The sequence below is a fragment of the Coffea arabica genome, chromosome 7c (genome assembly GCF_036785885.1).
Source record: "Coffea arabica cultivar ET-39 chromosome 7c, Coffea Arabica ET-39 HiFi, whole genome shotgun sequence".
NCBI lineage: Eukaryota > Viridiplantae > Streptophyta > Magnoliopsida > Gentianales > Rubiaceae > Coffea > Coffea arabica.
The window spans coordinates 14183405-14255493 of NC_092322.1; the positions used below are offsets into that span (position 1 = coordinate 14183405).

At 33.4% G+C, this 72089-nt stretch overlaps 4 protein-coding genes, 1 long non-coding RNA gene and 1 other non-coding gene across 11 annotated transcripts; 3 read left to right on the plus strand and 3 right to left on the minus strand.

Annotated features, from left to right (window-relative positions):
- Positions 1–23663: 23663 nt before the first annotated feature.
- On the plus strand, positions 23664–28210 carry LOC113699352 (autophagy-related protein 13b-like). 5 transcript variants are annotated; one of them, XM_027219656.2, is made up of 5 exons: positions 23664–24033; positions 24221–25659; positions 25737–25921; positions 26034–26088; positions 27513–27659. In XM_027219656.2, exons 2-4 carry the CDS (start codon positions 24274–24276, stop codon positions 26053–26055), a joined length of 1593 nt encoding a protein of 530 aa, XP_027075457.1. In that variant the 5' UTR covers positions 23664–24033; positions 24221–24273; the 3' UTR covers positions 26056–26088; positions 27513–27659. The 5 variants fall into 5 exon arrangements, with proteins under 5 accessions (XP_027075457.1, XP_071914233.1, XP_071914234.1 ...); XM_072058132.1 differs by having other exon boundaries at positions 27553–27659; XM_072058133.1 differs by lacking the exon at positions 26034–26088 and having other exon boundaries at positions 27553–27808.
- Positions 28211–46689: 18479 nt separating this feature from the next.
- On the plus strand, positions 46690–48159 carry LOC113699606 (protein NODULATION SIGNALING PATHWAY 2-like). Its single transcript, XM_027219978.1, has one exon. It carries the CDS (start codon positions 46690–46692, stop codon positions 48157–48159), a length of 1470 nt encoding a protein of 489 aa, XP_027075779.1.
- Positions 48160–49623: 1464 nt separating this feature from the next.
- Positions 49624–52531, minus strand: LOC113698763 (uncharacterized). The gene is made up of 2 exons (XM_027218698.2): positions 52217–52531; positions 49624–51126 (listed from the first exon to the last, which is right to left on the minus strand). Exon 2 carries the CDS (start codon positions 51022–51024, stop codon positions 49972–49974), a length of 1053 nt encoding a protein of 350 aa, XP_027074499.1. The 5' UTR covers positions 51025–51126; positions 52217–52531; the 3' UTR covers positions 49624–49971.
- A 1213-nt stretch (positions 52532–53744) lies between these two features.
- On the minus strand, positions 53745–53873 carry LOC113700282 (U6atac minor spliceosomal RNA). The gene has a single exon (XR_003450624.1). It is a non-coding gene; the product is annotated as a U6atac minor spliceosomal RNA (small nuclear RNA).
- Positions 53874–55619: 1746 nt separating this feature from the next.
- On the plus strand, positions 55620–56993 carry LOC113698766 (uncharacterized). Its single transcript, XR_003450293.2, has 2 exons — positions 55620–56188; positions 56383–56993. It is a non-coding gene; the product is annotated as an uncharacterized lncRNA (long non-coding RNA).
- A 240-nt stretch (positions 56994–57233) lies between these two features.
- On the minus strand, positions 57234–62543 carry LOC113698765 (serine/threonine-protein kinase ATG1t). 2 transcript variants are annotated; one of them, XM_027218707.2, is made up of 11 exons: positions 62186–62543; positions 60059–60176; positions 59916–59974; positions 59134–59198; positions 58937–59030; positions 58723–58803; positions 58539–58650; positions 58344–58424; positions 57841–58261; positions 57592–57730; positions 57234–57510 (listed from the first exon to the last, which is right to left on the minus strand). In XM_027218707.2, the coding sequence occupies exons 1-8, from the start codon at positions 62462–62464 to the stop codon at positions 58357–58359; spliced, it is 876 nt and encodes a 291-aa protein (XP_027074508.1). In that variant the 5' UTR covers positions 62465–62543; the 3' UTR covers positions 57234–57510; positions 57592–57730; positions 57841–58261; positions 58344–58356. The 2 variants fall into 2 exon arrangements, with proteins under 2 accessions (XP_027074508.1, XP_027074507.1); XM_027218706.2 differs by having other exon boundaries at positions 57841–58424.
- Between the last annotated feature and the right edge of the window lie 9546 nt (positions 62544–72089).

A 72089-nucleotide genomic window follows, 5' to 3' on the forward strand; every position in this document is an offset into this window, starting at 1 on the left:
GTACAAGTAAGCCACTTTACGAGATCTATCACCTTGCCCTTGATCTTTCATAATGAAGAGAATAATCATAACTGATCGATCTACTTTAGACACACTAATCACCTTATAAGACTCACGCACTAGGTTAATCTAACTTACAAAAAACACTTATAAGGGTCGTACACTAAGTTAATCTAGCTTGTATTTTTGTAGGCGACTTGATAGAAAATTAGATCTCAAGCCATTGAAACACTAATTTCCTTTGGTTAATAGCGAGAAATTTTGAACTTGTTCTTACACACATATGCAATCAAATAAATGGTAATTGAGAACAGTACTAAATCTTTTATGCACTGACAGTGCATATACTAGCGAGTCTAAATACATGTCATATATATATAATTTGGTATTTAAATTCAATTTGAAATGGTGTGACGTATATTCAGATCCATTGGTATATATACTGACAGTATAAGAAAATTTATTCTAATTGAAAAAGTGCCCAACCAAAACGTCCTTCCACTTAGTCAAGTACTTAATCGACGTAGGACTAATCTAACTTTAAAGATGATTTGGAGATACTGAATCTCTGTTAATTGCATCCAAGGTCAGCATTACAACAAGATTAACTACAACGTTTCTAGTCCGTATGGATAAAGGTGACTTCGACCAATACTACTACAAGAAGTTATCAACTTTGCAACCTGTATTGAAAGACATTGGCTTAGACAATGCAACTAGGTATAACCACTTTTTGCTCCAATTCATCCACCAATGACGAAAATTTTAATACGAAAGTGTCTCGTTTTACTCGTGAAGAAGACCAGCCGCCGCTTGCATGTATACGGCTACATATAATTCTAAGGGTTAATTTCATATACCTCCCCTAAGGTTTTTGACAATTGCAGAAAGCTCCCCTCAAGTTCAAAAATTATACCTATCTCTCCTATTTTTACTATTCAAGTAACCTTTTAGACCCAAAAGAATACTTTTCTCAAAATGGTTTATAGTCTCTATTTCATTTATTTTTATTGCTATCACTATGACTTACCCATCAACATTCAAATCACGATTAAATAAACACTTATTTTTGTTCTAATGTTCCTTTTTTACCTAAAAATTTCTGATGCACACCATTGTATTAACTATAAACACTACATCAAATGAGCTTACCTACAATCTCATATCAATATCAGATTTTACTTAATATATAACAATATTCATCAATATCCCTAAATTTCAATTCCATGGTTGCCACCTTTTTAATACAAAATAATCTAAACCATCACTGCTAATATCAATATCCAATATATTTCATTAGCACAAAGTTTACAATCAATCAAATTCTCTCTATCGGGTTAACATCAATAATTGTAAATAAAAAATAGAAACACAATGTAGTTATAAATATATACTAAGAACACCTTTTGTCATGGCAACCATAACAGTATAACCTATCTTTAGTTCCTATTCCACTTCCTATCCTTAATTTTTATTTTTTATCACTGTCACTATCTTCATCTCCATCTAGTTTGATAGTGAAATTAGCACTCAATTTGTCATTTGGCAATTTCAATTTGCTAATGCCTATCAAAAATTGGAAACAAAAATAGGCATAAGGAAACTATTTAATAATAACAGAAAATCAAGAATTAGGAATAGATACCAAGATATGTAAGTATTAGTGCTTTAGTGTGTATGATGATTTTATTAGTGGCGACAGTACACATTTGGTTGATGATAATAAAAAAATTAATTTGAAAGGAAAATAGATGTAGGGGGAAGACAATAGATAATTAAATGAGAAAGATTATAGTTTGAATTATTGGTTGATAATAGATGAGAGAGTTTTAATATTTGATAGATTTTTCAATAAGTTGACAATTAATGAAGGATATTGTTGTTTTGTTATCACACTAAGAGAGGTCTTTGTGATTATGTAAACCTCAAGGGAGCCGAGTGAAATTGTTGAAAATCTCAGGGGAGGTTTCTGAAATTATCCCTAATTCTAAATTGGTTTAATTACAAGAAAATATTCGCTGACGATTGTTAAATCTCTCTCAAACTTAACTCTACTAAAAATGGATCCGGTGGTGGCTTGGCATTTGCAGAGATAATTGGCAGGAAAGGTTTATGGTCCAGATTTAAGTTAGTCTATTTAAGGAGTTCGATTTATATATGGAAAGATTTTTTTTTCTTTTTTTAAGTTTCAATGCTGATAGGCCAAATCTGCTACGTGAAAAAATGGCCACAGACTGAAAGTATTCTACCGACAAGACAAGAACTTTTTGTTTGTAAAAAACCAACCCAAGGCAAAAGCAATTGCCTATTTAAGCCAAACAAGTGGCATAAGAAATTGCCTATTTAAGCCAAACTAGTATGGCAAAGGAACAAATGCACAAGAGCATTAGGAAGAATAAAGCTCAGTATGTGTGCACAAAAATGGTTACACGAACAATTTGTCTCTAACTGGTACCTTTTTGTTTTAAATGAGAGTCTCGAATCCGATACCTCTCACCTACACTCCTATCCCTATCTAACGAGTACTTTATTAACAGGTGACACTATAATTAAAAGGTTTTATACCACGGTAAAATCTTGCAAGGGAATCCAAGGACATTGACAAATAGAAGTTCTCATATAATTATTTAGTACGTAGTTTTATTTGGATTCAGGTTTGTAGTACTTGTCTTATTTAGGAATTTGTGTTTTATTTGGTAAGTTTTTATACAAGTAGTCTCCTATTTTACAAGTCTAAGTAAGTTATAAATAGGGCATTAGTTGGAGTTTTCTTCTTTTTTTTTTTTCTAAGAGACTCAAAAGAGTTTGCAAGTTATTATTGTAGTGTGTCTTTCTTTCATTGTCTAAAAAATCAATTATACTGTTAATGTTTATTTGTTTATTCTCTCCCACACGTATAATTTTTTGTGAGTAATTATTTTATCTCTTCAATCCTAAAACCTTGCACGAGTTAATTACTATTAGAACTCTAAATTTAGGTTCTACAAAGGGGCCTCCAAGTTGTCTTAGTGCAATCTAACAAAGATCCAAGGGATTTACCAAACTTGTGGCTTGTGTCTAAAGCAGATCATACTGTACGTACCATCCTCTAAAGAATTCTCTTAGCTAAAAGGCAGAATAATGTAATAGTTTGATATTCTAAACTATTCTCTTAGTTGAAAGAGAAAAAACCCTCGAAAGGTGAACAAGGAGGTTGTTGTCAAGGCCTACACACACACATTAACAACTGTCTGAAAAGGATATAAGTGTAGTAAGGTACCATCGTAACAGCCTGGATACCTAGATATCTTCACAAAAAGTTCTCTAGCTAATACTACTTTTAGGGCAACAACGTCTTTAAGTTTTTGTACGTTTTGTACTAAATAGGTGAAGCCTCAAAAGGCTAAGCTGAGGATATGATTGAGGTATGATTTAGTTACTAATGCAAGTACCAGCATGCACCTTAACCCTATCTTCTTGTGGCTGGACAACACTAGTAGTATATCATGGTGCTGGAGGTCCCATCCTGAAAAGGATATTAGTGAAAGTGCAAAATGGACTAAAACATATTTTATTTGTATTCAGAAGAGATATTACATGACGACTGTGCTGCATTGCAACTCCTATGCTTCTGATGGGAGTTAAGAAAGTGAAGAAAACAAAGTTAAAACAAAAAACCAGAAAAGATATCAAAGAATAAAGAAGATCGAGCAAATAAAGTAAATCATGCTATTTTACTTTTTCATGCTTTAATTCTTTATCGTATCTCCAGGGGATCACGATATGACAGGATGGCGTAATCACAGTGGAAACTCTAACAACAAAAAGCTCAATTCTAATTTTATCATTCTGTTAATTTGTATATATATAATAAAGTATTAATTTTATATATGCTGATAGTATATATGCTAATACTCTTGAATGTGTAGTATACGTGTGAAAAATAAAATTCAAATTCAATTTAAAATTAGGTAACGTGCATCTAAAAGTGCTGGTGCATATACTTTCAACGTAAATGCATGATAACTTATGTTGATTAAATCTCAGTATAAATTAATTTTCTATTGATGGATTTCCTTAAGAGATCATTTGTAGTATCACTAGAAAGACATGCAAAGTAACAGGAATTCTGTGAGATCCAATCTGGCGAAGAGGGGTAGAAACAATTTTCAGTAACCTCAATAACTAGTGGCTACACGTACATTTGCTACATTCTTACAAATAATTTCTTCTGCTCAGATTCATTTATGTGCATACCCAGGCTTGAATGTATACGTTCATGTTCCTTTCTACGTAACATGAATCTTGATCAACAAAAGCTTGAAGTATAAATGTGTCAATATCTTCAAGATGCTGGTAGATGGATGTTGAAATAAAGTTTGCCTTAATAATTGTTTGTGAACTATTTCCCTAAATTTGAGGTTGCAAATACTTTGGGGGTATTCTTGTGGCTTTGCTTTCTAAATTCCATGGAGAGTGATATAATTGATTTTACAAGCTTTTAAAAGCTAAAATATCAATTTTGATATTCTTTCACTATTGCTTCTGAAAATTTTCTTATTTTCATAATAATCCAGAACAAAAATTACGGATAACCAAAATAACGTTAAAGGCGATTTTTGGTTAAACAAAATAGTAAGATTTTTATTTGGCCAGTACGAGTGCTTGAAGAAAATTGGTACTTCAGTTCTCAAGCAATAGATATAATTGATTTAGTTTTTCCTTTATTTATTTATTTTTTTTTTAGTTTTGGCCTAAAGAATATGGAAGTTTGAATTACTGTGTGTAATTTACATTCAAAGTTGAATGAACAAACATGAGACCAGCACTAGTTGAACTTAATTTTACATCCTCAAGGTTGATTTTAACTGAAAATTTGCCCTCTAATTACTTCTTTTTCACTACATTATTGGACAAATGATTGTGATTGTGACCGTTCAAAAGATCATCGTTTTTATGCAAAAACATCATACTGAATGGATGACAAGTTTAACAAGGGAAAGAGAGAAATTTTGTGTGTACTTCAAATTGTACATTAAAGATTAAATTAGTGAAGATCACAGCGAAATAATACTTAATTTCTACCATAATGTATACCGGTGATCTTGCACTTTATCGATTCTAATATGACGTTTACCCTAATTGTTAATAAATCTACCCGTAAAATTGCAATAAAATAAGGTTCTTTATATAAGTAATAAATTTAGTGATAATACGATAAACTTGAAATTAAATATGTTGGAACCAAGAGAACAATGACAAATTAAGATGAAAATTATAACTACAGGGTTTTTAAAGCCTTCTCCACTGCCACCACATTCAAGCTTAGAATCCTGTGAGTGAGAAAGGTCTAGGGAAGAGTGGAAAGATGAAAAAAGGAAAAGAAAAAGGGAGCAAAGTGCGTGCAACATTTCTTTTTGTGCTTAATTAAGAAATAAGTTTATCCTAGCATACATGATTGCTCTCATTCATCCCAATAAGCTACTCCAAACTTGTTACACTCTTGCAAATTTGAATTTCCATGGTAGGATTCTAATTTTTCACTTGTAATTGGATTCTTGGCATATTGAGTTATTTTGGGATACTTAAGGAAATGTGCTTATAAACGAGTGGGTAATTATGAGAAAAGATGAGTAGGTAATTAACTAATAACTTCATTATATATGGTTGATAAGAAAATAACACATTGTACAAAAGCCTTCTTCAACATTTATTGCTTATAGTTTAAGTTCGTGCTTGGCATGCTTCTATATGTATTGTCCTGTAAAAAAGCTTGGCATGCTACTTATGAAAGTTATAGCAACAATAAAAAATCATATAAGGTTAAATTTTTATAACGTGTAAATATCTTGAAAAATTCACACGTATAAAGGGATTATTTTAGTTTTCAATACAATTTAAACCACACTACGAAATAAAACATACTTTTTCAAAACATATCTTGACTTCCTTAATTATAATTTAATTGTGCACGAAAAGAATCTTTTAAGGTATTAATTACTCACCAAAATTCTCCTAAGTGGCTGACGTTGATTAGATTTAATTTATCCACGTCCTTTGCTATCTCATGACAATCCCAATGTAAAGAAATATGAACCATTATTAGCTAACAATTTGTTTTTTAAATTTACATTTTTGGTTTTAAAATTTTATTTTATTTTGACTTTTTGGTTAAATAGTTATTAAGAGTAAGGGTAATGTTATCAATTTACGACATTTGATAAAAATATTATCAGTTTTGTCAAGTTGACAAGAGAAGTAACGAGATTTTAAAAACTTCAGGGGAATTGAGTAATATTATGACAAACCTCAGACAAGGTTTCTGAAATTATCCCTTTAAAATTGGACCAGTATCATTATTAGATGAATACAAATTGAGGGAATGATTCTCGAAAAAGACCACAGAATGCTCCTAATTAATGTACAAGTAAGAATTTGGCGCACTACATACCCCTTTATCGATTTCCATTACTAACCTCAGGGGGATGATGTGTACGTTTTGCCCAGCACAAAACAAGTGTTGTCAATGATAATTTTGTGACTTGTAGCATCATGAGGGACTTGTTTCGAAGAAAATTGACAAACACATCATCATCATTTAGCTCTATCCTCATCCCGTACTACAACAGCAAGAAAATTGACGAGTACGTCTCATTTAGTTCCATCCTCTCGTCAGCGGCATGAGCCACTTCTTTTCTCATGATATTGACCTTTTGTCTTGTAACCACACTACTAATTTGTTTTAACTATCACCATTTATCTCGAATCATAAGTGCTGAACCAACAATATAATATCTCCTCTCACCCAAGGATTGCAATCTATAGCAAAAACACAATTTGGATGGTGGATGTTATCCAATTAACTCCTTTTCTTCTCCTTTTGCAAATTTTTAGTTGAATGCTTAAGTTAGTACTCTAAGTAATTCTTAATATACAAGAAAAAAAAAAGTAAGGATTTTGATCTATTCTACCTTTTTGTGTTCGTTTCCTAAAAAGAAAAAAAAAAGGTAGAAAATTTGTTCCAATATTGTGTTAGGGTTAATCACATTTTGTCCTCTTAAAGAATATTTCATTTCTCAGTTTATCCCATAACATTTAATTTTACTCACTTAACCCCCTTTATGACAAAATTGCCCTTACATTATTTTGACATTTCATTTACCTTATTTTCTTTTCTTTTATTTCTTTTTCTCTTTCTTCTTTATTTCATCCTTCCCAATAGAAATTTCATTTCAACGAAAAGTTTTGTTTTGAGTTTGTAATGCATATTTCTGAGTGAAGGTTTAAAAGGCATCAAAAACTAATTTTGATTTTTTTTATGATGCCACGTGTTACAAATTTCAATTGATGATTATTAATCAGGTCACAATTTCATCTTAAGATATTTTCTTGGAAATAAAATGAGAAACTAGAAAGGAAGGAGGAAAACCCAAAATTAAAAGAATTGAAAGGCTAAACAAATTGTAATTTAGGAAAGTGATTTGAATTTTTTTTAATCATTTAAGGAGAAGATAGATCTCTGCAATTCCTCTTTTTTAATTTCAATCATTAAGGTAAAAATTTTTGTGGGAAAAAAGAAGAATTAAATAAAGAAGAAAGAGAAAAAGGAATAAAAGAAACAAAAACAAGGTAAATGAAAAGTCCAAATAATGCAAGGGTAATTTTGTCCTAAAGGGGGTTAAGTGAGCAAAATTAAAGGTTAGGGGGTAAACTGAAAAATAAAGTATTTTTTAAGGGGATAAAATGTGATTAACCCATTGTGTTATGTTTTTTTTTTTTTTTTTTTGTTCCTTATATTCTTTTGTACCATCGTTCATGATGCCCTGCACCATTTCACTGTCCATTCTAATCCCTTTCATAACTCACAGTTTTTTGTATGAGTGTTTCACTGTCCATTCTAATCGCTACCCTATTTTGTCCGCCACGCGCTGTACACGATTGAGAGTAGATTCCATGCAAAATATCTTCATGTTGGGTGTTGGGGTCCGTTTGAAACACGTCACCTGCCCAGTTTCTGGAAAAGCCAAGGCCTTTGGATTGGTGGTCCAAACAGAGCTTTGTCTACCTGTAAATCTTCTTGCCTGTCAATTATCTTACTTTCCTCTTGTTTAAATCTCCCTACCAACTGAGCTCCCGCAGCATAACTTGGAGCTACAAATTAATATCCCTTAATTATCTCGCCCTTACTAATACTACAGATAATAGCTGGCTTTGGAGGTTGGGCACTTAATAATAGTACAGTATCTCTCAAACTCTTAAAGGAATCATCAATAACATGTCGTATTTTTTCACAGCATTGATGATAAAGTATCCTCACAAACCCAAAAACTGTTGAAAAGGCATCTTACTGCAGAAAATCCCACCTTGATTTGATATTTTCAAGCCCACAAACTACTATTAAAATGGAATCATTAATATGCCTTGTTTTATCTTTTTGTAGCATTTTTTGGCTTTTCAAAAATTATTTTTTTGACATATATATATATTCTTGTAACACGTCTGTCACCGTACATTTTTGAGTAAATTTTATATGTACTGATACGGTAAACACTATCATTATTGAATTTATGATACGTGTGTAAAATTTGAGTCATTATTTATCTAATCTGATAGTGTATACACTGTCAGCATAAAATCATGCACAACCAAAAATGGTCACCTAAATTTCACTTTAAATTGCCAAACACCCTCCTCATCTTATTTCATAGTCATAAAATCTCAAGAAAGAACTGCTAATGTAGTCAAGCAATTCCCTTGATTATAAATGCGATGTCCATAATCTGTTTTGAGATTTGGCACGTCTCGAGGTATAGCAAGTCAAATTTTCATGTTTTTAATATGCACTTTCTTTTCTCTTTTCTCTTTTCTTTCTTTTTTTTTTTAAATAAATTTTTTAGAAGACACTAGAAGACGATACAGCCAATAGAGCGTCTGATTATTGATTATCTACTCCGCGTTTAAAAATCGGAAAAGTAAAACTTTTCATGAAAAAAGGTAAGCTGGCAGTTTGCTAGATGAGCACTGGACATTTAGATACAATAAAGTTGCAACAAGCAGTTGGACTGTTCCAATGATTCCCGATGTTGTTGTTTTGGACTGCATATGTAGGTAGCGGCATGAACATGCATCATTGACAATGAAGACATATCACTTTTTTTTTAATATTTCTTTTTTATGTTCGAGATTTCTCACTTACACTCCTTTCTTCCGTACCATTCAATTCATCACATGAGTTATTATACCAGTTCTTTAATATCGTGTCACAAACCATAAGATGGAGGGTAAACCAGTTATATAGAACCAAATTGGAACTTCTTGTTGGTAGCTCACTTGGAGAAAATCCAAAAATTATGTTGTCCAAATTTTAGCAACGTTGGTTTTTTTTTTTTTTTTTTGGGATCAATTCCATGACTTCTTCACGCAAAAAAGAAAAAAACTAAATTGGTTCAGAGTGCATACAATTAATAAGGCTAAGAACAGCTTGAGGCCTCAACTTTACCCAATCTCAACACCATTGCTCTTATCTTGATTGATTAATGTCTTCTGAAAATTTTTAAGTGGAACCCACATGAAATCTTGGTGCATTATATTTCCACATTCCATTCTATGTATTGGAGAGATCGAGTGGCTTCTTCACTTATCAGCATTTCTTTACAATGTGGTGGGGTTAGAAAAATGGAATTCTTATTTGTCTGCTCTTCTCCAGCACAATCTGGTGTGGATATTCCACAGCCTACTTCCTCTCCCAAACCAAAAGAGAGCTACTTGGATTGGTAGAAATTGGAGACAATCCCCTTTGAGCCAAAAAGGGTGCATATATAATCACAGGCTGGACAGCAAAAGTTTCCACCTAGGCTTGCCTAATCAGAAGACCTTGCTGCAATTTTTCTCAAATGAAAATAAGATCTTTTTCTTTTTTTTTTTTAACATTATGATCATTTTCAGTAACTATGACCAGGTCATGTCCTCATCTGGCATTGTTTTTTAATTCTGACACTGTTTTGTTGGTTATATAATACTACAAAGTTTGTTGCTCAGAATCGCTCAAGCTGGATTCTCATCTATCCAAGGCATCCGTCAGTACACCTAATTTATACCGAACTTATCATATGAATGTTTGGACTCACATTTATTATATTCTCCTATATTTTGATAGTTTCCCAAATCAATAATATCCTTGCCAAAAACTAACACTTGAAACTAAGCATGTCAAAGGATAGGATTTGGGTTGGATCCTTTGATTAAGATCCAAACTCATTAAATTTAATTAAATCCAAATTCAAACTCAGACCCTTATGGGTTTGAAAAAGTAAATCCAAACAGGGACCCTTATGGGTTTGGGTCTCTAATGGATATTCTTTTAAATATACAATGAAGAACTAAAGTAAAAATATTTTTCAAATATATAAAATTCAAAAGTAACATAAATACTATCTAAATGTTAATTTTCAAATAATAAAATTGACATTCAAAAAGTTGAATGCAATATTATGAACTAAAAAAAAATTATTATCAACTACTTCTATTTATTTTTAAAACCTTATTTGCATTTGCATCCAATCTTTTATTTGTTTTCCTTTACTTTTTCTCATTTTCCTGAAATGTTCACACCAATTATAATGACAAATAGGATTATTTTATATATATATATATAGGGTAAAATATATTTTACCCCCCTATGGTATAGCATTTTTTCACAATCCCCCTATGGTTTTAAAACCTATACATGACCCCCTCATGGTTTGGATTAAAGTGTTAAAATGACAGAATTTATATTCCATAACAGAATCAACTAAAATGTCAAAAGTACTCCTATGTAAAGTTGAAAATTATTTATTAACAACAGAGTGTTATGTATATATTTTGAAAATTATAAGGGAGTTATATGGTAAAATATAAATTCATACGGGGTTAGAGTGTTATATATATTATATTTATATATTTTGGTCACTTTAGTCATTTTAGTTTTTAAATAAGGGTAATTTTGACATTTTTATGGATTTTGTTACAAATGATCATTTCCGCCATTTTGACATTTTCATCCAAATTATGAGGATGTTATATATAATTTTTGAAATTATAGGGGATTATATGAAAAATTGCTAAACTATGGCAAGTAAAGTGTATTTTGCCCATATATATATATATAATTTAGGTTTGGACAAGATTTGGTTTGGATTTAGGTTTGGATATGAATAATAGAAAATCATATCCTACTTAGACCCATTACTCTCTTATAGGGTCTGGGTTTAAGTAGAGTTGGAATTTGAGAAATTAAACCCAAATTTTATCCAAATGTATTGGATTTGAGTAAGACTCGACTCATTAATATGCCTACATGAAACCTCTCCCAACGAGGCACCTATGCCGCTATTAGCCAAACCCCCCCCCCCTTTTTTGTGTAGTATAATGTATTCATACTAATTATGTATCATTACAAAAATGGAAAACATTTCAGTGTCGAATTGATGCAAATATCAAATAGTATTCATTCTTATATGTGAAATGCTGTTGGAAAATTCAATGAATTTAGAAAGAAAAACCGAAACTAGTAGAAGATAAATCATGTCCTGGCATTCCCTTTTTAAGTAGTCGGCAGCAAGAAGTGAGTAGGCCTTCAACTAGAAATTAGCAAGTTCTTCACCCTTACAAAAAATTATATGTTTTTTCATTTTCTTGATGAATTTAGAGAAAGCATTCTAAATAATTGCTACTTGAATATATGGCAACACATGCTCGGTTTTATTGTGGACTCAATAGAACATTGCCATCCAAATTGTTGATGGCATTGAGATATGGGACAAAATATGATAAACGCATGAAAATTTAGAGCCTGATTAGATGGATTAAAGTTAATTTGAGCTGAACTTGTTTACTATACGCGCGAGGAATCTGCCGGCCTGGGACTACGGGTACGGGTAGGCAAAAGTCCTGAAACCAGGAGCTAGGAAGAGGCGGGGCAAGTTCGATGCATAAGCCAGCAAGAGTTAAGAGCAAAATAAAAATAAGAACTAAGGGGATGCTTGGTTAAAGGGTTTGGGAATCACAGAAAGGAATGAACCCCTTATTTGTTGCTTGGATTAAGGCTATTGAAATGCAAATTTTGGAATCATTTCTAAAAAATCAGACTTCTCTCATTCCCGAGCAAATTGGGAGGTTTTGGACAAAACCCTCAACTTATTCCCTCAGACAACATTTTTGACGAACCTATCCTCTTTTTCTCTCCATCACACGCCGCACCTTCTATTCTTCTTCTTCTTCTTCCCTTCCGCTGTAATAGATGCCATGGGAGAATCACTGGAATCATCCAACTCATCATGGGAGAGATGTGGTGGAGAGTTAGGAGGACTCGAAACAGATACAGAAGCTTGTGAATCACACCTAGGAGTAATATCCTTGTTCGATTTCTGGTCTTGAAGAGTGAGATCAAATCTTTCGGGATATCTAGTTCAGATTGCTGGAGGCCATCTTGATGACTACCATAATACGCTGTCTGCCTCCCTTGAAAAGTTTCATCTCTGGTCTTTGTGATAGCCAAATTAATCTGCATAAGATTCTTTCCCTTCTCTTACATGAGCACTAGAAGACATATATCCTGCCCCTCCATGAAATTCTTTCTAGAGACCGCTCTCGAGTTAACAAATGAATCTCTCTTGGGACTGAAGTGACTAATCTCATTGTAGAAATAACGGGTACTCTGTTCTTTTGTTTTAAGGATAATTGCAGAAATAAACGGGTTTTATTGAAAAATCCGTTTTAATCTCATAAAGAGCCGATGTTTTATTGAAAAATGGGTTTATATTTATTTTATCCAATAAATAAATTTATTTATGGAAAAATGGGAACTCTATTCTTATAATGGAGGAAAGCCATAAAGAGCTGGTGTTTTATTGAAAAACGAGTTTATTTTTATTTTATCCGATAAATAAATTTGTTTATGGAAAAATGGGTACTCTGTTCTTACAATGGAGGAAAGCCATAAAGAGATGGTTTTTTATGGGAAAGTGATACTTTATAGAAAATGACAGCGATTTGATTTATGAAATTACCCCAAACCAAAATTTAGAATGAATTTGTTTGTTTTGAAAGTTGTATAACGGCCGTTAAATTTCAAATACCCCTTCCTTAAACTTTGGAATTCAGGGGTAAATTTGGAATTTAATTGCATTTAATTCCGAAATATTCATCAAACCAAGCATAAAGAATTGGAATGATGCTAATTCCAATGTGTGAACCAAGTTAGATATTGGAATGAAAAGTTTAATTCCAAAATCAGAGTCTATGATTCCATTTCCATTTCCGATTCCAATCTGTGAAACAAGTACCCCCTAAGAAAGAAATGAACAGTGAGTGCTTCTTGAAAAAAATGAGGGGTATTTGTTCTGGGTAGCAAGAGAGAGAAATGAGGGACAAGACCTGGCATCTAAGTCTGAGGCAAATCAAGGTGTTAGGGCTGCACAATTGGGTTCATGATAGTTTGATGGGATAATTTCAGAAACCTCCCTTGAGGTTTCTTACTACTTCACTTAGTTTCCTTGATATTTTAAAATTACACTTACCTCCTTTGATTTGATATTTTAGTAACAAACTTTAAAATAGAGTAAAAAAATTTAATGAATACCCTAAAATGCCCTTATTTTACAAAGTTCAATTTGTTCTTCTAAACAAAAAGTGTGTCAATTTTTTTGTGTCAATATTTATTATTTGATAATCAACTATAGCAATAAATCTTTTATTATAATAGGGTATTTTTCACAATACTTTATTAGGAATATAAATTCTTTTTAAGATAGAGAAAAAAGGGCTAATTTGTTTCTTTTAAAGTTTATAGACTATTTTTTTAATAAAAGTTTATGGACTAGTTTGCTGATGGAACTATCACAATTTAGTAGTGATTTTGGGCTACTTGTTTTTAATCATTGTTGACTTATTCTTGATTTTGATACAAAAAAAAGAGCTACAAAAAATTGGATGATATTAAAAGTTATCAAAAAAATATTACTATTTTAAAGTTTATAAGAGAAATGAATAAAAAGGACAAACGTAAAAAAATTATAAAATCCATTCTTTGCATAAACATGGTAACAAGAGAGTTTTATTAAAGGGATAATTTCAGAAACCTTCTATGAGGTTTCTAACAATATCACTAGCCTTCCTTAAAGTTTGTAAAATTACACAACCTCCCCTGAGGTTAAGGTTTTGATAACAAATTAGTCCAATTAGAAAAAATAGCATTTAAAAAATACTTTAAGAAGAGAGATGAAACTTTGATTCTATAAATATCCCTTATGCATGTATATAAGTTGTAATAGTAAAAAAAATAAACATAATTAAAATTTAAAAATAATTAATGCATACATTTTATCACTCAAAAAGTTCATATTTAATAAATTAGACAAAACAAATAAGTAACAAAACTACACTAATGATCACAAGATTCAACAAAATAGACTAGTCATCTTTCTTAACATGATGTTTGCTATGATTTTTATGATTTTGAATAGAAAATTTTTTGAATTTTGCCTTTCTTTTCCCTCCATTCTCCTTTACTAATATCTAATGATTAAATAATTAGAGCACTAATTAACAAAATTAACTGTTAAAAATTTCTTTAATGATGAATGATGACTTGTATTTACAAAATAACATTAATTGATATACCTAATGAAGGAAAGAGGGAAAAGAAAGGCAAATTTTAAAAATTTTTCTATTCAAAATTACAAGAATCATAGCAAATATTATGTTAAAAGAGATGACTAGTTCATTTTGTTGAATCTTGTGATCATTAGTGTAGTTTTGTTGATTATTTGTATTATCTAATTTATTAAATATAAATTTTTTGAATGGTGAAATGTGAGTATTAATTATTTCTAACTTTTATATAATTTTATTTTTTTTGCTAATACAATTTATATACATACATAAGGGGTATTTATGGAATCAAAGTTTCATCACTCTCCATAAAATATTTTTTTAATGTTACTCTTTCTAATTGGACTAATTTGTTATCAAAACCTTAACCTCAGGGGAGGTTTGTATAATTTTACAAAGTTCAAGGGAGGCTAGTGATATTGTCAGAAACCTCAGGGGAGGTTTATGAAATTATCCCTTTATTAAAACTACTAAGGTTAGTAGTGTCATGTTAAAGGGATAAGTAGAGGTGTCAAAATGGGTGACTTGGGCGAGTTTGGGTTGGGTAAAATGGATAATGGATATAAGTGAGTCAACTCATTTATACCCACTTAATTAGATGGGTATAAATGGGTAAGTCAAAAAATGAATTGGGTAACCCAATTACCCATTTATAACTCATTTATTTTAACTTTTTACAAACTCATTTAAATTCATTTTTGCAAACTAAGTTATCAATTTATACCACTCTTTGTACCCATCATTAGTTTTAAATATTTACTTATAATGTTCAATAAACTTAATTACTAATTTTTTTCATTTATACTCTATGTCACAAAATTACCTATTATTTAATAATTGAATAATACGAATATAAAAATTTGAATTAAGTACTATAAAAATTAATATAAAAACTTAATCCAAAAATTTTGAAACTCTAACATTTTTTTCATATATAAATTTAAAATTTCATTTTATAAAGATAAGAAAATAGGCTAAAATTTATCATAAATTGGTAATGCTAAAAAATGAGAAAGTTAACAAACTAAGAAAAAATAAAATAATAAGATAAAACCAACAAATAATAATAATGTTAACATCATGACAAAATGAAAAATTTGAAAAAAAAAAAGGTAGGGGAAAAGAAGAGACTTAGGGGGAAGAGAATTTTAAATGGGTTAATTGGGTTTGATGGGTTACCCAATAATACCCATTTATTAAATGGGTATTATTGGGTAACCCATTTATACCCATATACAAAAATTTAAGATACCCATACCCATCTATTCATGGGCGGGTATGGGTAAATCTAGTTAAATGGATTGATTTGCCACCTCTAGGAATAAGGGAGTTAGGTGTAATTTTTGAAACCTTAGGGGTGCCAAGTGAAATTATTAGAAACCTCAGGGGAGGTTTCTGCAATTATCCCTAGTTCGATATCGATACTTTCTCTAAATGGAACAGTAATTCAAAAAATTTATTGAATGCTTTAGGAACTTAACAAGGATGTGAAACACAGTATTCTTTCACCTTTCTTTTGGTGTATAATGCATAATTGTGTATAATGCATAATTGTTTGACTTTGACATCTTCTGATGCAATAAAACTGCCTTTTTACTTATATTAAACACATGAAGTTAAGACATGCATACTTGTCCACACACACTTGTAACGGTGGTAAACGTTACACAAAAATTATAATGTGGGAGGAAAGAAGAAACTTACCAGACATTATAGATTATGATGCATTTTTAGTCCACTCTCAAATTTTTAGCTTTTCTAAGTCCACACAAACCATTTCAAAACTACAGATGGGAATGCGACATTAGAGAAAAAAATAATTTTAACTGGTATATTAAGGTCACCAGCTTGTTAATATGCGCAACTTACCCTTCAAAAATCATGCAACTGTCCTCCCCTTATGGTTCATCATTTTTCTAATTTAACCTCCTTTTTCTAAAAAAAAATAAATAAAAATATACATTGTTGTTAGACCCAAAAAAAATAAAAAATCAAATTTCACCAATTTCATATCGTTTTGAACCCATAGTCAAGTGATAATGCTGGAGAATCCATCTGTCTTTTCGGTTTGGGAAAGCATATGAATTTTCAAGAGCGAGAATCTTATGAAGAAAATATTGAAGAATTTATCATCCAACACTAGAAAGTTAGTCGTTCGACAAAATTACTTTCCTCGTACTAATGTCATTGTGGCATTCCTCCTCACAAATCACATTAATCATCACAAAGGGCCCTTGCAAAGAAACCACGCGGAAATGTTACTAAAGTAGGTGCTATTGTACTTGTCCGTACGTAACTTTTCGCATGTACGGACAGATAAAACAAATGATCAGCACGATGAATCCAAACCTAAAGCCAAAGGTAAAGTTGGAGGAAAAGAAGAGAGGTCATCTATCGTGCCTTGTGATTTTTGAGATCTTAGGTCGTTTGTAGTGGGAGGACATGTACCACATTCCGAAGTCCGAACCTTTTAAACGGTATTTTCCAAACCTTTTGCCGGTAGCCCTTAATTATTTTTTCGTTTTTGCCTTATATATATATATAAGTAGATTTAATATTTGAAGTTCAAATACTTTATTTTACCCATATGATGATACATCTTACATGAAAAGGATGCTTGAACTTAGAAATCTTAAGATGTACGTGTGTGGAAAAGTTAATCACCTTGCTCCTAGGATTTTGGTAATTGCATTGTTGAAAACTTTCAATTTTTGTTGTACCCAACCTCAAATGTTTTAAATCACAACTCGCAAGTATAGAGTTTTTTTTTAAAAAAAATTTTTCAACAAAAAAGAGATGAGACTTAAGAAACAGGAAAAAGGTGAGGAGATTTGTACCCAAAACCTCTAATTCTTGAAGCTATACAAGTATAGATTTAACAACGTAATACATGCCTCTACTTTGATAGTGGCAGGATCAATGATTTCTCCTACAAGAAAATGGTTAAATAGGATATGTGAAAATTTTATGAAAAATTGCATGAATCTTTATGACTGATTATGTATTCTCTACATGTCATGTATAAAAGAATGAAGGAGAAAAAGAGAGCCTCATAGACAGAAAAGAGAAAAAGAACATGGATAAAGAAAAAGAAAATGACCAACTGAAAAGATGTTTAACAGACCAACAATTTTCTTTCCCCCCTGATTTGACACCATGATTTCGAAGCACGAGTTACAAATACCAACATAGCGTGCGTCTATGGGATTGTTAAAATCTGGCGATAGCCCACCATGTCTTCCCACAAAGATCTTGGGGATTCTACCATCTGATCACTATGTTCAACGATTGTATGCATTCTTTTTTTTTTTGTTTTTATCGATACGATAGCTTCCTATACTATGAGAAGAGAGAGGGGCTGAGGAGGTTTTGGGATAACTCAGAAGGAACTAAACCATCACCGGACAAAACTGTCGATACGATTGTATGCATTCTCATGATTTGGTTTTTGAACAATTTCTTAGGGTACAAAACTGTACTAACGCATACCTTAAAGAGGAGTTCCAGTCCGGCTAGTCCTGATCACCATTCATTTCAATAATTGAAAATTAAAAACTAATTAAAAGTCTAACAAACGTCGTTACTAATTCATCATTCATTAAAAAGGAATACATAACCATCAATCCCCACGTACTCATAGTAAATATGTTTTTAAGATAACGTTTATTCAGAACAACGAAAAAATAAAAAAATTTACATATTTTGACGAGCTAACAACCATGTATTGTTGAAGTAATGAAGTAAATCATTTTAAACATGAAGATTCGATGAAAGATTGTTATATCTTTCTCTATTCATTTTAGTTTTAATGAATGAAATTACAAATTTAGCTTTAGATGTGAACCAAGTCAAGTTTCCGCGATTTTTGTGAACCTCAACCTGACTGTGACCCAAATCACATGCTAAAATTGGTTCATATAACATGCGGTTCAGGTACCCTAATTTTGCAGTTCCAGGGGGTCGGTTGTAGTTTTTCAGCTAGTTTTAGGGGTCAAAATGAACCGTCCTTTAGAAGTTCATTATTTGTTTTCGTAATCCATTTGCAACCAACCCCCCCCCCCCTTTTCGGTGAGATTTATATCAGTTAATCTCTCTCAAATATTAAGCAATTTTCTTCAATTATCAGAGGCTTCAACTCTATTTTATGTCTCCGATACTTCATGATAATAATATTTCCAAACCCAATTCCAACAGCCAAAGACATGAGTAATCTTTTCAACACTGCCAAGCCACTGCATTTTTCTTCAATCTGCCCGATATTTGTTTCTTTTTGTTGGCATTAACCGTTTTTCCGAATCAGAGTTGATCTGCCTTTTGAAATTTCATGTTCGGGATCAAAAGTATTTAAGAAAGGACACTGAACAATTCGATTGAAGGTGGAAAGGATTTTGGTTTCTGTTGGTAATTGGATTGTAGGTTGAAATTTTGAAGGCAATGAGGGTTTTCATTTCTATAGCTAATTGAACAGTGGGTTTTCTTTTTCGTTGTTTAAAGTATTTAACTTTTGATCGTGGGTAAAACTCGCAAAAAGGCTATAATACGTTGCAAGGTTTTCTTAATTATGTGGCATGAGATGGTGAGCCGTCAGTATAAAATAGCTTTACAATGATAATGTGAAAAATAATTTATTCATATAAAATTAACTATTCAAATTCAATTTACATTTCAACATGAATTTGCTGCAAATGTTTCAGTAAAAAGTTATGACATATGAACTAAAGTGACATTAGTCAGTTAATTATGAGGTCTCTGGTTGAAATATCAAATTCTCTTATTTTTATTCTCTTCATAAGACTTGAGAGTGTTCTTTAGGTAAAAAAAGGTGAACTTTAGGTAAAATTGAACCGGAAATTAAAAAGGGGAATAAATAGCTTCCTTTAAAAAATGGTTCATGATGATATTTGTTGCAAACCAAATTAAGCTATTGTCTTTGTGTTTTTTCATAAAATCTTGTGAAAGCTTGCAATTTCCAATCTAATAAAATTTAGTTTACTATTGAGGTTTAAGCCCATTTCCTTTTCAATTAATTATTGATTACTCTGGTGTATTTACTAAAGGAAAACAAATAGACTACTACACAAAAAAAGTTATTAATTAGTTGAACTTCTTTCCTTTGTAAATGTACAGGGGTTGATCCTCACTTCAGTAGACATGCTTGAGAATTAATAAAATTTATGCTACTTTTTTCTTTAAAAAAAAAAAAACGTAGGAGACTTCTTATTGTTAGAAAACTTCATTGAATTTTGAAAAGATAATACGTATACAATAAATGAACTTATCGGATTAAATGAGTAATTAATTGTTTCAGTTAAGAATTAAACATAAAGTTCAACATTAAAAAATAATATATGAATTGTTCTCCACAAGTTCTCAATTCTCACCATCTTCATTGATTTTCTTCTCTTCACAATCTCCACCTCTGAAACATGGACTGCTAGAAACCAAAAAGCAAAGACAAAGAAAAGGTTTCAGTAAAGTTGCTTATTAGTATATTCAAAAATATATATATATATATATATAGTAAGGAAATCAACCTGCATTGCCACTCTCACAAGTCTCAGAAAATATGACCAAGCCTTTGAAAGCAACAATTTCATTTCTTCTGATGTTCTGCATGATGAAATCTTGTAAGTCTCTCTCCCTCTTTCAAAGAAAACTTGTCATTTCTTTTTATTTCATGTGTTCATGCACCTTTCTTTTACATGGTAAACGTTTTTGTATAATTATTAACAAAGCAAAACTAATTAATTTGACATGAATATTTATATCGTCTGCAGGTCTAATATATAGGGCAGAATCTTGGATTCTTCAATCAGAACGCCAATGCTCTAAAGATGAAGACTGTGATTTATTTTGCCTACTTATTTTCAAGAACTTTGTGGGAGCCAAATGCCATCAAACTAAAGAAGGATGCATTTGTGAGTACAAAGGAAATGAATATCTGCCAACTGATATGTTTTATAAATGGATAAACGATCGCATTGGTGGAGGCAATCCTGACATCAAGGCTTAGCTGACGCAAATTCAAAAGGAAGAAAAAATAAATAGGATTGAAGGTTGTGTTATGAAATAAATAAATGAATTGATTTTCAATTTCCTTGCTATGTTTAATCTGAGGAGTTAACTTTGTTATGGCCCTTAATAGCCTTGTGTTGCTCAAAAATTATGTTTAGTATTTTAAATGATTGTTGACATATTGATTTGATTTGGTAGCAGAAATTTTTTTTTTCCAATTAAGTATTTTCGGTTTACACTAGCGGTCTTGAATTTCTTGTTTATAGACAGTAGCACAATGTATTACATAAATAGGATAAAAAAAAATATACATTCACGTTAACTAAGAAAAACATAATTACAAGTTTGAGGTGTTCTTATAGAGTCCCTCCAACTTGATGTAATTCTGAAGAAAATTATGATGATCTTCCCTTTTGAATACAGAAGACCTGTTTTTAGTTTTGAAAATCAAAATCATCATGCATGCAACTACAGAGTATAGTGAAGAGTAGATCATGTTTCTCAAATCAAGGACCTTAGGACTTGATCCAGGAGTAATTCATACGAGCATACATTTTTAGATCACGTTTCTCATATCAAGAACCTTAGGGCCTTAGGAATAGATCTGATGGTGTACACAAAATTTCAAATTTATATGCATTTATGTCATGTTTAATGTATTTTCTGTCGTCAGTGTAGATTTATTGTACGGAAATTGAAATTGCACTTTTTATAAAAAAAAAGGATTTTTTATGGTATTTTGTATTAATCACAAAAATGTACACTGCAGCAAAATTTGATATTTGTGTTAGCCTGTAGTTTGTGTGTGTGTGTGTTGTTAGATTTTCTGAGTGCATCATGTGTCACTAAGGCGATTTCTAATGAAGAGAAAAATGGCCCTCATCACGGTGACTAACTCTCTCATATGAGTGTTGCTTATAAGAGTTTGGAAGTTTCCTCATAAAGGCAAAAACAAAGTAGCTAGAGTTGGAAGTATTAGGGGCTCATCTAATTGGCTTGTAATCAAGCAAATCATACAGATGGCAAATGCTCAAACATCATGTAATTCAATTATTTCAGACAATTGTCGAGTGGGTATATAAACAAACAATTCTACACAATAATTTTTACTTTGAAAGAATGGTCTATTCAGTTTGAGAGATATCCCTATTACCTCTCGGTTACCTAGATCCATTCCAAACTATCACACTTCTAGTTAGGGTTGCAAACGAATTGAATAGCTCGCGATCAGAGTTTGACCCGAGTTCGAGCTGACCAAGTCGAATTCGAGTTCAAAAATACTAAATTCGTTAGCTCGCAAGTCGGTTCAAGCTCGATTATATATATATATACATATATTTATTTTATTTTTTATTTTAATAGTAAATTTACATATATATCCTCAATATTTTATTATTTGTTAACAAAAATTATTATTTTATTTATTTTTTAAAAATAAAATAATTATTTTTTAAACTCGAGCTCGACCCGAATTTAAGTGGAGCTCGAGTTTGAACTTGATATTTTGAGCTCGTCGAGCACGAGTTCGAGTTCAAGATTCATAAAATTATGTTGAGTCTCAACTCGATTAGATTATAATTCGACTCGACTCGATTCGATTCGATTGCACCCCTACTCTTACCAAAAAGAAAATAAAATAAAATCCACTCTCAAAATTTTACCAAACTCGTATTTCACGTCGAACTTTTAAACATACATTTGAGAAAAATGCCTATAATATGAGTACGTACAATATTTATAGGAAAATAATATTAGCACTCCTAGAAAAAGTCTATAGCACTCCATTTTATGCATTTAAAAGGAGATGGAGTGCTAAAAACCTTTTAGGAGTGTCAATAACATCTATCTATTTATATTATACTCCTTGCTATGTTACTAATTCTTTTACATCGCTGCAAATGTAAATGGACTCACATATTTCTCAGTATCTCCTTATATTTATTAATAAGAGAGAACTTTGACATGTTACTCTCATTTTCTTAATACTCTGAGTAGGATCAAACTATACCTTTTGTTTGATAATCTAATTAAGTACTTAAATTTAACGTGTTTAAAGCTTAACATGGTTAGATGTGTTTGATAACAAAAAAAGAATACTTTAATTAATTAAGTGACTTTGAATTATCTAGATAAAATATACTCTCAAAAATAAGTAATAAGTTATTCACTTATCATTTAATGCAAATGCAAGATTTATTAATTTTATTGTGCCAATAATATTTTTTACTATATCTACATATGCTAACAAAGAAGCAACAGAAATTATTGAAATTGTGCTAAAATTTGTTTTTCTCAAATAAAATTATTTTTCTTTGATAAATTTGTTATCAAGTTTTTTCATTTTTAGTTTGTGGTTTGTTCTTATTTTATTTTTTTAATATCTTATTTTCAATGAAATTTAATCATATATATTACTAATAAAATATAACATTTTAATACCATATTGTTGAATAAATCAACTTAAGGACAAACCGATAAAATATATAAAATCCAGCATTTAGTTTTCTATAATTATTCAATAGGCATACTATATTTAGTATTCAGATTCAATAATGGGTTGTATGGGATTCAGTATTTAATGAATTCAGTAATTTAATGGATTTAGATTTCATATTTCAAATTTCAACTTTATCAATGATCTTTAGATTGAACAAAGTAAAGTTGAAAATGTAAAACTTTTGACTTTCACCTTCTTTTAAACATCATACATTAACCGTGACCAAAATGTAAAAATAATAAAATAGAAAAATATCATACTCTAATGATTGAATTTCAAAAGTATCAATTTATGAATACAATTCTCCTGCCCCTCCCTGCTTCTTAAATATTTCTTCTCCCCTACTCGAGGAAAATAAAATTTACGAATACTTGCCGAAATTGGCTAAATAATAGTAGTATTTTCTTTTCCTTTTCCTCGATCAAAGAAATACTTTGCTTCTCAAAGAAACAAACAGAAAGGGGGGCCTTGAGAGGCCCTAAACCAACATCAACAACTACAAATCTTTGGGCTTTTTTTCTTTCAAAAGTCCATTCATAGGAAAGCCATGGACAGTGAAAGGCTGCTTGTCATTCAATTCCCGGCTTCAGCTCCCCATGTTTCAAAAGAGGATAACTATCTTAAACAGACGAAAACTCCCCACTCTTTCTTCTCCTCTCGCTCTATTTCCAGTCCAAATTCAGCTCCTTTTGGACTCGGGAGGTTCCAGTTTACTTCCACCTCCGTTATGACCACATCGACCACATACTGGGGTCTTCATATTCGTCAATTTTCATGAATAGGCACCCAAAAAGCTTTACATATTCATTCCAATATACCAAGAAGGGAGTAAAAACAAATATACCCTTTAATCCCTTTTCTTTCCCTTGCAATCCAAGCGCCTCTGTGCGGTAAGTTTACTCTCTTCTTGCTGAGTTTGATTGAATTTTATAATTTTTGCCAGTTACGTTCTTTGGCCGATTTAAGAGTTTGCTTTTTCGGGTTTTTCTTGATTCTGGATTTTTTTAAATCTGGGTTGGTTTTGTTCTCTGCTTATATGTTGTGAATCATTTGAATTTTGTATTTATTTTTCGACAGTAGAACTTGATTGATGCTGGGGGACTGTTGTTGAATGTTGTTTGAAGAGAACTATGGCATCAAATCATGGAAATACTAACTCAGAACCTGCTACAAATGAGCAAATAATTACTGAATTTTTTGCGAAAAGCCTTCATATAATACTGGAATCGAGGTGCCCTTATGTGTCGTCCCGAAATTATAGTGGTGAACAAGTGCTGTCGTCCCCCTCCTCATCCTCGTCCTCCTCGTCGATTTTTTGGCCAAGGGATAAGTGGTTTAATCTGGCATTGAAGGATTGTTCTGCTGCTTTAGAAAATATTGATTTTTGGAGGCAGAGTTATCTTGAACCGATGGTTGTTGATGTGGTTTTAGTGCAAAGATCAAGCAATTGGGATCCTTTGAATTGTTCTCCGAAAAAGGCGCTTGTTAGAAACTTGTCATCAAAAGAGAGGTATTATTGGAATTCAGAGAATGATGAGTATCGGAATGAGGTGATGAGCGAAAAGATTATTGAAAGATGGGTTGTGGAGTACGAGAGTAAGAAGTGTAGTAATATTGGTGGTGGTGGTGGGGGCTCTGGGAGTAAGAGGTGGAGTTCCACCAGCTCGCACACTTTGTACAAAAAGTCAACATTGTTGTTGAGATCTTTGTATGTAACTGTTAGGCTTTTGCCTGCTTATAAGCTATTCAGGGACCTCATTTCATCTGCTCAAATTGGGATGTATAATCTTGGTCATCGGGTTTCTTCTTTTGTTGAGCCATTTACACATACAGAAGAAGCAGAGATGCAAAGGTTTGTGTTCACCCCGGTGGACACAGCATGTGGTAGGCTTTGCCTTTCAGTATTGTATCGTTCATCAATCTCGGATGTGAGTTCTGAACCATCAACCCCCATGTCTCCACAGTTTATACCAGACTATGTTGGCAGTCCAATGGCAGATCCCCTTAAGACATTTCCGTCTGGTCCACTGCCTCAAGGTTCCCCATCTTTTTCTCATCTTGGGAGGCGTCACAGCTGGAGTTATGACTTATATAAAGCATCACCACCTTCTGGAATCCCATCACCATCTCCTTCTTATTCGGAATCCCATGCTACATTTGCTAAGCCGCACTCCTATCGTCTCCCTCCAACAGGTGTAACTTGTCACCTGCCCGATGAAACACCTCAAGAACATGTGAAAAACACAAATTATGATGAGTATTCACCGTCCCCTAACTTTTCTATGTCTCCATCTCCATCACCCCCTACGTACACTCCTGGTATTCATATATCAAACGCTCTAAAACGGTCTGAAAGTGCTCCTGTCAGTATCCCTGCAATTAGGGCCTCTGGGATTCCTCCGTTGTTCTACAATCAAATGCTGCCTCCATCTCCCCCTTTAAGACCTTCCAAATCCAGTCTTGCTAAAATGGATTGCCGTTCTACTCTGTTGCAGGCTGGCTCAACAGTTGACAAGGTATGCTGGGTTCTGAATATGCTGAACTAGGGAGTTTGTCTACCTTTTTCATTTCAAACTGATTTTGTGTGCTGTAGATATTCCCTTTTGGGAAAGATGAAGCTGGAAGATTGACTGGGGTGAAGATATCATCAAATAGCTCACCACAAAAATCAATCTCTAGAAGCTCTAGCAGGTTATCATTTCCAGATGACTATGATGAATCTGAGTTTTCTGGTCCATTTGTTGTGGATGAGGATGATATGACGGACCCAGGTAGCAGGTAATCATTTGAGTTATTGATTTTCATCTAGCTTTTCCTTGTAAATGCAGTTTCATCGACGTTTAATGTTGTAATTAGGAGGATTAAAGGCTCACCTTCTTTCATTTTTCAGGCAACACCATACGTATTTTTAACATATATTGAAGTCAGTCATACTTACTAAGATGGTCAGTTCACAGAATTTACATTTTAAATTCCATGCTACTAGAAAATTTAACAACTTATGGTTGCAAACATATTTTTATTGAGGATTTGAGAGGTAATGGAATTTGTTTGAATAAGGAATCATTAATTTGGCCAGATTGGGGTAATTGTATACATATGCTACTTGATGCTCCATTGTTCACTGATATTCTGTCAAGAATTGGCAAGAACTTTGTAGTGTGTCTAGATTGGTTCTGGAAATTCCCTGGTCAATGCAGAGAAAAAGTTGCATCTTCATATCAGGTCTTGTTATAATTGCATCATTTTGTATTTTGTGGTATGCTAGCCAAAAGATAAATGATTAAATAGGACACTGGTTGAATTCACCTCCAAAACTTTTGCCATTCATGTTAAATCAATTGTTGGGGAGTTTGAAATTTTTGCTACCTCGATCAAAATGGTTTAGTCAAGCTCTAGGGCACCACTAGTTAAGGAGGCGGCTCGTACTTTCCTGAAGAGTCTAGGAGGTCCTTTCATGAGAGGGAAGAAGGGTGTCAAGAACTTTAACTGTTTGAGCTTGGCTGTGGGGAAAAAGAAGCTAGATTGTCTATTGGAGCAGTTTGATTTCATGGTTTTTATTGGTATCCAAGATCAGCATGCACAAGTGCTTCCCGGGAGAGCATTTGAATAATTTGTCTGGAATTCTAGTTTCTTCAAAAAGCTGAATGTTTTGCCTTTAGACATATACATATGCACCCAAAGTACACAAATGTGTGGACCAAACAAAGCCACAGCGGGTATGAATACCAATACCTCTGTGGTAGCTGTACTTGCTTGACAAATAAAGATGAAAGCTCTCGAGTGTAGCTGGTGTAAGAAATGCATTTGAACTTTCCTCAGTAGTTTGACCCAGTGGATTTTTCGTTGAGGAGATGATTAGCAAAATTCCATTACCAGTGCAGCCTCAAAAGATAGACGAGAAGTAAAAAGTTGAAAATCTGATTATTTCCTTTCTTTTTTGGCTTTCCTCTCCTGCCCAAAGCAAGACCCCATTCTAATTATAATTAGGAAGCATGGTTCCTAAATAGAAGTCTCAAAAGAGTTACAAGCATGGAATACCTGTCTCAAACTATAATCTGTTCATGCAATGACACACAATGGGTATGATATCAATACTCAGCCACATATAAGAGTCTTTTGAAGAAATTCATTGATCCTTTAACTACAGAAGTTGTGAATATCCTAGAGAAGCATCTTTCTTTCCTTCAGAATCTTTTTGTGCCTATCTGAAGATGATGTCTGGTGATCCTATCGGTGTCTAATTATGCCAGTATGCAATTGTGTGTCTTGTTTCTTTTGTTTTCTGGGGAGGTTTGCATCTTTGGTGTTTTGATATGAGTGCCCTTTACTGGTAACAAAACAAACTGAAATAAAGGAGACTTTGCAGACCTGGTTCATTTGATCCAGTTGGAAATCCTTGTGGACAGAATGACCATTTAGGAGTTTCTGCTGTTAAAAAATCCCAAGATGCTGCAGTTGGTGCACTCGTTTGTATGCTGAAGAAGGCACCCCCACTTCAACAAGATTTGCAGAATTCAGCAAACTTGTTGCATGGATCCAGGCCTGAAATCTTGAAGTCCACGACAATGGATCCTAATCAGATCTCTGGACAGCCAGTGATGCAGCAGTCCGCAGCCATGAGTTCTGCAGCTTCTCTACTCGCACCCAAGACAACAGCTGATGCGCTAGAAGAACTCCGTGGGTATGCGGTCATGAAAAACTCACTGCTGAAGCAAGGTGGAGATCACAAACATACCTAGAGTGATCTTGTGCAAATATAGGAGAGCTGATGATGGAAAGTATTAAGATCTGTACAGCATTTTGTTGCCTCTAGGGACCGAGTTGTCATGCCATACAGCTTGAGGCTCTGGCCATTTTTTTGCCTTGTAAATATGGTGAGCTTATAAAATTTAGTGAGCTAAGTCCATCCTGCCGAAGGAGCACTGCACTCTGGTACTTAGATGTGTACATAAAAGCATATACATATGTTGTCTAATATATTTAAGCTGTATATAACTTCATAGGATTTATTTGTGCAGAGTTTGTACATGAATGATTTTTAAATGCAGAGTTTGGATATGGAAATGGAAGTGCTTTGTGATCTTGAGGTTAGAGCACTGGTTGGAGATTAAAAGAAATCAAAGGTGAGAAACAATCAGAAAGTTCAACGGTTGAGGTGCAAAGCTAATCAAGAAAAGTACGGAATCCTAATTTTTGTGAATTGAATTTTAGCGCCCCATGTTCTGAATTAAGTTGACTTCAGTCCTTAATATTTTGCAACTTTTGTACCTTTGATCCTTAGTTTCTGTACTTGATAATTCAATCACTCAGACGTTGAACTAGGGGTTGCTGATTTGTCATTTTAGAAGTAGGTTTACTATACAATTAAAAATGTCATGGTATAGCAACATTTATGAAACACGAGAGACCAAAAAAGGGAAAAAAAAAAGAGAGAGAGAACATAAGGGACCAGTTTTGTAATATTCAAATTTTTCTGGGGGCTTTCACAAGTTTCGATATTTAAACTATGGAGAGAAAAGTGTAATGAAAACAAATCATGAATGACCAAATTCATTGTAAGTTAAATATCAAAGACATTGAAACTACCAAAAGTGACATTTATTCTTTTATAAGAATTCCAAAATTTTCAAATTTAAAATGTAATGCGGAATCAATCGAAAGTTTAAGAGCACAAAATAGTTCCAAAATTGAAATTTAAAGTGTAACGCGAAATCAATCGAAAGTTTAAGAGCACAAAATAGAAGTAAATAAGAAAGAAAAAGCAGTGATGCTCACTGACAATTTTATTAACATTTTATATATAGTTAACTATTATACAAAGTGAGATACATAATAGAATTTAGTGTGTAAAACATTCAAATGTTTAGGGTGCAATGTGAGAGTTGATATAAAGTACATAGGGTGAAAAGTGAAATTAGTCCAAAACTTCTTTTCTCCCTGTAAAAACTGGTGGCTGCCCTATAGTTCAAAGAAAACTTCTTATTTCTTGACTCCATGTTGATACATAAGCTCCTTGCAATTGAAATTCAGACAGTCCTTGAAGAGTTGTAAAAATGGGAAACACAGCTTAGATATTCAAGCCTACGACAAAAGTCCAGCAGGTGGAATATATAGTCAAAGCCGTTCATCAACTTCAGTTTATCAATTAATGTACAATTTTTACACAGTGCAAACTTCAAGAATTTCACTTTTAACGTTCAGACACATCCCAAATGACCCAAGAAAGTTCAGATATTGTCTTTCACCCATTATGCCAAATCTTCCTATCTGCATAGGCTAAATCTGGTTTATAGAAACAAATTCTGTAATTAGAGTATCAGATTAAGTGCATTTATTGTTCCATGCTGTCCTGTGTATCTAATTATTTCAACAAAAGTCAGAATTGCATGCAACCTTTTATATATATATTACAATTATTTTATCTTATTTTTAAAAATATTTTTTGAAGCTTTATAGTATAATTTTTATCTATCTTTCAAATCTGTTCTTTAATATTTGTGTATCTTTGACGATGTATATATCTTCTGTCATTAGCATAAATTTTAATAACATTATGATATTTTATCATATATACACACACGTACACACACAGAGGATGGTCTTAAATTTGGTCATGCTTTCAAGAGATATAAGTCTGCAAATATAGGCAACGATCAACTGTGGTTTGTATGTATCTGGTTTATTTGAAAGAGTATTCAAAAGTTGCCAAATTCAACGTTAACTATCTGAATCAGAAAAAGAGAAAAGAAAAAAACTGTAAAACGTATTTAATAACAATCCATTTTCTTTTGACAAATTAAGAAAATACTTGCTTGGCCCGAAGAAGAGTTGAATATAGGTAAAGAGTTGATCTGACCTTTTTGAAATTGACAAATTTGGATTAGGGCTATAATTGAACCGATCGAATTTGAGTCGAGTTCAAATAGCTCAATAAGCCGAGCAAGTTGAGTTCGAGTACCCAGATGCAATGCTTGAAGGCTCGTCGAGCTTTATCGAGTTTTTTTAATTTTAATTCTTTAATATATTATTATTATGAAATTATGCTTATGTCCAAAAAAGTGGTTGAATTTATGAAATGTTTCAAATCATATGAATATTTTTAAAGGACAATAATATTTTTTTGCTAAAAAATTGTCAAGAAAATGAAAATTTCTGACTCGAGTTCGATAAGACTCGCATTGACTCGAGCCAATACGAGTCAACCTCGAGTTCTGTGAGCAATTATCGCGCTCGTCGAATTTCAATAATACTACTCACTCGAGGTCGAGTATCCTTCTTGCATGTCGAGTTGAGATCAAATATAGCGATACTCGAGCTCAACTCGACTCGATTTACAGCCCTAATTTGGATGTACAAATCGACAATTGTAACGGCTATTTAAAACATGACGTATCTGTAACTTGTGCTAACTCTTTTCGTGACTTTATACAACTCTTATCTTGGTAAAGAAAGTTTAGAAATTACCTGAAATTTCCAAGTGGACTTACAAATATGGCCATTATACGGAATCACAGCAAAGAGGAGGCTTAGATGTCCATAATGGCTAACTTCACTAGATACAACATGTCATTAGATTACATGATGTATTATTGTTTATGCGTAATGATATAGTATATTGATACATATGCTCGCATTTATTTTTTATTTTTTTACTTTATATTTTACTACTTTTTCGATTTAGTTTCGCTATTTTAAAATTCAAACACTTGTGACATCTTTTCACCAATAATCTTCCACTGGGTCTCGCGCGATTAGGCAAATCCTATAACTATTGATATTTGCTTTGACCTTTTGTCGTTAATTGATATGTAATTACTTCTTTGCATAAATTATTGTTGTCAATGTGACAGGTAATGCTTGTTAATCGAGTGATGATTTTACCATGCCTACACAACTCAAATAAAACCACATGATATTCTAATCAGAGTAAGACAGAGACACCAGGAGCATCATTTCGAAAAGGAAATCACAGTTTCCTCTTATTCTTTCATTTTATCATTTCCTTCTAAACTTGAATTAGCAGAACAATTAATTAGAGACAACAAAGTCTAACTTAGCTGGATTGTAGTCTGAGTTTTTTTGAAGTTATTAACCGCCCATTTTCTTGTCTTACTTAAAACAATGAAGAATATGTGCTGTCACTTGATACAGACATTTGGAAACTTTCCAATTTTTATCATCACTATCACTGCATAAATACATCACTATTTTTAATTAGTTAAACTAGTAAGACATTCTCCGATTGGAATATTAAACCATTGATTACCTATTGACTTGCCGCTCTTGTAAATTTGCATGTTGTCTGTTCTTAATCATGGATTGACTCATTGACAAAAGTTTTTCCCAATCATAAATCACTGTACTTCAAGTCAAATTCAGTGTTAATTAGTAAACAGCTAGTTAATTGTTGAGAGCACTAATCACATAGTGATGTAGGCTTGGTTTTAAAAAAAAAATACTACTGTAGAAAATATGACGTTACTGGAGTGTTCCTAGTGACTAATTCTTGAGTTGAACTTTTTTAGCTCTTTATTTTAGCCTCAGAAATTTATCTTCATTCAATAACACTTGAGACTTCTAATGGCGTTCATTTTTATAAATGTTAACTAAATGGCAGCAGCTCAAACTTATAGAAGTTTTCACATTAGGTTCATCTCCATATAGTTTGGACTACATCACCTGAAGCACTTTGTTGTGTGCACAAGAATGAAGAAATCTACGACAACGAGCCATATTTTGACTCAATCATCATATAAAGGAACTAACCATAATGCAAAGTTAGTGCTTTTTATATGTTAATTTAAAGAACATACACAGGTAAAGATGAATTTTCCGATGATAAGATTTCATTGTCGTAAAGGGAAAAAAAAATTGTCAATCAAGAAACATAAAACCATTCCATACTAGCTAAATGTTCCCAAGGTTTAAAATGTAAGTTTCTTCAACCCTGCAAATTAACATTATTGTTTCTGGCACCTTAAAATATTTTTGTTTTTCCAAAATGAATAAAGGATCAAAAATTCCATCGTCATTTGTAAATGTTCCAGTTCACATCCTTCCCATCACATTTTTCCCAAAAATCAATTTAGCTTCTGCTTTCCATCTCAACCAAATTATAGAGAAATTCACAGAGTGAATTGAGATTGTTGTTAAATGTCCTGATATAATATACACATGGTAATAAACCAACTCATGTGAAAAATTAAAGAATTAATTTGGCCTACACCAACGCGATAATAGGAACTATCCCTAATATTCCAAAGATATCAGTATATTAGGAACAAAAAGAGCACATCTGCAGAGAACATTTGTCCTTGGATTTCTCTTGTGAGTAAATTCATTCACAGAGAGTTTGTATACTGGACTTGTTCCAAACGGAATTAAGAGTTCAATACTTCAATTAGTAAGTGTGAGTTCTAATTCCCCCCATCTGAGAGTTTATCAATTAGTTGCTTTGTTAGCTCCAAGGCATTTTGGTCAAATGTGATTTTGAATCGTCCTTTAGTTATAGGCAAGAACACTTTTTTTTTCAGGTTACCTTCTCATCCATTCTTACATCTTTTTCACCTTCAGTTGCCGGATTCAGGTTTCAAATCTTGAACCTGGTAGCAGTGGATAAGAACACTTCTATTGGTTGAAAAGAGAAAAATTTAATAATGCCAAAGGTGTAATTACATATATGGTGATGCATATTGTCACACTTTCTAACACGTGATTTATTACCCAAACATATAGGTAATGGGCAACTAGCTAGTGAAATCTTTCAAAACAAGTTAAGTATCTATTTTTCGGTAAAAAGAAAAAGAAAAGTCATATATCAACTATATCAACTTTACTTTGTACGTGTTCCAGTAAAATCATTTGCTCATTGCTTGCGACTAACTGAATCTATTGTATTTACATATATGTGGTACTCGTTGGTAGGGCTGTCAACGGGCCGGAATTCATTATTCCGGACTCGGGCCCAGACCCGAATTATTATGTCGGATCCGGATCCGACCCGTTTACCCGACGGGTCTTTTATTCTATGTCCCGGATCCGGATCCGGGACCCGCCGGATCCGGATCCGGGTCTACCCGAACAAATTTACCAAATTTTATAATTTCTAATAAAAATGAGAAAAAAATATATTTGTAAACTAATTTCTAACTAATGCAAAGAAAAAATCAAATAAGAAAAGAAATCAAATTAATTTTATTAAAATACATCACCCTAATCAAATTATATTGATAAATATATATTTTTAAAATTATTAATTCATTTATATCCGGATCCGGGTCTAATACGGGTCGGAATACTATATTCCGTATCCGACCCGTTTTTTGTTTGACAAAACGGATCCGGATCCGGATCCGAGAAACGGAATTAAATCCCTACCCATACCCGCAATAATTTCACGGATCTGGTCCGGATCCGGGTCTAGACCCGACCCGTTGACAGGCCTACTCGTTGGGATAGGTAACTATTAGTTTTCTGTGTAATTACCAAAAGAAATTGGATTCTTAACAAAGTAACATTGCATCAATTTTGTTATGCAAATTTACAAATGTTGGGGCAAGGGATGGGTTAGGTGATTCGGAAGGAGAGATTGTAAGTGAGAAATTTTGGATTTGAACTCTTCTACTTATACTACAAAAAAAAAATTATAAACTGCAGATGAATAATCAATTTCCAAGCAAAAAAAAAACAACAGAAAAATAATACCTATATACAACCGTATATACATATATAAAATGTAAGATGGTTTTCACTTTGCGTTATTTCGTTTGCTAAAGTTTTGGTTTCTTGGTAGCTAATTGCGCCTAAGGGTGGCAATGGGGCGGGGAACCCCTCCCCCACCCCCTGCCCCGTTGCCTATTAATTCCCCCCGCCCCACCCTGCTTCCCCTGTAGAGGCATCTGTGGGGTTAAAAAAATTTTGTTATATAATTAAATTTTAGCAAATAATCAACTACTAACATATCAACACATCACCAAATTATTATTCATTGTAACTTCATAATTGAAACTCATAAAAATAATTAAATAAAAGTTATTTGAATACAATCTAATATGATAAAACAAATATAACTAAAATAATCAAGTTTTCACTTTTGATACAAATACAATCACTAAATTATTATTGTATTTTTTTTAGAAAAAAGTGTTATTGTATTAAGTGTAGTTAGGAATTTAATATAAATGTATTAATAAATTTAGTATAAATAATTAATAATTTTTATTAATAGAGATGTATAATTAGTAGTATAATTGATAATATCAATTATATTACATATACTAATATACATTAATTGATACATATAACTAATAATATCATTATTATAAATTTATAACTAATTAAATTAAATATTATATATAGAATTATGTACATATATATCTTTATTTTTTTAAGACGGATGGCGCGGCGGGGGAGTATACCCGGCCCCTGCCCCACCCCCAGCCCCAATACCGCCCCATTACCATCCTTTGCGCCTGTCTTTTTAAACTTGCATTGGAGCATTCAGTTTGATGGGTTGAGCCGGGAACCGGATGGCTGCCTAGTTCGAGTTGATTGTGACTAAATTGGCAGCCAATTACCCGGGCAATCGGGTTTTTGAAAAGTAGAACATAAAACAAGGAAGATATCATTTTTAAAATATCTTTTATTTTTCATATAAATTTTATCTTTGCTGTATTTTTTCAAATTATTTAGTTACTGTGTAAATAATATATCTATTATATCATTCAATTTTCGATAATCAACACAATTGAGTGAACCTTCTTTTCTATAAAAAAAAAAAAAAAAAAAAACACGTACACATACAATTGAGTGAACTTTGATCCTTAACCTGTCCAAATTTCAAAACATAAGCTTGCATTTAACCAAAAGGACCTTTTAATCATTGAGATTGAACATTAGTTTTTACAGCATAAGACTAATTTCTTCGTTGAAGTAAATCTCTTACTCCTCACTGTCTACACTCACAAACCACACACATAGTGGGCCAAAACTATCTTTTGATAAGGATGGGAATTCAAGTTTTCCCCAAAACTATACAATTAACTATAGATGAGCCTAGAAAGATGTAAAATTTTCAGATATTTTTGGAATTGCAGCCCCTATAATCTATAGGGTTTTCTATGGTCTTGTATTGCCAAACCCTCTCCACAACCCAAAAAAAAGGTCAAAGCATGTACAAATTGCCCTTGATCTATAGATAATGAAACTAAAATTCAGAAAGAACCAAAGATACCTCTTGATCAAGAAACGTTTATAGACAATTCAATCTAAACGTATTACATTGCCGACATTTGCTTCAGTTTTGCTTTGCTACACTCATAATAAAGCTTTGTATAACTTCAAATTTTTGTGTATATCCTAGCGAATTAATTGGCATTACGCTTGCATACCACATACATAAAAAACAAAATATCCTGCAATCCTATTTATTACATCCAGCTCTCAACCTTGCAGTTGAACTATTCAGCCAGGTTGATCGGCTACTTGGTTGTGTTGGGTTTCTATTTGACGAGACAAGAACTAGATTGACTCGATCAACCTCATTTAATCCTCTAGTTCAACCAGCCAAACAAAGAACCCTTATCAGATTTTTGATGACCTAACATATCTTTATTTTGGACTTGACCCGACTCACAAATTAAACTGTATAGACCAGTTAATTGGCCGCTATTCCATGTTTGGTTCGCAATCTGATCAGATAAGGACTAGATTCAATCAACCCTAGTTGATTCGGTTGATCCTCTGGTTCAACCAAACTAGGAAACCCTATCTACATGTTTTGTAATGGTTTGAAACTTAAATCTCCATCTATACGTGCAAAAGATTTTAGTACTAGGTTAAGTATTTACCTGTTCATTGATTGTCTCTTCAAGTATCTTTATTCATTTTCTCTCCAACGATATGATTTATATTCGTGAAATTGAGTCTTCATTAATATATATATATATATATATATCTATATATCTATGTATGTATATGAATATAAACACAGTAATTTATATCTAAAGCACTTTACTTATAAATTTTGCAAATAGTATAATAACCTGAATATAACTTGATTTTATATGTATTATTTTAATGACCCAGTTGTTCAACCATTAACCCATGTCGAGTTTCTTAGTGAGCCTTGCTTCATAACTATGCCTTTTATCTTTCTGTTATTCTTGGCTACAACCTTAAAAAACAAGTCAAAGCGGGCTTAACTTGATAATAATAACTATGGTACCTGCTACAAGTTCAATGCTCGATTTTCCGTTGTCCTTTTTAATGTTCTATATTTTGAGTTTTAACAAATTTAATGAACTACTTCTTTTTTCTTGGTACTGACTGATGTGGCGTGATTCATTTATCTGTTCTGACCTTGTCCAGGATGATAATGATATTTCTTCATGAGATTTTTGTAGTTTGAGGCCTTTGCTGCAATAGGTTTGTTCTGCATTTCTATGTATTTAGCGAATTTCCAAAGAATATAGACATGGACAAAATCATTTACTATTAACAAGGAAACATTTTTTTTATCTGAGTCATTTACTATTAATGAGGAAACATTTTTGATCTGGTGGATCAAAAATTGAGGATTAGGGAATGAAACATATGCTTAAAACTTGAGGATACCGTCTAAGAGATTTTTCGGGAGATGAATCTGATTTCTTAAGCTGTTAAGTGTAACAAATAATTATTCAATAAACCTACCCAGAAAATTAATTATACAATTTACATAATATGAATTTCACATTTTTGGCAGTGGCTCTGTCATTTAATTTGCTACATATGCCACACATCGATCAGTATTGTTATTAATGATAATAGAATTGTGTGCTCTGTGTACATGGGAGAGGGTATCTTTTTTTTTTTTTTTTTTTTCCCCCGGAAACGTTAGAAGGGAGAGGGAATCACTATGGAATTCTAAGGCAATTCCATTATATTTAGATTAATCTTCTGTACCCCATTGATATAATATTTTTTTAATACAAGTATACCTAAGTATATAAACATCCAATTTCTGATGAGTGCCATTGGGACACTTGTTCATACCAATGTTTTTAAACTCAAACCAGCCAGCGAACCGGAGAGGGGGCGGTTCACGGTCCGACCGACCGGTTCAACGGGTCAACAGTTTTTTTTTTTTTTTTTTTTTAAACTTCACAAGTCTTCACTCTATAGTGTAGAACACTGGAACTTGATGGCTAATGTACAATCTAACATGGTTATTAATAACTTAAGTCCCTAAAATACATTCACCAATATAACTTAAAAGTTAAATCTAAATTTAAGTTGAGATAATAATAAATTTTTTAAAAGTCATACATGAAACCTGAAATGATAAATATAACTAAAATATCATAATTCACTCCAAGTTTTCATAAATTTATTACAAGCATTAATAGATATAGTCCAAATGTTCATTAATTATCACAAACAAAAATACAAAAATAAATAAAATAAATGTTAACATTCTTTCACAATTCTAAAACAATCCATAAAAAAGTTCAACTCATATTCAACGCAAACAATTTGAATAACAAACTTCCATCATTGGCATGATAAGGCAACCGTATCCCCTTCACAATTTCATCAATTTAACCTGAAAAAATTAAAAAGTTTATTACAAAAAATATAAATCTAATTGGTGAAGCTAAAAAAAAAAGCCAATTGGTGAAGCTAAAAAAAAAAAAATCTGGAGTCTCGTCTAAAGATAATAGCGTGATGATCTTGTCGTGGATATTAGGATGTGGAACGATTATGAAGAAACAATTTTTAAAAAAAATCAAGAGGGGAATTGGAGTCTGGAGAAGCCTAGGAATGGAGGAGAAGAAGCCTAGGAATGGAGGAAGTGAAGCCGAGGAAACTAAAATGATGTGCCGTCTACACTTTGCTAGGTCTTTTAGGGGTTTTTTTTATTTAATCTGATTTTAGTTTTTTGGTTAAGTTAAGTAAAATTCTACATAACAAAAGCTTGTCATTCGGTTGTGGTTTAGTGGTAAGCATACCTTATTATGGTTATTGAGACCAGAGTTCGAATCCTAGCAGCCCCATTCTTGTCATTGTTTTGAATTTGAGGTTATTGTTTCAAAATTTGAGAACTGCCGGTTTACGGTTCACACGATTTCCAGCAGTTCAGACGGTTTCCAGCGGTTTTCCACCAGCTTTCGGGTTGGATACCGCAACGGATCTTCTGTCCCACATCCTGTGCCACTCTCTGTCCCACTTTTTATTATATTGCTATTTCTCCTTCATAAACATCATGTTTTAATTCTTTTCTGTTTCCTTAAGATCCAATAACTATTAATTGAGTAATACACAAAATTTAACAAACTCAAAAAATCAAAATGCATAAAAAATGAAATTTTTTATGAATTTTCTGCTGTATTTTTTAATTTTCTATTATATATTGCTTTTTTGAAGCTGTTATATTTATTTTTTACTCAATTAATAGTTATTGGATCTTAAGAAAACAAAAAAGAATAGTTATTTTATCCTCATAGTTTTATAGTTTCGATCAATTTCATTCCTAAAGTTTCATTCAAACACATTTCATCCTCATTTTCATAAATTTAACCAATTGAGGACAATTGAATGCTTGCTAACCAATTTGGACATAATATCATGATATGATCAGCATGTATTGTTATTAATAATAATTATTAATTCAATCATTGATTAAATTACTCAAACGTGTATATGATGCAAAAAAATAAAACTTTGCAAATAAATAAAAATTCAAATAATTCATCTTTTACATTAATTTTTTTTTCCAATTGGTTGTAATGGGATTGTTTGAAATATTTCTCCAATTGGCTATCATAGGGTTTCTTTTCCACGACTTTGTTTCTTTTCGATCTTCTTGTTTGATTTGTAATTAAGAAGAGAGTAATGGTGGCTAAAATTTTCTTAGTTTTCCTTTTTTTTTTTGGTACTAAAAAGGAGAAAGTGAATTAAAAAAAGATTTTCAAGGTTTTTATTAATCCAGTGTTTTTTTATACACGAGCATGGTCAAGTGATGATGTTCCATTCAAATTACTTGACAATTCATCAATTGTCCTCAATTAGTCAAATTTACGAAACTATGAGGATGAAATGTTTTTGGATGAAACTTTAGGAATAAAATTAATCAAAATTACAAAACTATGAGGATAAAATGTATTTTAAGTGAAACTTTAGGGATGAAATTGTCCAATGCCCCAAACATTGGGGATTAAAAGTGCATTTTTTCCAAGTATAAACATGAGTTAAACTTTGTTTAGATCTTATTGCACGTTCTAAAGACAATTGACAATTTAAATCAATCAACGTAAACCTTCAATTAACCCTACCTTGTTCCTCAAATTTTGTCCTTTCACACCCACTACATGATTATTCGCAAGGCTATACGACCTGATTTAGTTATGATATCAACACACACACACACACATATATTAGAGAGGGAAGACTCTAAATCTTATAAATTGAAGAGATAGAGAGAGGGGGGGGGGGGGGGTTCAGAGTTAAATTAGAGATTGATGGTTATTCAAGTTGTGTCCTTAACATCTGAGTTAGCTCTCGGGACAATTTCGCTTTCTCATATTTAATATGTCAAGTGTATTTTTTATCTGTGTTATTCTAGTAGTCTTTTGAAAAAGAAAGCACCTGGCTCAGAAATGCCTTCTTTGTCAAAGTAAATAGTCCACAAATACAAATCCTTTACTGGCTGCATGTACTTGCATGCCAACATACTTGCTTATATCTTCTTCTTCTTCTTCTTTTTTTCTTCTTTTACAGTGGTCAGATAACAATATATGCATCTCTTTACTTGCAAGAATTTCTTAGCAATTGATGATGTGACTCACCATTATATAACTTCTACAATCTGCAAAGAAACAAATGCAAATATATATAGTGTATATGATGTATATATGTAATGTGTATAGCACAATCATCATTGACTATTGCATTTCTCACTGCAAGTTGCAATTGACACTATGGCATCCATCATCATGCTTAGTACAATGAATTTAGACAAGTTCTAGTATTTTGTGCATGCCAAAGCCAAACTCCAAAATATGGAGAATCACTTACGCAATGCGTGCTGCCCCAATCAAGAAATACAGTAGTCTTAAGTGACATAATAATAATAAGGACATATGCACCAATTGTATGAGTACTTGAGATTTTTTTTTGTTTTTACTTTGGTTTTTTTTTTTTTTTAAATTATCTAAGTTTCTAATATATTCAACACAAAGTCCGATAGTACAAATTATGTAGCATGCTGATAGAGACCAGATCTCCCCTAATAAAATATCTTTGTAAATAGAAAAGAGCATGGTCACATTAACATATATATTTTGAATGTGGATTTTCTCAATGGTGGTTCTGCTGATACGCAAACCGTTTACCATTTAAATGAATAGAGTCACACTTGCTGTCGACTCTCAATTGCGATTCATGATCATGATTTGGCCGTTCATTCTAAATTTTTAAATGTATGATTTAGATTTTGCCATGTAAATTTACACTTAGATCCATATTATCTCGCATCCCCTAAACCAAAATCCATGCCATGACTTTAGAAGTAGTGGGCAATTTTCACTTTTTTCTTTTAAATGTATTAGCACAAGATGCGAGCATGTATAATTTTCTTTTTAGGCAAAACGGTAGCCAATGGAATCAGGGCCAAATCGGTGTATTCTGTGAGTGAGGAACTACAAGAATAATGCACAAATGCTAAGGAATGCCTGTCCTAATGCGGATGAGAGTTCAAACTATGAAAACAAGTCTTTGTTATTTTTCATAGAAGTCGTTTTTGAATTCAAGTTTCTGTACCAGGCCAAATACTAGAGGTACTAATTTCGACCGCATCAGCTGTCTGACGGGAGTGGAACACAAAAATTAAACAAATGTAGGAGCAGGTCTTTGGGATAACTATGAGCAGTGAAAGTCCCACAATGACAGTTTAATGGAGCACTTAATCAGAAATTGTGTGCTTGACAAGGATTTATGAATTTTAAGTATGAAAATAAAAAACCCATAGACTAAAAACTTGTCCACATTTTTCTTATGTGACAAAAGCTGCAACCAATACATGTTTGTCTTGACTTATCTTTTCCCTTTCTGTAGCTGGACAAGAAGAGTGTCAGTATGCTAGAGTAATTTGGATAAAAGCTAGTGGAAAAAAAGAAAAAGATTTAGACTAATAAAACTAGGGAAAATTTTCATTTGCAAATAAAATTTCCTGGAAACTATGTGATTCCAATTTGATGCGATGCATCTCACCCGCTCGCAATGCTTGCTTGTATCTCTATATGGTGAAAATAATTGAGGGACCATGATTGGGAATTGTTTGATCGTCTTTCTCTAACGAAGAGGCGAAATACAATCAACATGAAATGGGACCGTTATTCAAAAAGGACTTGCATTTATTGTGGAAATTTCATTTCATATATAATTAATATCTTCTCAAAGGGGTAGGGGCCAGGGGCATAAGTTCATTTCCATATCAAAAGGGGGCTTAAGTTCTATTTCTTTATTTTGGTAGGATAAAAACTAGGAAGCGTTGAAAACAAAGAAATTGCTGTAGATATCATTTTTATATATAGTCTCAATAGGTTTGAATCTCTTACAGGAAGGTTGACTAGATATTTTTTCCAAAAGCACTAGCCCTATCCAGTTCATAATAAGAATGTTTTAATCTTTTTTTATTCCTTGTATTATTTTCCTTACACACATAGGGGGAGCGTATAAAGTGAAAATTTCACGTGTGGTTTTAGAGTGGAGCTTTTTTGAATGACAATAAATATATATATATACATATATATATATATATTTATATCATGTGTGTTTGTGTGATCATATTTGTGATCATCTGTATGTTCAAATTTCAATATTTCAATTACACACGCACAAACATACATTATATATATATATATATATATATTGTGATATATATATAGATGATCACAAAGTATTGAACAATCTAAAGATTTTGGATTTGCTACACAGAGATATCTTACAAAAACTGAAAAGTCTTTCAATTTTATCCTATCCTATTAATCAATTAGGGTTAATCACATTTTATCCCCTTAAAGAATACCTCATTTTTCAGTTTACCCCCTAACTTTTAATTTTGCTCACTTAACCCCCTTTGGAAAAAAATTGCCTTTGTATTATTTTGACTTTTCATTTATCTTGTTTTCCTTTCTTTTATTTCTTTTTCTCTTTCTTCTTTATTTAATTCTTCCTCTTTCCCACAAAAATTTTCACCTTAATGATTGAAATTAAAAAAGAGGAATTGCAGAGATCTATCTTCTCCTTAAATGATTAAAAAAAAAATTTCAAATCACTTTCCTAAAATATAATTTTTTTAGCCTTTCAATTCTTTTAATTTTGGATTTTCTTCTTTCCTTTCTAGTTTCTCATTTTATTCCTAAGAAAATATCTTAAGATGAAATTATGACCTAATTAATAATCATCAATTGAAATTTGTGACACGTGGCATCATACAAAAAATCAAAATTAGTTTTTGATATCCAGAAATATGCAATTACAAACTCAAAACAAAAATTTTCGTTGAAATGGAATTTCTATTGGGAAGGATGAAAGAGAGAAGAAAGAGAAAAAGAAATAAAAGAAAGGAAAACAATTTCATCTTATGATATTTTCTTGAGAATAAAATGAGAAACTAGAAAGGAAAGAGGAAAATCCAAAATTAAAAGAATTGAAAGGTTAAAAAATTGTATTTTAGGAAAGTGATTTGAATATTTTTTTAATCATTTAAGGAAAAGATAGATCTTTGCAATTCATCTTTTTTAATTTCAATCATTAAGGTGAAAATTTTTGTGGAAAAGAGAAAGAATTAAATAAAAAAGAAAGAGAAAAAGAAATAAAAGAAAGGAAAACAAGGTAAATGAAAAGTCAAAATAACGCAAGGGCAATTTTGTCCTAAAGAGGGTTAAGTGAGCAAAATTAAAAGTTAGGGGGTAAACTGAGAAATGGGATATTCTTTAAGGGGATAAAATGTGATTAACCCAATCAATTATAATGAAATTCTTTTAAGATATGAAGATTCTCCGATTTGAAAATTGCAACACCATAACATTTTGATAATTTGCTATTGTCATATTACTATAATACAACAAATAGCCAGCGTTATCAATGATTGGACAGATGGAACCCTTCAACTTTAGGAACATTTGTATTTCAACTTTTATGTGTGCAATAATAGCACTATGCATGTGAATCACGTAGCTTGTAAATGGTCTAAAACCAAAAAGGGTACATAACCCTAGGATGCCTAAACTCATTCAGGAAATCGTTCTTAGACATTATAGTCCTTTAGCTTTATTTAGACAAATCAATTCGATCCCTGTCAATAGTTTAGCTTTTCCCTAAAAATTTGACCTTATCTCGGAGTGTAGAAAATTATGCTTCAATTTGTCAAAATTTTATTTAACAATCAGTCATTTATTAGTAACTGTATTTTTTATTTAACAAAATGTAAGGTTGTGGCTTTCAGTTTGTTCATTTTTATTTCAACTTGATGTTATAAGTTTCTGGAAGAGAGTGAATTTCCCAATATTTGGTTCAGAATTGTACAAAAATCTTCAGGTTACATGAAATTCTAACAAGACTAAAATACAAGATGTATCACGAATCCGGCCTTCCTTAAAAATATATATATATATCTAATTTCCATGCATCAAAATTGTGGGGGCAAAAAAAAATTTTCATTAAGCTTTTATATCATAGCTAGGTGTAAAAGAAGAGCATCCTCATGCTACATTATTGTTTATCTTTTTCCTTCTTTTAGCTATAACCTTAAATTAATTAACCCACGAAATTTGCACTCACAACAGCACCATAATCAATTAAAAAACTTCCAACATTTAACAAAAATTACTTTCTTAAGATACTGAAGCAATTTTTTGTTTGAGCATTGCTAGCACTTTTCTTATGATTTCTGCGAAGGGCATCACATAATCATCCTGTTTTGCCTCAAGGAAATGACGTGACTGAAAACAATGGTCATCACCACAATAATACAAGGCAGCTGCCAAAGACCAAGAAAGTGATGGGGTCTAATTATTGTACTGTAGGTTTGACGTACATCTTCTCATGACTGAATTACAACCTAGTTCTTTATGGAAGATCTTCCTTTTTTTTATTTTGTCCTTTTTCTTGGGGCCAGAGAATAATTTATAGAAGTTGAGTGATGCTATTTACCTCCTAATTAAGAAGATAACATAATTAAATTACTCAATGTTTTCAAAAACCACAATTATTAACCCCTCTTTGTTCATAAGATGTCATGTTTAATAATGTAAGTTGATTATAGGAGGACGAATTAGCAAGGCATCTGCAGCACAAGTTGATATTTGCTTCTTTTCATTTTGTTTTCCACAATAGATACAAGTGAAATAACTTTGCTTCACAAAATTATGTTGGTATGGCTTTCTTGTTTATTCCAAATGTATCATTGGTAGAAAGTTAACAACTTCTAAAATACACCTTTCTTGTATCTATGTGTGGCTCACTAACAAATTAACCTTGGTTTTAATACTTTAATTAGTTCTCGAGCCTTAGAAGCTGATTGAAAAGGCTTGCTTTCAAGTCTTGTAGTTGTGAGTTGTACAACATACTTTAGTCTCACCCTTTACAAGTTATTATATCAACAACTTCATCCCCACTTCCCCAGAATCTTGCCCTATTGAGGCTCAATTACTTGCAGCAAGCTTTATGCTAGACACGCCTTTCACCCTAACACAACTTCAGAGAATTGTGCTTGTTAACATATTTAGGTACAAATGGCATCCTGAGATACAGTTGTTAGAACCAGAAGACCAAAGATGCAATTATTCCTACCCAGAGAGAGAGAGAGAGAGAGAGAGAGAGAGAAGGACGCAATTAAAAAATAATTTGCCAGCCCTTTTGCGTGTTAATGCACTTTGTCACCAATGAAAAATAAAAGAAATAAATTAAGGAGATTTTTTTTTTTAGTTTTGCCATGGATTAGACATTTGAACCACTTGAACATGTCTTTGTTTTTCTAATTTGTGGGATCTTCTTTTCCTATATGATTGCATCATCAAATTTTATTCTAATCAGTGTATAAAAGCTATGGCTAAAACGGAAACGAGCAAGAATCCAAGTCTAGTTTCAGTTGTTGCAGGGGAATTCGTCAGCTGCCAATCATATGCTTGGCATATTCCTTACGATTCCTTTTATACTCAAATTAAGCCTATTTGATTGCTTATTACTTGCTACAGATTTGTCTAGTTAGGCAAGAATCTATTGAGAGAATGTCTATAAAACCCAAAGACAAATTTAAGTAACAAATGTGAAGTTCTGATTCGATGCAAATATTCAGATTATGTGGTTACATTTTATATAATCATTGAGTCTCGAGTCTTATGGTCTAATTAAGATGCTCTTAGGTGATATCCCACAGATGAATTAATTGTCAGTTGTCACCCATGTTACCCTTAGATAACATTTAAATTGTGGCAAAACATTGTCAGATAGTAAAGTTTGTACATTTTATTGTCACATTTTATAATGATTGATACTACTTTGCCGCCTTTTGTACAAAAAATTCTTGGAGTGGCTTGCCAAATATTTGGCATAGTTTGAGATGTCTATGCCTATGAGCTTCATTGCAAAAAAAAAAAAAAAAAAACTCTATCCCACAATTACTACTTTTTAACATCGAATATTGACCTATCCTTTCTGCTATTTATTAACAAAGTTAGAGAGAAATTACCTAAAAATAAAGGAATATAGTACAAGATGATGAAAATAAATACAATTGTAGTCTAAAAGTAATATAGTGCTTATAACATGTCGTGTATGCATGTATAGCTAAAGTGACAGCTTAATGTATCCTGCTTTATGTTCATTGATATGAAGATGATTGGAGTACGTGTTTTAAGAGTTTTTGGGGAACATGTATCTAAGAAAATCAACCATCCAATCTTTATGCAGATGCAATATATAGCGTTTTAATGTATTGTGGTTATGGTATATAATTTTTTGGTTATGATAGCTTGATTAGGTGGTAACAAATATATGTTACTGTGACTTGAGTTTTAGTTTTCCAATTTTCCCTTGTCATTCTTTTGCTAATGGTGGACTTAGGAGTTCTTTTGCTAAGCTTTATATTTAATTCCCCTAGCAAAAGTTAATGAGATAGGCAGAATTGAACAATGATTAAATCTCACTAATATTTTATCGCTTTTGAGTTTGGATTTTTAAATGTCTATACTCTAGCAAATTGTCCAAAACTGATTTGTTGAAACTTGAAAACCTCCAAATTGAGTAGTAAATTCTTCTGCCTTTTCTCAATGTTTGATGGGAATGCAAACGTCACAGTTTGCAAGAGATTCTCTTTTCTTGGCTTTACAAGGTATTTTTTTTTTTTCAGTTTCCTGATGCTAATCAGGTCGAAACTTTTACCAGCACAGTTCAAACTGCTACTTCTTTGACAATCGATTCTGTGTATATATATATATATATATATATGGCTTCCAGTGGTTTGATCTCTCAAAAGGCTCCTAGCTTAGTAACTTGTAGTAATGGAGTTTGAAAAGATGTATTTTGATGTTGAGCCAAGCTACATTATTGATCATCATTGTAGCTTGGAAACTGCATTAACTTTCCAAAACAACCATTTGATTCCACCTTATTCTTTCCAAGATTATGTTTCCAATGATATTGTTAGCACCGAAAACTTTCTTGAAATGGAAACAGATATCAAGGATTTCGAGGCTAAAAATTGTGCTTTAGACCACGAAAACGTGGTACACAAAAGATTGTTGCCCTGTCAAGAAATCCAAGAAACTATGGATATTTTGGCTGCTGAGCAATCCCATTTGAAGGATATTCAAGATGAACTCATGGAAGAGAGCAGCTTAACTGATCTGCTGCTGATGGGGGCAGAAGCTATTGAAGCAGGAAATGTTCGTTTTGCTTCATTAGTTGCACTCAGGCTCAAGGATATCCTATCTGATCAAGAAAATGGTGACAATCCATTGGATAGGTTAGCTTTATATTTCACTCAGGGCCTTCTTGACAAGAGCCTCACTGCTCCTGAGCTTCCGGAGGACCCTGTTTCGCCACAAACCAATGCTATCTCAGCCTTCCAAATGCTGCAGGAGCTCTCACCATATGTGAAGTTCGCGCATTTCACAGCCAACCAGGCAATCCTGGAGGCAACCGAAGGTCATCAGGAGATTCATGTTATCGATTTTGACGTCATGGAAGGAATTCAATGGCCTTCTTTGATGGTTGACCTTGCTGCTAGAGAAGACGCATCTCTTAGGATAACTGCTATTGCTGGTGACAAAAGAAGTTCATGCAATATTCAACAAACAGGTTTTAGATTACAAGATTTCGCAAATTCAATCAATCTTTCTTTCTCCTTTGACCAAGTTCTGGTAACGAAAGAAGAAGATTTCGAAGAGATCAAAGTAGGGCATACCCTGATAGCTAATTGTATGATTAATCAGCTTCATATGCCTTACAGAGAAAGCTCATTGGTCAAAACATTTTTCAACGGTTTGAGGAAACTGTCCCCAAAGATATTGGTTTTAGTCCAAGAAGAGTTATTCAGCTTCTCTAAAGCTCCATCTACATCATTTGCGGAGTTCTTTTGTGAGGCCTTAGATCATTACACAGCACTCTCTGATTCACTCCGGAGTGGTTTTTGTGCAGGTTACAAATTAGCATTAAAGATCATAGAGAAGGAGTTCTTGAGAATGAGAATTTTGGATAGTGTGAAACATTTTCCTTGTGGGATCATGGGAAATGAAAGTAACATGTTGCCAGATTATCCTTCTATGAATGGATTCAGGCCAATTCCTACGAGTTCCTGTAATGTTACTCAAGCAAAGCATTTAATCAGTTTGTTTAATGGGGGTTACTGGGTGCAAAATGAACAGTGCAAGTTAACATTATGTTGGAAATCAAGACCTTTGACCACCGCTTCCATTTGGGTGCCGACAGCATCAAGCAACACTAGTCTTGCTAGGTCAACTTCTTTTTAATTGGTTTAGATCAATTTCCTTGGACTTTGGATCATATTATATATTGGAAGCTAGTGTGACAGTGTATTTTCCCCTTGTGAATAGCCATGTTTTGTTTTTAAGATTTGAAATTGAAGAGTTGAAAGTGATATGTATACATTAAAAAATTTTCATGCTAGTAGTGGGTGGTTAGGTTGCAAGGTGTGACCAATGCCGCAAATGGAATCTTCTTTGCCTTTGTTTTCCTTTTTAGATGGCTTTTACTCTTTTTCCTTTTGTTGGTTGTGGGGAAAATTAGTGCAGAAGCACATTGGAAAGAGGAGAATGTGACTACAAAATGAAAATGGGAAAAACAAGTGGCTCCAAAACGTTCTCAACTTTGAGAATTTTATCAGCAGATTTATGTTCTTGAAAGTAGATATTATCCAAGTGTTATTGTTTTTCAAGTTTCTCCATATGGCTTTTAGCTCCACAATATACAAGCATCAAATCAAATTAAAGAAGATTCTAAAAGGTTTGTAGTTTATAACTGAAGTACACTTTACTCCCTCATACTATAGTGGCAGTTCGTTCCCATCTATATTCTCTTTGTTAGGACTTTAAACCCTTTAGGCTTTTTTTTTCTGGTATAACGCACAGGTATTTGCATCCGTTTTATGATCTGCGACTAATCATGTTTGAACTCTTGCATCAACATCCGTTGGTTTAAGCCCTTTAGTTACTACTCCAAATATCTGAACAATAATCCCAGTGTACTTTGAGAGTCCATTTATCCTTTAGCGTTTCTTTTTCATATTTTTCCCGTAACTAAGAAGAAACAAACTGATGAGAATAGTGAAGTTCCTATCAAGATTGTATTCAGACCTTATTTAGTAAACTAGCTTTTCAAGAAACTCTCAAATGGTTGTAGTTAATCTCTTCAAAAGTTAACTCATATTCCTCCGAAATGAGTAAAAAAACTGCTACAAATGTTAATTTTTCCAGATCAATAAAGCAAATTCAATAGGTTAAAGGCAGTGAAGACCTCACCACAATGTGGTCACAAGATGGGTTGTTGGAACTTAATCTGCTTAAAATTTGCTTCTAGAATATAACATGTGAAGAGAAATTAAAAAAAAAAAAGTAATAAAAAACCAAGTCCCAAGTAAAATCTGCTCGAAAGAAATTCCATGGAGGTAACATATGTACAAAGAAAATACAAGATGATTGTAACTAAACTTGCTCTAACAAACATATTTATTACTTAATGTTGAAAAATCTCAAGACATGGTTGATTTTAAGGTTAACAGCTACAGGGAATGATTGAACAGTCAGAGTTGTGTCAACTAATTTCCATGAGTGACAGAACACAAATATATCAATCTATTGTCAAGACTTGTACAAGATCCAAAGCGATGCTAGATTTCTTACATTCCAAGGAAATGCAGCTAAAATGCAAACAACTCGAGGGGAAAAAAACAAAAGAAAAAAAATAAAGAAGCTCAATAGCAAATAAAATATTTAGTATATAGTATAACCGAACATAAGCTACAAAAAGGGTATATGGTAGAATTATCAGGCACGTAGAGCACTGCGCACCTAAAAGGAGGGAGGAAACTGAAAACCAAAAAGCAGAACCAATCTAGCCACAGAAGTGATTTACCCCAACCACTATTAGCAGAAACATGTGAATAGTTTCAAGAGCTTAAGGACTGAAACTCACAAGTGAAGAACTTTTTTCTTCATTGGCTGTTCAAGCACTGCAAGCTATATTTCCAGATTGCCATTTTAGATTGAATATCTTCTAAAGTGGTTAACAAATGTAAGCTTTAAACAGTGTGCAAGCTCTCCAATTTATCCAGTGATCATTGTTCCTACTCCTTCATCAGTGAGAATCTCAAGGAGTAATGAGTGCTGTACTCGTCCATCAAGTATAGTTGCAGTCCTGACACCTTGAGCTACGGACCTCACGCAGCAATCCACCTTTTGAAACATCCCACCTGCAATCTTCCCATCATTCATCATCCTCCTCGCCCCTTGGATATCTACTTCCTTCACCAAACTTCCTGGGTCACCTTGGTCCTCTAGAATTCCAGCCACATCAGTCAAAAGAATTAACTTCTCTGCTGCCAAGGCCGCAGCAACCTCACCCGCAGCTATGTCTGCATTGATGTTGTATGACTGGCCTGTCTTGTCAGCAGCTATAGAGGCAATGACTGGGATATGACCATTGTCAATGAGTTGTCGAAGCACTGTGGGGTCCACAGTGGCTATATCACCAACGAAGCCAAGCTGATCAGAATTTTGGGAAGGCCTGGCAGTCAAAAGACGGCCATCCATACCAGATAAGCCAACGGCAGAAGCCCCTGCCTTGTTGATTAAGGCAACAAGATGTTTGTTCACTTTACCCGCCAATACCATCGAAACAATTTCCATGGTTGTTGCATCAGTGACACGACTTCCATTCACAAACTTGGGCTTCAAGCCCAACCTACCAAGCCACTGGTTGATTTCAGGACCCCCACCATGGACCATGACAATGCGAAGACCAACACGAGAGAGAAGAACCAAGTCAGACATTACAGAAGCTTGAAGGGCCTCAGACTTCATGGCTGCACCTCCATATTTGACCACAATTGTCTTGCCATGGAACTTTTCTATGTAAGGCAGCGCCTCCGGAAGGATATTGACTCTTTTTTGTGCTGATATGGAACGTGTTTCAGGTACAACTACAGGTTCTGATGAAGTCTCGTGGCAGGAGCTCCGAAAACTAAGAGAAGGATTGGTATACTTTTTCCTAATCCATTTGTTGATGCCTATGCAGTTTGTTGAGGTGAGATTAGCACCAGGAGATTTGGGTGCCTTTATCAAAGCGGAGGAGAGAGGGAGGGATTTAGCAGGCAGCATTTCTTCTGCCTAACCTCCTTTTGCGTGGACTATTTGGGTCAAAGCAAGAAATCCAAACCAACCACACTCCAAGCAAAACGCAGGGAAACAGATCAATGAGATCTGCAATAATAAGAGACTCCAAATTGGAACAGCAACAATTAAAATTTTGTTTTACAACTGCAAAGCAATACAGTTACGTACAAAAAAGCACACATCGTTGTGTGAAATTTGGGACTAGAAAACAAATTTAGGATGTCAAAATCACAATCTTTATACGTCAAATTCAGAGCCTAGATTACTAATGGAGCTCCCCTTACAGGTACAAGGAGGGTGTTGGCGGGATTTTTCTCTTTATAGTTCAAATAATAATGAATTATGGTTCATGACCAAGCATCTTCCAGATTCCAAAAGGTATTATTCGTAAAAAGAAAAAAAAAACAATAAACAAAACTGCCACTGAGGTTCATGTAGCACTATAACAATTAAAGAACTGCTCAAGTGCAAATCATACAAAAAGTTCAGCAACCAGTGAAATTTAAAGCCAGTAAGAGGGTTCAGGAATTTCAAGATTGTCATGTTTTATTCTTACTAACTAATAATCATCAGGTCAATAAACTCCAAAACTGATACCATTACAGTAGAAGTTCAAATTCTCATTCTCAGAGAACAGACAAATCATTAGATAATTTCCATCATGTTGACATAATATTTTAATAAAATGGACGTAATTGCAGTCACAGGGCCAGGGATAAAGAATGGAGCGCACAAGGTTTTCTTGGAGATCATTATTACGAAAAATCAGGAATGTATCAACTTATTCTTCCTACTATACAGATTCTGAAAAGTATAGTTACAGCTCAAAAATCAGAATCATCCCAGTGTAATAACTAAGTAAAAATAATTTAATTAACTGCTGCAAATAATCAAGCACCTGCGATGCTTTAATACCTCATCTGTTGTGCTAAAGACTGCACAAATTAAACCAACAGCACCCGAAATTTACAGTTAAATCACAACAAATTATGCATATAGAGCAAAAACCCATTTACAAACATCAGCGAATAAAAAATTAGTACAAGTATATTATAGCAGTTGACTGGGGCAAATAATCAAACACCTAAGATGCATTACTACATAACCTACTTCAATAATCAGCAGCCCAATAATTGAGCCAAAAATTGCATAATTACAGCATCAGACAAAATTTTACCTTCCCCCGTAGAAATTTCAACCAACTATTAGAAGCAAAATGAGTAGAAATCCATGCACAGAAATCCCTAATATCGATGTTTTTGAGATGAAATTAAGATAAAATGAAGAAGCCCCTACGCCGCCATGTTATCTTTGTTCGCCCTTACAAGAACTATAAGTATTTTGTAATGCTCCGTCGAAAGTGCCTTACTTCCTATTTTGAAATGTCTTAAAATATTTGTCACGTTAAAAAAGTCAAAACACCCTTATGTTATCATTTAAATTTTGAATTTATGAAAATAAAATTAAAAAAATATATATAAACATCATAATTAAATCATAATTTTTAAAATATTAGATTTCCGAAACATAACTAAATAATTGAGACGGAAGGAGTATATTCAAACCTCCTGTCACGCTTTCTTATATTTCAATGCCAACTCTCAATCACGCACTTGTAAGGGCGTGAAATATACATTCATAATCTTAAATAGATTGGGAGTCCTACATACAGCATATTTGGACATGTATTAGAGGTCGAAATGGGAAAAATGATTATTTAAGGGTAGAGAATTGAATAACAGTTGTTAATTAAGAAATCAGAAAATTATAGCAAATGAGAAAGGACAGAGAGGTCCAAGGGTAAAACGGGAAAAGAAAAAATTAATTGAATCTTTAGGAAATCCAAAAAAAATATAGCGAATGAGAAAGGGCGACAAATGATTATTTAAGGGTAGGGAATTGAATAAGATGTACACATTAAGAAATCACAAAAAAGAAATTTAACAAATGAGAAAGGATGGACGAATCAGAGGATAAAATGGAGACAAATGAGAGGGATAGACAAATCTAAAGGTAGAATGGTAAAAATAATTGGAAATGATAAAAAATTAAGGAATCCAAAAAATATAGCAAATGAGAAAGGGAACCAGACCAGATGATTATTCAAGGGTAGGGAATTGAATAACATGTCCGTTAATAAATAACAAAAAGAGATGATTTTAGAAACCTCCATTAAGGTTTCTAATAGTTTCACTTAACACTATTAAATTTTTAAAAATCTCACTTAACTCCCCAGATTTAAACTTTGTGTAACATTTGAAACTCATTTCGAAATATAATATTAAAAAATTCATTTTGGGAGAGTGAATACAATCTGATTCCAAGTTGGCCCTTTTCTTATGATTTCTTAATTATCATAATATGCCAAATTTATTACTTAACTTTTGCAAATTGATCAATGTCTCGTTAACAATTTTTGTGTCACTGCTTCAGATAAAATAGGTTAAATTACCTAAAATTATGAATGATTTATATTACTCTTAAAAATGACTTGCAATAATTTATAACCATGAGAATATCTTTTTGGACTAACTTAAAAATAATAAAAAACAAGTTTATATATAAAATTTAGCATGTTGTATCTTTTTAGTTATCAAGCCATCGATTTAGAAAAAATTAAAAAATGTGTAAATGATTTATTAATTAACTCAAAACACTTTGATAAAATGAGAGGAGACAGACAAATTCAAGGGTAAAACGGTAAAAAAAAAATTGGGTTATAGATCCACCGAAGCGGGAAGCCTTAACCGGATGTGTTGGTAACAGTTAAGGCCCGAAGGCCGTTCCCGTCCCTGTCGGGGGAGATGCCAACCATCTCTCCTTCTTATGAACACGGCCAACGGTGGCGACCACTAGAAATTACAACGCGCTTAAAGCTTATCCAACAGGCCGATGTGGGACAAGTTTCGGATACGGCAATCCCAAAAGAAAATGGATACTGAAAAACAAAAAGTCGTTGTGGTAAATCAAAGTACAGAAAAATTTTCGTGATTTCAAAACGTACAATATGATGTCTCATATTTTGAACTAATTTGTGAAAATGATTATTAATTTTAGCGGATTCCGTCACCTTTATGAAATCATGAAATTTTTCTATGTATTAGATTTGTCACGAGTGATTTTTTTATCTTTTGATCCAAAGAAAATCGATTTGCTTCGTACTATCCCTGTGCACTTAAACACGCTTGTCATTATTGGCGTATAAGAACCCATCTTTTTGGACGCTTGACCATTTTATACAGTTTCATTGGGCTAATATTTCACGTTTTAAACAATGATACCTACGTGAATATAAATAATATATAGGGAACGAATTACATGTGAATGAAAAAGTTTCATATTAACCTGAGAAAGAACTGAATTGTAATCATGACTTACAAAAACTCCAAAATTTCATTGCTTTATTTACCCAAAAAAAAAACAAGTAGAAATTTTAGGGCTCTGGTTCCCATAAGTAATACATGAACTTTTAAAGAAACATATGAATGCTATAAATCCTTTGTGTAGTACCCGAGATCATCTTCGAGATGATCCCTTGTTTCCGTAGACTTTCCAATCTCATCAAGTTAACTTATAACTTAGGTCTCGGTAGCCAGGTATCTCTAAGACCAAGAAGTGATTGACATGACATTTCGCAAGTTATTGCAGGTATTTATAGTTACCCCCTTTCCATCGATTTCGAAGGTAATTGCAATCCTGTGACCTTAACCGGGGCTTAATTCCCGAGCTTTGTTTCTTATTTCGTGCAGGAAGCTTGTAACAATGATTGCCGATCTACACAGATCTCGGGAATCCTGATTACGATTCTACACTATGCTTTTGTAAGTTACGTAATCTTGGTTCCTAATTTTCATGGTTATTCAATCTCCTTCTCCCTATATATTATTAGTACTTCCACCCTTTACTTTCAGGTAGGGATGTATTCGAGCCAAGTCGAGCTCAAATAGTGCTATACTCGAGCTCGACTCGACCTATATGTACCTAGACTCGAGTTCGGCTCGAGCTCGACCAAGTTTAAAAATCGTAACTCGAGGCTTGACTCTAGAAAATTCTTTTAAACTCGAGAGTCGACTCGATAAGGCTCGACCTTTAGTCAAGCCTTATCAAGTCGAACATAATCAAGCTTTTTGAGCTTTAGTCTCTTAATGCAAGTGATCTAGGGACTTTAGAGGAATTATATAAAGTGGGATGAAGTTTGTGGAGTTTAGTGGAATTATACCGAGTGTGTTTTGTTTTAAAGGCATTTCTAACAAATTACACACAACAATTCTAGTGATGCTTGTTTAACTCTCCATATCAAGTCATTAAATCCAGGCTACTACGAAATACTCAAATTGTTCTTCCTTCTTTCTTTTTAACATCCAGGATTGACAGGTTACGCCTTATATCTATACAATTTTTATTTTGGGGTTTTAGAAATCTGCTCTTAGAAGTTAGAATTTATTCTTTAGCACAAAGAGAGCAATAATTAGATTCTAGAGCCATGTGAAGATGATGGAGTGTGTTTTCAAATTTTTTTTTTTTTTTGAAAAAAAGGGTTGTGAGCAATTTCCTTCTGATTGAACCACTTTTGACAAAGGTTGCCAATTCAGTTGAAGTCCAATTTAGTAGAACCGTGTCCTACTTTAGCCAATTGCGTGGCATTTTTACGAAAAATTCCACACAGCATACCATTCAAATGCGGAAGGCAAAAAAGAGGCAAAAAAATTCCACACAGCTTTCGTATTCATTGTTACACTTACGCATGCCTAATAAAAAAGGCCAAAAAAGACAAAAAAGGAAAACAAATTAAAGCAGAAGTGTTTCATCAGATCTAGATGGCGATGGAGGCTGACAGGAAAACAAATTTAATATGCTTCTGGATTTACTCCCAGACCCAGTAATCAATCATACTACTACTTCCCATTCCCCGTCCCCAGTCCCCACACCCATAGTGCCATAGAGAGAGAGAGGGAAGCAAAGATGAATGAAGGGGGAAATGGAAATAGAACTGGAAATGCACATTAGAGCAGAGGCAGACATACCAGTAACCAGAAAAGCGATGGCGATGGAGGCTGACAGATGCGGCGAGCAACGGCTTGAGAGTAACGGAGGTAGGGTTTAGAAGTCACTCGTTCGAACAGAGAAGAAGGGAGGAAGAGAAACTAAAGTCTGAAGCTTTTCTTTGCTTTTTCCCAGCATTTTTTCTTTTTAGATCTTTTACAATTATGTTATTACTTTTTTGCCCAAAGTAGCTCGAGACTCGGTTCGAACTCGATTTGATCGAGTTCAAGCCAAGTCATTGACCGAGTTACTCGCAAGCTATTTGATATTGGCTCGACTTGCATACATCCCTACTTTCAGGCACTCAGATGTGAATCTCTAAAATCCAAAGCGATTAGAAAGAAGTTATTGGCCAGAAGTCACGGGCCATGGAGTTGGACGAAGCAGGGGACGGGGCTGTGCTCCTCAAAAGATGTCTTTAAAGGTTATTCTGCTTCATCAAGCTACCAAGCGCCGGCAGATGATCCGTCCAGGAACGCCACCAGGTGCCCGAGAAGGTGATGAAATACAGGGATGTAATTGCAGACTGTTCTAATAAGCAGAAGGCTGGGGCCTCAAGAAATGTTACAGGTTCATTATCAACCTACAGAAAACCAATAGATAATCAATCTTGGAATGATGTAAAGTGGATGCACAGGTTCGAGTAAGGAGTCGAAATGCAGCTTGGCCTTGGAGCTGATAAAGGCTCGCAAAGAAAAATTATCATTTGGCGCCTCAAAATGCAATAGATACAAGGAAGTTCTTGCTGGCTGACCTAGGGAAGAAAAGGGGAACCTAATGCTTAGATTTGAAGATTGCCAGCTGAATCATGTCTTGGCAACAGGAGACAACAAGTTTCGATGAGTTTTACTTTGTTCCACTCTCCCCCTCCCCCATTTTAATGAAGATGAAAGGGAATTCATTTTCACCAATTCTTTTGTAACTCACCTCATTTTATTTGTTGAATTCTGCGTAAGCAATGAATAGAATCCAGCCACACAAGGTAATCAACTCATCTTCAATGAACTGTTGAGGCAATAGATGAACTACCAGAGACATCTCTATAACGGCTTCACTCATTTCAATATTGCACTTTGACTTCTTCCTGTTCCTTTAAAAAAAAATTGCCATTCAACTGAAAAGAATTGAAATAAATCGAGGAAAGACCAGAATAAGCAAATTCAAATTCCCAGGAGAGTTGTTTAGTAGTAAAAGGCTTGTGCGTCTGACAAAGAATTAGTACAGCAGCGTTTCTATACTGAAATGAGACCAGAACAAGTACAGCAGCGTTTCTAGATATTGGAACAGTATTCCTGAACTTGCAATCTTGTGTTGTTTTTTGAAGCTTCCTTGCAGGGCGCCTATGCTAGAACATGAATCCACAGGCATATCGGGGTAATTGAGTCCAGTTCAACTACAGGCAGCCTAACCCTCCCTGTGAGCTGCCATCTGCCAAATTGTATCACAAACAAGCAAAAGAAGTGTACCAAACCTAAGCAAAGAAGACTGAATATTGATTTGTCAACTTACCATCTAACATTGCAGCTGATCTTCAATGCGAAAGGCACATGAAATCTTCTCCATTCCCGTAAAAGCACTATAGCCACTGGGCAGGCCAAATTAGTGCACTGCATATTCTCATCCATGGGAGTGATGATTTGACTGGGAACTGTGGCAAGAGACTTTATTAAAACTCATCGATAACTATTTAAAATACTATAGTGGATAACTATTTAAAGAACAGGTAATTGGTGTCATAAAAGGCAAAACATAGCCAACCTCATTCTGGCTATCAACCCGTAACTCAGAACTACTTTATCCACATTTGAGATGCCAAATGAAGCCAATTTTAAACCAAGTCTTGATATGATAGAAAAACTCATCCAATCAGCTGTGGTGTGGCAGACTGAAAGTAAGCTTTCGGATTGTCATAGCTGGTTTGTACTCTACTAGTCATTTATGTCAAAGGAGAAGGTATATGATTTCAGGAGAACAGGCAGACTTAATCAAGGAAGAATGTTATCCATTAGCCTGAAAAGCTGGAGCAACAGTATTCATTATAGAAGCTTTAAATTCAAGAACGATCCACTGACAAGAGGAATGCAGCTGAGTTAATATTTTTTTCACACTCAGGAAATGGCAGCTTCACAACTGAGATCTTGGCAGACAACCCATCATAATGACATCAACATATAGAAACCTGGTCACCAACATTGAGATGATTTACAAACAAAGCTATAAATCACTAAGACAGTTCAATGGTGATTTAGAAATGAAACCACTTATTGCTGGCTTTTATCTCTCCACTTTCTGAATTTCCAAAAAGTCATGCTCATGAAACTCATCAAAGGACATCCGGGTCTCTGCATAGACAGAATACAAAGGAATACTAAAAACTGCAGGTATAACCAAATTTCAGCGTTGCTCTCTGAAAAGAAAGGAAAATCATGAAATCCTAATCAAGGTAGGATCCAAACCTGGATTGACAGACAACAGTCTAGAACATAAATCAACACAGGTCGGATGCAACTCAGAAAGAACCAGCTGAGAAAAGGGAAGATATGAAGATTCCTTGATATTCTGCAAAAGCTGCATCATCCAAATATAATTGGTGCACGAGGAGCTACTGAGACGGCTATTCAATTTAGATAAAGGAGTTACCTGAACACTAGTCCTACCATGAAAAGGAGGGTAGCCATTAAGAAGTTCAAAAAGAATTGCACCAATGCTCCACATGTCAACCTATGAAGAAAGCTTAAATCAAATCACGTGTCTCAATCTGTACTCATGATTGTATGAGTTCTCGATAGTTCTATTGGATATGCTGGCAACATCTCTCTAGCACATTTAAAATAGTAGTAGAAAGATCTCCAACCTTTTCATCATATTTTTGAAATTGAAGAATTTCTGGAGCCATGTATAATGGAGACCCACAGACTGTCTCAGCAAAGGTATCAGGGTGCAAAATTCTGTCAACAGGAAAAGGCATTGAGATCATTACAAACAATTTTATTACATTGTCCTCCTGTCAAATGAAAATTCAAAAGCTATTACGTGTTAGTCAACTATTACCTTGAGAGTCCAAAATCAGCAATTTTCAGCAGAGCATCACCATCAGAGCTTGACAACAGAATGTTCTAAGCCAAAGAAAACAACACCCAAAAAAAAAATTTGTATCAGAAAGTCAAAATTTCTGATAGGAAATATGATGAAAATTTTAGCCTTCAATGTTAAGAGGAAAAAACAGAGGAAATAATCCATTCCATCCTATTGAGAAAGATTACTGAAGGAAAGACAAAAGCAACAAGAGATAGCACAAGTTTTTGAAATTGGGAAAGACTCGTCATAGTGTGCTGACACCGGCAACCAAATTAATACAAGTGATCACCTTATACCATATGCAAAGCTTTTCCCTCATCAGTGACTAACATACTTTGTGTTCACCTAACTGTCTAATAGCTATAAGAACATGCTCAGATATGCAACTATGGGCGTATTAGGCATGCTTTCTTTATAACATTCTTTATAAATGGAAGATGCCAAACCAGAAAGACTTTCATGCATTAGATGTTTTTACTATGTAAGTTCAGAGCCTGCTTTGCTTGAGGTATTTGAGATTCTAAACTTCCAAATTTTAGAAACAGAACAGCATAATTAGCATTATTTCAATTGTTTATTTATGACAACATAGTTTCATGCTAAATGAACATATGTCGTCAAAGGATTGGACAGTGAGAGAGACCACTCTCCTATGATGCAGCATTTCGTAGATAAAACAAGTATAAATGTACTCGTGGCTGCACTGTGAGGGAAGCTTATAGATACCTTAACCAAAATAGGTAAAAAATTCATACCTCTGGCTTCAAGTCACGGTGGATGATTAGGTGTGAATGCAGCACCTCTAATCCAGCAGCTGGAACAAAATTATTAAATGAGGCAAATAGTGTAGTTGCTGAAAATGAAGAAGTCTGATGCCATTTTCTGAGTGAAACATTACCAATCTGTTGCATGAATCTTTTAGCTATGCATTCTTGCACTCTACCATGATTCCGGACATAAGCACCGAGATTGCCCCCAGCACAAAACTCCAGGATGAGAAAAATGCTGCCTTCAGCCTGAAAGACGTCCATTGACTGTCCTTGAGAAGGTGATTAGAAGGAAATTGCAAATCACTTTCTTGGAGTTCACTTTTTTTGTGGAAGAAAAGAAATGAAAATTTCATTATCACCATGATACTGGAAGACTGCCATATCCAACTTTCAAGCTCTTGAAATCCTGAGCAATGAAAGATCCTACACTAACATGTTTTCAATTTAATCTTAAATGCTTTCATCTAAATTGCATTTGACTGGAAACAGTCTATGTCCTAGATTTCCCTAATTCTGAGTATTAAATGACACAAAAATGATTGTCTTAGATAGTTGTAGAATGAGTGCTATGATGGAAGAGTCCAAATTCTCATACACAATATAGCTACATCAATAGTAAATAAATCAAGCCACATCCATTGAGATAAATGTGCCAGCGAGTTGACTTACAGACATATTATGTCATCCAATCAAGCAATAACAATTTCATAGTACTAATTAAGTGGACGTGAGAGCCAACCTAGCTCATAAAAGTCATGACATAAAGCTACCAAGGTGATGGCCAGCATGATTACTTAAATAATGTAATAAGAGCTATATTTTCATCAACAACAAAACCAGAATCTCAACCCTTACCACACATTATCACATCAAAGGAGTAGTCCATCATCACACTCAATTTCAAGAGCTAATAGACCCAAATGTATATCCAAAAAATAAATAATATAAAAAAGCTGTCAGCTTAAATTTCAGAGCATATCGGTTAAAACAGGGGATTTTGGTTATCGGGTGAAAAATTAAACTCAAAGTCTCAGTCAGCTGTGAGTGCACAAACGGCACAGATGAACAACTATGACAATTTGATTTGGCAACCGAAAAAATTGTTCCGTAGATTGTCACTAATTTTTTGTAGCAATCAGCTAAATCCAGTGGCAGCATAGTTTGAGAAGGAGAGTGTGCTGGTGTCATGCAACGGTAATAGAAGCAATTGTCATGAACCATGATGAACATGGTGTCACATCCCAAAACAGAACGCTAAAATTAGTTAATGATGCCAAAAAATTTTATCGTAATACAATCTAGTCAGATTGAAATTACTTTGGTGACATGCAACAAGGAACAAGAATTATAAAAAAAGAAGTTAACCAACAAAGCAAATTAAACAGGAACCTAGCATCACAAATGTGTCAAATTTTCTACTTTCCTACTTTTCAGACAAATAATCTGTTATTTCTTGCTATTTCTTCTTAGGAATCCTTCTGCAATTCTGTTTATCAACAATTCACCGATGGTTGAGCAATTTTGAACTCACCTATCTGTAAAACTTTAAGGCCATGTTATGGAGTACTCCAACTTTAAGTTTAGATGCCAAAAATGAAAGTCAGAGAATTAAATGGGACTTCCTACACTCTGGGATTAAAATTAGTATAAACTAAGCAAACTTCAGCTACATTTCAGCTTACAGCAGAGCAGATTCCATACACTTGACAAGAAATCACAAGCATAATTTATTCGACGATTAATCCCACACACATAAAACATCTACACCATCAAACTTGGAGTCGTTATATTAATTTAATATTATACAATTATCCAATTTCACGATCAATCAAAGTAATCTCAAAATAAAGCAAATTGGTCTGATCAAAGGGCCATAGTGACTTAGAAAAATGAGCAGAACGCAGCAAACATAAAAAACATCTAGAAGACGAATGATACAGGGTGAGTAACAGAGGATAAGAATTTGAATTCAGAGTTAATTTCAATATACAAAGCAAAATGGCGGTGTTAAAAAGAAAAAAAAAAAGCCATAACACTCGAGACACTGTACAAATTATAAGAAAAAACAGAAACCATTTGAGCAAACCTCCAAAGAACCGAGAAAATGAATAATATAAGGTGATTATCAGAGGGGAAAAAAGTTGATTTCACAATGGATTTCAATACAAAGCAAAATGGGCTCTTCAAAAGAAGGCTATGAAACTCAAGAACTGATCACAATTACAAGAAAATGAGCAGAACCCATTTGAACAAACCTCGAAAACACCGAGAAGACGGATGATATTTGGGTGATTAACAGAGGATAAGAAGTTGACTTCGCAGTCCAAGCAGTTCTTGAGGCTGCGGGTAAGCTTTGAGAGTTGGATTTGCTTTAAAGCAACTATTTGCCCGCTTTCTCTGTGCCTCGCCTTCCACACCCTCGACACTGATCCTCTGCTGCCTTCGCTAAGTAGGGATTTCAAAACGTAGTCTTGAATTCTTCCCAGTTCGTTTGAGTCCGACGAATGTTTCTCCTCTATCTCATCAGTCTCCATTGCTCTCGAGATTTTACGTCTTTTAGCTTTCGGGTGCTGGGTTCTTGGTCCCTCTAGAAGCCGCTGGTGGATGTGCAATTTTAAATCGAATTCTATAGTTTCGGTTTTAATAATTGTAGTTAAGTTCAAGGGCTAAATTACAAAAACTCAGCCTCAGGTATATGGCCAATTTTACACACTATATTCTCACATTATTTTTTTCTTACTTTATCCTAAAATCATTAGTCTAACTCTAACTGTTATATAATGGCAATGTCAACAAAAAAAAAATTATTACCTCTAAAGATTAATTAGTATAAATGCCCTTAAGATATGGCGTGTTTCCTATTAAAAAAAGATATAACGTATTTTGCATTTTATCTCCTAACATCATTTTTTCTCTTTTTTTTTTGTATCATAAACTCTCCAATGTTTTATAACATCAGGACAAATTATGTCTAAAAAAATATCATTATTCCAAACATAATAATGAAATATAATATATTTATGGTTATAGGTCTAATTTGTCTGAATGATTCATTAGCAGAGAATGATTTGTTGAACTCAATATGCAACTCTTAATTACTATTTATTTTCATTTGTACTCTAAATTACTAAGCTGTAAATTGGTTATGTTAATGTACATAAGTATTATCTATACTACATATAAAGTTTGAGAAAAGGATGTGGGGTTAACATTTATTTTTATTTTATGAACTTCCTTTCTACTACATGTATAGATTACTTTTATTTTAACTACCTATAATTACCCATGACTATTTTTACTTTTAATTATTTAAATATATGTTTTCAACATCACTATCCTTTCTTCAGTAATAAAAATTTTAATTAAAATATGTGACCATAAATATTATGTATTTTTTTAGTGCGCACATATTGGGTATGTATTGAGCACTAGTAACTTATAATTTGGGAGTACAAACTGCTAATCAATTATAGTTTGATGGTTTATAAAGCAATTAACACTTTTCATGAGAGTTGTTTTGGTTTCTAAAAGGGGTTCACCATAGAATTCATAATTCTTCATAAAAAAGAAAAGAAATTATTAGTAGAGAGTGCATAATTTTGATATGTTATTAGGGATATTTGTATTTATTTTTCTATAAAATATGCTATAGTCCTGAAAAAATGTACATTCTACGGAGAAATTAATTCAAGTATCCTTTATAATAAATTGTAATATAATCCTTTTTAGACATTCTTCCTCACTGTTGATTGACACAACTTTTCGTCATTCTGAATGCATTTTAGTAATGAATTTGGCACGGGATAATTTCACAAATCTTGGGATTTATGACAATTGCGCAAAACTACCAATGAGTTTGAAAAATTACACTCAACTCCCGGAATTAGCATTGCTTGAAAGTTGAAAATAATAATAATTCGAACGGACAAGTTTTAGAAACAAAGCGTAGCCTGTCCCATTCTAATCAGGAATCGAAGAACGCGAGATTATTAGGCATTTTCCTAAACATTTTCTGATTAGCATCACCTTTCCAAAACAAGAATGAATCTCCTTTCACACCAGGACCAAGTTTAGAAATTGCATTGATCTTCTTCTATATATATAGTAACTACATTGTCGTTTGCATCAATCTGCCTGGCTAAAAATCAAGAAACCCTGAAGTTGTTTACGAGAATTTTTTTTTTTCCATTCCTGATTCTTGATTGGCTTCTCCAATGGCGAGTAAAGGACTCCCTCCCCTTGATCTGATTCTGCCACTGGCTCCACTGAGTACTCGGCAGCCCCCGCCCTCCTCCACCTACACATACGGTCCAGCTAGTCATGATCAAGATGCTGCTCCAATCAAGTACGCTCTCCTGCCCACTGCAGCAGGTGTTGCAAACCCGGGTAGTACCATATATTTTCCAGAATTATTTCGTCCTGTGGAAAGAACCAATGTAAGAAATCGAGGGCTTGAGCCGCCACGGCTTGATTTGTTGCGTAGGGATGATAATGGTGATGGATGTGATCTTTCTCTAGCTCCTCCATTGCAGGACAAGGGCAAGGGTAAGATACCGGCACAGGGACGTTACTTGGAGACGAAGAAACAAAGAAAAAGAAGAGTCCGAGTTGAGCCTGATCGGGGTCAAGAAATCAAGAAAAGAAAGGTAACAGCAAAGGCCAAAGGGATCAAGAATATCAAGAAAAGCAAACCTCAGAACGGTGGAAGGACTGAGGCAATCTCAGTCAGCAGTTCTAGCCCTAGTAGTGCTGCTTTGTCTCTGTAATCAACATGGCAATTTTTGATGTTTATCGGTGTAGTATTTAGTTTTTTTTTCTAGTGCTTGAATTCTTATAGTTTTTTAGTTTTGCAGTCTTATGGATTTTTACATTGAAAGTAGGAAGCAAGATAATCTCATCAAATTCTATTGTCTTCTCTTAAATATTCATTGTCCATCGATTTTCTTTTACTGTAATTTCTTTTGCTTTTAATTTTCTTCTATGCCTGACAGTTGGTTCTCAAATTTTATCATATCTACTCGACCAAGAAACTACTTTTTCGTTGTTTCTGATTTGATTAGTTCTCTGCATTCCTGCTGAGGATTCATGTCTGAATAGATACCATATATGGCCTTCAATAGCCTGATGGATGATACACAACTTTGGAGAACAATATATTATTGGGTCCTAGAAAGAGTTGTTAGGCATAGGAATTTTTTTCTTGCTAAATTACCAAAAAACAAAAAAAAAATGAAGGAATTGTTTCTTGATTTAAAAAAGAAGTGTTTCTTTTTTTCCTTGAGTTTTTTTTTTTGGCATGTTTGGTGTTTGTTTAACATTTAGAACATTAGTTCAACTAAACGTTAGGAATCTACATGATATTTTGATTTTTATGTTGCTTGCAGTCAATAAACGGGATATGAATCTGCTGATTTACATTGCAGTCCCTCAATTCAAGATCTGGTCAAAGTCAAGAAGAAAAGAATAACAATACAACTAATGCTAAATAATGATTAGATGAAAATCTCAGTTTAATAGATAAAAACAGTCCTATTTCGACACATAATATGTGACGATTTTTAGAGTTCTCTCTGCCTACCTTTCATAAATAAATTACTGACAGTTGGAGATAGGAAAGGCGTAGAGAAGGATGGAACGATAAAAAACAAAAAGAATACCATCAATTCAATTACAATGTTATGCTAATGTTTCACATAAATTTTTCTACAACCTTGTACTCAAAATGGATCAAATGTTGTGTGCATACCTATTTTACTTTGAGTGCATATCTCCCTCCTCTAAAGGATCACAAGTTTTGTTGATGCTAGAAATTGGCTCGATGACGTTTTACTTTTTTCTTGTTTGAGTTCAACCTGTGACAGGCAAGTCTTATTTCTTAGGGAAAATTTCCAAAGTTAAGTTATTAAACTTTTTAGAGAGATAAAATTATGAGAATTAGCTTTCCAACCCTAAAAAAAAAAAAAATTTAGTATGTATATAAAAGTTGACTTCATTCTCCTATCATGACCTCAGATAGACCTTGGACCTTAATGGATTTTTGTACAGCTGGTGCCACTGTCCCTTGTGACCTGAAGTCTAACTTTACACTAGGGCTTGAATGTTTGGGTCTAGGCCCGATACTTGGGCCTAGTATTTTTCAATTCTACTGCTATATATCCAAAAGAAGGCTGTGTTTTCTTCTCCCTTGTATGTTCCCAGTTGGTGTAGGAACCTTGAAATGCAATTTAGTCAAGTCAACCGAACTGATGGAGAAATAAATTCACAAACCTTTTGAATGTTTACGAGAATTTCATATAGCTCCCCTTTATGTTTTCAAAATTGCACTTATTTCTCTTATCTTGATGTTTGTTAAACAATTTATTACATCCCCATGGTAGAGAAATATCAGACAACATAAACCCATGAGTGCGACTTTTTTCTTTTCTCTTCTTGCTTTACTTTTATTGTTTTTATTTCCCGGTTACCATTTACAAATTTATCGTCCCGATTTTTGCTTCATTTTTATGTTGCTATAATGAATAAGATAACGGTTACTTGTTGCATATGAAATCCATTTGCGTGTCTCTTATTCCTTTTTTTTTTTTTTTGTCTTCCTTTTTTTTTTTTTTTTTTTGTCAATCATCACTTTATCTATAGTATCCTACATTATTCTAATCTAAGGAGAGATTCAACTGGGGTCTAAGGGATCGGTAGAGAGTGAACCACCACTGTATCAGACAGGTGTACTATGCACCTATCTGAATTTTTTAAGAAACCACTTAATATGACAATTTGAACCCTTGCCTCCCATTCCACCAAACTTTTAATAGTTTAGTGGTGGCCATTAGTCCAAAGGCCGGTGGTTATTTGCATGTCCCTTCGGTTTAACAAAGTTTGTACATCCTTCGGTATCATAAATGCAAGAAATGGAAATTTTATAAATCCGAGAGGGACATGCTAAGAAATTAGGTGTCAAGTTTCACAAGAGGGCAACGCACGCCATTAAAAAATCTACTCCAAATTTATTTGCAAGATACGGTCAATTTGGTCGACTATCAACAATTTAAGAAACCATTAATAACAAATATTGACAGTTTAACAAGTAGTTAACACTGATTACTTAAGGTGATAGTGATAACCACACAACTTATTGGACCGGGGCTAGGGGTGCAAACGAATCGGCTCGCGGGCGGCTCAATTCGAGCTTGAGCCGGTCGAGTCAAAATCGAGCTCGAGCTCGAGGTCAAAACATTAAGCTCGTTAGCTCGCGAGCCTCGAATATATATATATATATATATATATATATATATATATATATATATATATATATATAAATATATTTTTTATTTTTATTTTAATAGTAAAATTACATAAATATCTTTAATATTTTATTATTTATTAAGAAAATTATTATTTTATTTATTTTTTAAAAAAATAAAATAATTATTTTTTTTTCGTGCTCGAACTCGAACTCTAATCGAGTTGAGCTTGAGCTCGAACTTAAAAATTGCCAGCTCGTCGAGCTCGAGCTCGAGTTGGAGTTCGATGAAATTAAGTCAAGATTCGACTCGATAAAGCCAAAACTCGATTCGATTCGACTCGTTTGCAGCTCTAATCGGAGCAAGACCAATAAAAGAGGTGAGAATGGAAGCATCTAAAACTGAAATTTAAAGTTGTGTTTTAGCATCGTATACTAGTAGTATTTACCCTCATTTAGGCACATAAAAACTTTTTAAACTACATTATGCTAATTGTACATCCAATGTAAAAAAATATATATATATACATATATATATATATATATATATATTGTATGGCAGAGTTGACTATAAGTCAACGGCTTATCAGTCTAGCAATCTACTAATAAATACCGACCTTTTCCCATGCTGGTAGAAGTTACCAGGAAAATGGCAGCTGAATAGATTGACCGGTTTGGTCACGGAGCATGGTCCAATTGTATGGCTGAGTTGACTATAAGTCAACGGCTTATCAGCCTAGCAATCTACTAAATAAATACCGACCTTTTCCCGTGCTGGTAGAAGTTACCAGGAAAATGGCAGCTGAATAGATTGACCGGTTCGGTCACGGAGCATGGTCCAATTATATGGCTGAGTTGACTATAAGTCAACGGCTTATCAGCCTGGCAATCTACTAAATAAATACCGACATTTTCCCGTGCTGGTAGAAGTTACCAGGAAAATGGCAGTTGAATAGATTGACTGGTTCGGTCACGGAGCATGGTCCAATTGTATGGCTGAGTTGACTGTAAGTCAACGGCTTACCAGCCTAGCACGGTCCAATTGTAAATTTTGGTTTCGAGAAGTGGAGTCTATGTAGGACTTTTTTTTAAAAAAAAAAAAATTTTCTGATAGAGGAGAGGTAGAATTTAAAAAACGGGAAGATGACGGGACTAGACGTGAGATTTAAGGAGCGAAGACAGGATCAGAGAAGGAATAGAAAAAGAGGTGAGATTTAAGAGGCGCGAACGGAATAGAAGGATTAGAACTAAAAAATTCGCAGAATCTCAACTTCAACCGTTAGACTAAGGCCCGTTTCAGATATAAGACTAGGACCTCTTCGACCACAGGTGTCACGCCCCAAATTCGGGTCCCTGAACTGGATTTGCAACGTCGCACGTGTATCTATGAGACTTCACTCCCATAAATACAAGACATCATAGTCATAACTTACAAAATTTCACTAAAATTTAAAACTTACAAATAGTAATAAAATATAAACACTTCACTAAATTGCATCTTCACAATGCTTTTCTCTAGCTTCCTAGAATTTAAACATTTACTTATTTACCTCTTTTACTTATCTTCTAAACGTACACGAATTGGCTTTCTTGATCTGCAAGAAAAATAAAGAGACGTGGGTTGAGCGACGTACGCCCAGTATATAGTACTTACTCCCCTGTCGGATCATGTAGCTATACACATATTATATATATTTGCAAATTTGATCACACCATATCACATGTATAAATCAATTAAAAACATTTGTCATCACATTTCAAATATTATATAAATATATTTCATTGAAGACGAGTTGCATGCACATAAGTGGCTTCCATCCGACGTGAAACTTAGTCCTGTAGGTTCTAGAAGTGACTCCAGCCGAATGTGGCATGAAAACACATATAACGTGACATGATCATATTTATTGAATATACTTGCAAATCATAAAACATATCAATCTAGAACTTGCAGGACTAAGTGCATGTAATTGTTTATGAGCTATGACATGATTTTACATGTACTTGTTTATGAGCTATGTTATTTATTTATTTATCTACTTATTTATTTAATTAATCATTTAACTTTTTTATATATTTATTTACGTTTGTAGAAATTGCCTGCATTAGATTGGGTTGGATTTGAATTTGGAGTTTGATCTAGAGTTAACCCCTAGTAGTTCTCAGTCAGCAGTTCTAGCCCTAGTAGTGCTGCTTTGTCTCTGTAGTCAACATGGCAATTTTTGATGTTTATCGGTGTAGTATTTAGTTTCTTTTCTAGTGCTTGAATTCTTATAGTTTTTTAGTTTTGCAGTCTTATGGATTTTTACATTGAAAGTAGGAAGCAAGATAATCTCATCAAATTCTATTGTCTTCTCTTAAATATTCATTGTCCATCGATTTTCTTTTACTGTAATTTCTTTTGCTTTTAATTTTCTTCTATGCCTGACAGTTGGTTCTCAAATTTTATCATATCTACTCGACCAAGAAACTACTTTTTCGTTGTTTCTGATTTGATTAGTTCTCTGCATTCCTGCTGAGGATTCATGTCTGAATAGATACCATATATGGCCTTCAATAGCCTGATGGATGATACACAACTTTGGAGAACAATATATTATTGGGTCCTAGAAAGAGTTGTTAGGCATAGGAATTTTTTTCTTGCTAAATTACCAAAAAACAAAAAAAAAATGAAGGAATTGTTTCTTGATTTAAAAAAGAAGTGTTTCTTTTTTTCCTTGAGTTTTTTTTTTTGGCATGTTTGGTGTTTGTTTAACATTTAGAACATTAGTTCAACTAAACGTTAGGAATCTACATGATATTTTGATTTTTATGTTGCTTGCAGTCAATAAACGGGATATGAATCTGCTGATTTACATTGCAGTCCCTCAATTCAAGATCTGGTCAAAGTCAAGAAGAAAAGAATAACAATACAACTAATGCTAAATAATGATTAGATGAAAATCTCAGTTTAATAGATAAAAACAGTCCTATTTCGACACATAATATGTGACGATTTTTAGAGTTCTCTCTGCCTACCTTTCATAAATAAATTACTGACAGTTGGAGATAGGAAAGGCGTAGAGAAGGATGGAACGATAAAAAACAAAAAGAATACCATCAATTCAATTACAATGTTATGCTAATGTTTCACATAAATTTTTCTACAACCTTGTACTCAAAATGGATCAAATGTTGTGTGCATACCTATTTTACTTTGAGTGCATATCTCCCTCCTCTACAGGATCACAAGTTTTGTTGATGCTAGAAATTGGCTCGATGTCGTTTTACTTTTTTCTTGTTTGAGTTCAACCTGTGACAGGCAAGTCTTATTTCTTAGGGAAAGTTTCAAAAGTTAAGTTATTAAACTTTTTAGAGAGATAAAATTATGAGAATTAGCTTTCCAACCCTAAAAAAAAAAAAAATTTAGTATGTATATAAAAGTTGACTTCATCCTCCTATCATGACCTCAGATAGACCTTGGACCTTAATGGATTTTTGTACAGCTGGTGCCACTGTCCCTTGTGACCTGAAGTCTAACTTTACACTAGGGCTTGAATGTTTGGGTCTAGGCCCGATACTTGGGCCTAGTATTTTTCAATTCTACTGCTATATATCCAAAAGAAGGCTGTGTTTTCTTCTCCCTTGTATGTTCCCAGTTGGTGTAGGAACCTTGAAATGCAATTTAGTCAAGTCAACCGAACTGATGGAGAAATAAATTCACAAACCTTTTGAATGTTTACGAGAATTTCATATAGCTCCCCTTTATGTTTTCAAAATTGCACTTATTTCTCTTATCTTGATGTTTGTTAAACAATTTATTACATCCCCATGGTAGAGAAATATCAGACAACATAAACCCATGAGTGCGACTTTTTTCTTTTCTCTTCTTGCTTTACTTTTATTGTTTTTATTTCCCGGTTACCATTTACAAATTTATCGTCCCGATTTTTGCTTCATTTTTATGTTGCTATAATGAATAAGATAACGGTTACTTGTTGCATATGAAATCCATTTGCGTGTCTCTTATTCCTTTTTTTTTTTTTTTGTCTTCCTTTTTTTTTTTTTTTTTTTGTCAATCATCACTTTATCTATAGTATCCTACATTATTCTAATCTAAGGAGAGATTCAACTGGGGTCTAAGGGATCGGTAGAGACTGAACCACCACTGTATCAGACAGGTGTACTATGCACCTATCTGAATTTTTTAAGAAACCACTTAATATGACAATTTGAACCCTTGCCTCCCATTCCACCAAACTTTTAATAGTTTAGTGGTGGCCATTAGTCCAAAGGCCGGTGGTTATTTGCATGTCCCTTCGGTTTAACAAAGTTTGTACATCCTTCGGTATCATAAATGCAAGAAATGGAAATTTTATAAATCCGAGAGGGACATGCTAAGAAATTAGGTGTCAAGTTTCACAAGAGGGCAACGCACGCCATTAAAAAATCTACTCCAAATTTATTTGCAAGATACGGTCAATTTGGTCGACTATCAACAATTTAAGAAACCATTAATAACAAATATTGACAGTTTAACAAGTAGTTAACACTGATTACTTAAGGTGATAGTGATAACCACACAACTTATTGGACCGGGGCTAGGGGTGCAAACGAATCGGCTCGCGGGCGGCTCAATTCGAGCTTGAGCCGGTCGAGTCAAAATCGAGCTCGAGCTCGAGGTCAAAACATTAAGCTCGTTAGCTCGCGAGCCTCGAATATATATATATATATATATATATATATATATATATATATATATATATATATTTTATTTTTATTTTAATAGTAAAATTACATAAATATCTTTAATATTTTATTATTTATTAAGAAAATTATTATTTTATTTATTTTTTTAAAAAATAAAATAATTATTTTTTTTTCGTGCTCGAACTCGAACTCTAATCGAGTTGAGCTTGAGCTCGAACTTAAAAATTGCCAGC

What these genes read in the sequence shown, in the direction of transcription:
- LOC113699352 (XM_027219655.2), top strand. Translation starts at nt 24,274, where the DNA reads ATGGCATCAAATCATGGAAATACTAACTCAGAACCTGCTACAAATGAG. An exon ending in CTGGCTCAACAGTTGACAAG is followed by an intron (nt 25,660 to 25,736) that starts GTATGCTGGGTT and finishes TGTGTGCTGTAG; the next exon opens with ATATTCCCTTTTGGGAAAGA. An exon ending in ATGACGGACCCAGGTAGCAG is followed by an intron (nt 25,922 to 27,512) that starts GTAATCATTTGA and finishes GAGACTTTGCAG; the next exon opens with ACCTGGTTCATTTGATCCAG.
- LOC113699606 (XM_027219978.1), top strand. Translation starts at nt 46,690, where the DNA reads ATGGAGTTTGAAAAGATGTATTTTGATGTTGAGCCAAGCTACATTATT.
- LOC113698763 (XM_027218698.2), bottom strand. Translation starts at nt 51,024, where the DNA reads ATGCTGCCTGCTAAATCCCTCCCTCTCTCCTCCGCTTTGATAAAGGCA.
- LOC113698765 (XM_027218707.2), bottom strand. Translation starts at nt 62,464, where the DNA reads ATGGAGACTGATGAGATAGAGGAGAAACATTCGTCGGACTCAAACGAA. An exon ending in GTCTTCTCGGTGTTTTCGAG is followed by an intron (nt 60,177 to 62,185) that starts GTTTGTTCAAAT and finishes GACGTCTTTCAG; the next exon opens with GCTGAAGGCAGCATTTTTCT. An exon ending in TTCAAAAATATGATGAAAAG is followed by an intron (nt 58,804 to 58,936) that starts GTTGGAGATCTT and finishes CTTTCTTCATAG; the next exon opens with GTTGACATGTGGAGCATTGG.